This window comes from Dromiciops gliroides, chromosome 2, assembly GCF_019393635.1.
Source record: "Dromiciops gliroides isolate mDroGli1 chromosome 2, mDroGli1.pri, whole genome shotgun sequence".
In the NCBI taxonomy this organism is placed as follows: Eukaryota; Metazoa; Chordata; class Mammalia; order Microbiotheria; family Microbiotheriidae; genus Dromiciops; species Dromiciops gliroides.
In genome coordinates this window covers 123,309,152-123,380,831 of record NC_057862.1, presented here as the reverse complement: position 1 = coordinate 123,380,831, position 71,680 = coordinate 123,309,152, and the positions used below count along the sequence as shown (strand labels likewise).

General features: G+C 40.6%; 3 protein-coding genes across 3 annotated transcripts; 1 reads left to right on the top strand and 2 right to left on the bottom strand.

Moving 5' to 3' along the window:
- Positions 1-12,663: 12,663 nt before the first annotated feature.
- Positions 12,664-19,569, bottom strand: MRPL46 (mitochondrial ribosomal protein L46). The gene is made up of 4 exons (XM_043985740.1): positions 19,271-19,569; positions 15,223-15,418; positions 14,306-14,479; positions 12,664-13,034 (listed from the first exon to the last, which is right to left on the bottom strand). Exons 1-4 carry the CDS (start codon positions 19,505-19,507, stop codon positions 12,784-12,786), a joined length of 858 nt encoding a protein of 285 aa, XP_043841675.1. The 5' UTR covers positions 19,508-19,569; the 3' UTR covers positions 12,664-12,783.
- A 628-nt stretch (positions 19,570-20,197) lies between these two features.
- Positions 20,198-26,857, top strand: MRPS11 (mitochondrial ribosomal protein S11). The gene is made up of 5 exons (XM_043990331.1): positions 20,198-20,254; positions 21,308-21,406; positions 25,192-25,321; positions 26,056-26,121; positions 26,430-26,857. Exons 1-5 carry the CDS (start codon positions 20,229-20,231, stop codon positions 26,535-26,537), a joined length of 429 nt encoding a protein of 142 aa, XP_043846266.1. The 5' UTR covers positions 20,198-20,228; the 3' UTR covers positions 26,538-26,857.
- Positions 26,858-54,439: 27,582 nt separating this feature from the next.
- On the bottom strand, positions 54,440-67,016 carry DET1 (DET1 partner of COP1 E3 ubiquitin ligase). The gene is made up of 5 exons (XM_043980060.1): positions 66,867-67,016; positions 63,906-65,006; positions 59,941-60,131; positions 57,112-57,303; positions 54,440-55,160 (listed from the first exon to the last, which is right to left on the bottom strand). Exons 2-5 carry the CDS (start codon positions 64,989-64,991, stop codon positions 54,971-54,973), a joined length of 1,659 nt encoding a protein of 552 aa, XP_043835995.1. The 5' UTR covers positions 64,992-65,006; positions 66,867-67,016; the 3' UTR covers positions 54,440-54,970.
- Positions 67,017-71,680: the final 4,664 nt, after the last annotated feature.

Here is a 71,680-nt window from a genome sequence, read left to right as displayed (position 1 = left end):
CCTGTATTTTCTTATAATACCTGTAAATATGTTGTATCCCTCTGGCAGAACAAAAACTCCTTAAGGGCAAAGACTGTCTTATTTTTTAACTTGTATCTTCAGTGCCTAGCACAGTGCTTAATAAGATACTTAATAAATTTCTTCACTGGTTGATAGGCAAGGTGGAAGATAGGAAAGAAAAGTAAAATACTTCCCATCCACAGGAGCTCATAGTCTAGTATAGAGACAAAATCGGATCTCTAGGTATCATCTAATCCATTCTCTTGCCTTCAGGCAAAAACCAACCACCCTAAAACGATTCCAGAGAGAAATGATTTTATTTCACTTAAAATGACTCTGGAGAAGCCGATTCCATAATATAGATCAGGAATTCGTGTTTCAATGTTTAACAACACCCTATTCCTTTACTTACACTCTTTCTCCTTCCTAGAAATACTTCCTTTTGTGTCTCTACCCACCCTTTAAAACCCAACTCAAATACCACATTATAAGTTCTCCTGATCTCCTGCCCCACTCCTTCAAAACTAAACCACCCCCTTCAAACCAAACATAGCAGGTTATTGTATAATTTGGCTCTGCATTTATCCTATAATATTTGACTCTGTGCTAACAGATATTTGTGTTTGTCTTATCTTTCACCAGACTATAAGCTCCAGAAAGGGAAGGAACTGTTCTATCTAAATTTTCTATCTCCCTCCTCCCCAATTATCTAGCAGACCACTCTTTATCAGAACTTAATAAATATTTGTGGGCAGCTAGGTGGCACAGTGGATAAAGCACTGGCCCTGGATTCAGGAGGACCTGAGTTCAAATCCTGCTGCAAACACTTGACACTTACAAGCTGTGTAACCCTGGGCAAGTCTCTTAACCCTCATTGCCCCGCAAAAAAATAAACAAACAAATAAATATTTGTGAAATGAACAACTAATTATGAATGAATTCTCCCTTATGGCTAAATTTCTCATGCTGCAATTTCACTATTTTCTCTTGCTCAAAGATCAGTGGAGAAAGCTGGTTATTATCTTCCTGTCTAGGAGTCATATATATTCTTGAAGACCTTTCTCTAAGATGAATAATCTCAGCTCCTTTAGCCTTTCCTCACAAATCTTATTTTCCAGACCTCCAGGTTTTTTGTGTCTCACTTTGTGAACCCACTCCCTGTTCTTAAGTAATTGTGGAGCCCCAAACTAGATAATTCAGGGCTTTCCTGCTTTCACAACTTTTAGCCTTATCATAAGTCCTCACCTTTTCCAGGTTATCAGTTATGAGAACAAAGAATTCCTAACTTCTTTAGAAGAGGATCTTTACATTTAGACACTAGAGGAATCCACCAGATAGTCTCAGAATGAACAAGGTCAGCCACTTAAAACCAGTGAACTCTCTTTGGAATGTCCTCGGGTTAAGTCAAGTGATCTGGATATTGGGTGAAAGATGGGTAAATAGGTGGACCCCTTGATTTTATTTTTTTGTTTTGTTTTGTTTTTTCAGGGGGTTTTTGCAGGGCAATGAGGGTTAAGTGACTTGCCCAGGGTTACACAGCTAATTAAGTGTCAAGTGTCTGAGGCTGGATTTGAACTCAGGTCCTCCTGAATCCAAGGCCAGTGCTTTATCCACTGCTAGCTTTATCCACCTAGCTTTATCCACCTAGCTGCCCGGACTCCTTGATTTTAAAGCATCGGCAAAACTCTTCACCTTTCGTGCTGAAGAGGTACAGATGTCCAAAGGTACACTCCAAATGTTGCCCCGGCTACAACCCACTAGATCTGGGATAAGGCACATACACAGAAAAGAACCAGTGAAAAGCCATTCTGATGTCTCTGACATCAACCCAAAACATTCACACCCCTGAGCTTCAAAGCACAAAATGCTAAAGAATCAATCAGTCTGAGGGTAAGAAGCAGAGGCACAAGACTATACAGAAAGCTATAGTGCCCACCATGAGAATTAAGGCATGAAATGTACCACCTTGTTCCTACAAGCCGCTGGTGGTTTTCCAGTCAAATTCTGCCATCTTGTGGCACAATTGGGTATGGGAAAAGAAAGCAAGTATGAAGGATAACCTTCATCCTTACCTTCTGTCCAAAAGCTTCCTAATCTGGTAGACAAACTCAGGCCTGGGAAAAAGACCTTAATTTAGAAGGGTCAAAGTATCCACTGCATTCCAAGCCATCGCCAGTCATCTTGACTTGTGTCTTGCTACTGAATTTTGATAGCTCTAGAGGAGAGAGAGACTGACAACTTTGTACAACCAAAGTAACTTAAATCCAATTCACAAACAAGTCAAGACTTCACCTTTGACAGGGCAGCTAGGTGGCACAGTGGATAAAGCACTGGCCCTGGATTCAGGAGGACCTGAGTTCAAATCCAGCCTCAGACACTTGACACTTAATAGCAAGTCACTTAACCCCCATTGCCCCCCACACACACACACAAAAAAGACTTCACCTTTGTGATGTCATTGGTCCTCTTCAAGAATGGAGGACCAACAAAAACAACAACAATCTGGTAGTGCCTTAATTCAGGAAAACCCATTTGTATGGAAGCCTTCCACCCAACCACTACTACCTCCCATTTTTACCTACACATATATCTCCTACCATGCCCATTGCAATCTAAAATCCAGACCTAATGTGTTAGACCACTGATTTCTTCCCCAGAGTCCCAATTACACTAGAACAGGAATAAAACAAATTTATCAGATCCAGAACCACACCCTCATTTAATCCTAGCAGAAAACCCAAACAAACAAAAGACAAGATCGCCTAATGGAAAATGAATATCCAATAGGCTTTGTTTTCGTGGTTCAGTTGTGTCTAACTCTTCATAGCCCCATTTGGGGTTTTCTTTGTAGAGATACTAGAGAGTTTTGCCATTTCCTTCCCCAGCTCATTTTACAGATATGGAAACTGAGGCAAACAGTATTAGGCAACTTGCCCATGGTCACACAACTAATAACCTGTCTAAGGCTGGATTTGAACTCAGGAAGATGAGTTTTCCTGAGTCCAGGCCCAGCATTCTAACCCAGCACCACTAAACCACCCCACTGGTTTCAGTCCTCCTTGACCAATGATTTCCCATGTGTTTTTTTGTTTGTTTGTTTTGGTTTGGTTTTGGTTTTTGCAGGGCAGCAAGGGTTAAGTGACTTGCCCAGGGTCACACAGCTAGTAAGTGTCAAGTGTCTGAGGCTGGATTTGAACTTAGGTCCTCCTGAATCCAGAGCCAGTGCTTTATCCACTGAGCCACCTAGCTGCCCAGCCCATGTGTTTTAAAATCATTTTTCCATCCACCTCAATCATATACTCTATAGAAAAGACAATATCATTCTTATCAGCTACCTTCCTGTAAGAGGCGTTCCTGCCCTGAGGTTCTAACCAATAGCCCAGGTTGTACCTTTTAAAATATCCTTACACACTAAAATCTGACCTTGAGTACAGTTTTTTTTTTAATCACTTTTGGCTTTCACAACTCTTAGTGCCATCCTAAATCCTCACCTTTTCCAGGTTATCAGTTATGAGGACAAAAAATTCCTAACCTCTTCAAGCAGGGGTCTTTACATTTGGACTCTAATGGAATCCACCAGCCAGCCTCAAGATGGACAGGAGCAGGTCAGCTCTTCACAACCATATCCAGCTGTTTGGCCCGATTAGCTTTCAACTTAGTTCCAACTCCACATCATTCTAGGGCAGGAAATCGAGAACCACCATTAAGCACAGGATTACTCTGGCATTCAAAGCAGAATGGAATTGCTGACCCATTCTATTACCCCAGCAGGGGGAGAAAGGAGCACAGCCGAAAAGGTCAGCAAAGCAATTATTAAGAACTCACAGATCACTAAGCTGCATACCCACAGCAAGAGAAAGCCTTGTTTGCCTGAAATCACCGGGCATGGCCCTAAGTACCCTATAACTTCACTGTTGTATTTTCTAACAGCCCATCAAGCCTGGATTATAGCTGGTCACTTTAGGTGATCGTTCACCTCTCACCCTTCTCAGAGCTTGGAAACACTTGAAATAAAGGAGGAAAGGGGTGTCTCTTTGTAGCAACAGGAAAGGCACAAGAATAGCAGTTGTTGGAATTTAGGCTTAGGAACAGCAAGGCTGTTTTCAATAGTCTGGTGGGGGAGCAACTAGAGCAGAAGACAGGTCTTGGGGGTTATTTCTCATGAGCTCCTGGAAAGGAAACAAGATTCTTTCATAAAACATAAACAAGAAAATCATGAGGGTACCCGTCCCCAAGATCTCCCAACGGACCAGAATATCCAACAAAGAGAACACAGCTTTGTCAAAGGGGATCTGGGATTACAAGCACGCTATTGATTTTTGAAAAATCTCATCGCCTCAGGTTCTGCCTGTGCCAAGCTTCCACAACTCTATGCCTGCTACAGGCCCAAGAGAGAAAGCACTGTGAAACACAAACACCAGCTAAGCAGGAAACCAACAGACTAAGTGGTGGGAAGTTTATCCTCAACAAAGAAAAGACACATCCTAATCCCCATCCAACACAAACCTTTGCCTACCCTCCCTCCAGCATTTTTTTCCACTTTAAAATCCTATTCCTTTATCTTTTCCCCAACCCCCTCCCCTCCTCTCCCTCCCCAAACAGCTTCCCATTTGATGCCCCAGGGCTCCTAGGACAAATCTGAAAGAGAAAAGTTTATACAGATATATATGCATGTGTGTATATATTTATTACAAGCCCAGCAACTCCAAACCACCCAGGCTTTAGAAAATAGAACAAAGACTACAGTGGAATTTCAAGGTGATTAAAAAGTGTTGCAATGTGAAACCTGCAGCTTAAAGGCCCCCAGGAGAGGTGGGAATATATACCCTTAGTATTCTCCATGCTGTCCGGGAGCTTCAGTTCTCTTCCTCCTCCCTCTTTTTACTATGATGAATGAAGACTCTTTTATTATCTTGTATAGCAAGATACAGTAAGCAGAACCAGTGGGAGTTTCCTACCTGAAGGGATAGTTGGTAGAATAAAATGACCCTCCCTTAAATGTTAGATGAAATTGTATACTATCATTACTGTATATGTAAAGTATTTGAGAAATTGTGATGTCATGGATAGAGCTCTAAACTTGGAGTCAGGAAGACCTAGGTGTGAATCCTGCCTCAGACACTTACTAGCTGTGTGACCCTGAGTAAGTAATTTAACTTCTCTGTGCCTCTATTTCTTCATCAGTAAAATGAGGATAATAATGGTACCCATTTGACAGGGTTGCTGTAAAGTTCAAATGATATAACAGGTAAAGTACTTTGCAAATTTAAAGTGCTATATAAATGCTGGCTATCATTACCCTTATTGGTACTACTTCTATTAAATTATATAAATTGTAAGGTAGGCTTTGATGGGGTCTACCTCCCTGAAGACCAGAGTCAACATTAAGTCACCAGTCCCTTAAAAACAAAGGGAAGGGGCAGCTAGGTGGCGCAGTGGATAGCGCACCGGCCCTGGAGTCAGGAGTACTTGAGTTCAAATCCGGCCTCAGACACTTGACACTGACTAGCTGTGTGACCCTGGGCAAGTCACTTAACCCCAATTGCCTCACTTAAAAAAAAAAAAAAAAACAAAGGGAAGTGGATAAAGTCATCAGCTGAGATGGATGGGCATGACGTTATTACCAAGTCACTGAAGCTCTCAATATTTCAACTCCCTTGTGCAGAATAAGGATAATACCTGTAACAATTACCTCACAGGGTTGTGGTGAAGACTCAGTGACCTAATGTATTTAAAGTACTTTCTAAGCTTTCAGGCCCTATGTAATTATCAGTCATTCTTACTTCTTGTTCCTTTTGCTGATTTTTCTCACCAACATCCAAAGCAGTTGTTTCTGCTCATGGAAGAAATAGGGAATAAGTTACAGGTGAGGGGCATCCCACCTTAATAAGAAAGGGAGGAACCAAGGGTTGTGGGGTATCACATGTTACTTCTTTCACTTAGATCATAGGAAATAATTTTTAAATAATAATAGGATGAAGACTAGACTTGTGATTTCATTGGTCTAGGAAATTCCCAACTAAGGAAACTCTCTACCAATACAGACCTGCACCTTCTCTTTAGCTTGCCTTCTTGGAGAACTAGAGAACAAAAAGATTGTGACTTGCCAAAGGTCACAAAGACAGTGTGTCAGAGACAACAGAAATGAACCTCAATGTTTGTCAAGGCCAATTGTCTATCCATTATACCAAACTGTCTGTCTGTCTGTCTGTCTCTCTCATGCTTTACATCTAGCTATAATAAACATTTACATAGTCCTTTGAGGTTTGCAAAGAATGTGTGTGTGTGTGTGTGTGTGTATACACACACACATAGACTTACACATATACATAGTTATATATACACACATGATACATACCACACACGTGTGTATGTATATATACATATTGTACATGTAAATATTCTATACATATATATTACATCATTTGATATGCCACAGCCTTCTTGTGGCCACCATGCATCATACTTGGACCTGCAATGTTGATCCATCAAAGATGGTGATATCCTACAATTCACCATCACACAGTATCACCAAGAAAGCCTCTGGATTAAAAGTTGAGGTTTTGGGGGCAGCTAGATGGCGCAGTGGATAGAGCACCAGCCCTGGAGTCAGGAGTACCTGAGTTCAAATCCGGCCTCAAACACTTAACACGTACTAGCTGTGTGACCCTGGGCAAGTCACTTAACCCCAATTGCCTCACTTTAAAAAAAGAAAAAAAAAAGTTGAGGTTTTGTAGTGTAGCAACTTGAGATCATTAAAGAACACTGGGCAACCCATGTAAGGAACCCATGTAGTATTACAAAGTAGACTGTTAAAACAGGGGGACATGGCAAGAATATGGATAGGTATGTTTTAAGGCAGAATGAAATAGGAACAGAGGAGAAACCCAAAATGGTTTTGGTTTTGTGGGGTTTTTTAATGTTGAGGAAAAAAGAGATTTGCAAAGAAAGGATCTGGATTCAGTTCCCAACTCTGCTACTCCCTACTTGTATGATCTTGGGAAGTCTTTCTGGATGAGTTTCCTCATCTGTAAAATGAGGGAGGTAGAATTAAACTAACGTTCCTTCTAGTTCTTAATCTATGATGAGATGACCCAATGTCACTCAAGTACCTTCCTACCTGAAGGGATAGTTAGTAGAATAAAATGACCCTCCCTTAAATGTTAGATGAAATTTTATACTAGCATTACTGTATATGTAAAGTATTTGAGAAATTGTGATGTCATGGATAGAGCTCTAAACGTGGAGTCAGGAAGACCTAGGTGTGAATCCTGCCTCAGACACTTACTAGCTGTGTGACCCTGAGTAAGTAATTTAACTTCTCTGTGCCTCTATTTCTTCATCAGTAAAATGAGGATAATAATGGTACCCATTTGACAGGGTTGCTGTAAAGTTCCGTACAACAGGAAGTTGTACGGAATCAGAAGGCACAACTAGAAGCAATGGGAGCAAATTCCAGTAAAGCAGAAACAGAAGGAAAAACTTCATTCAATTAAAGCTATACAAATGAGGAATCATAGCTGAGTCCTCCAACACTGGAGGTGTCCATTTTACAGATGTTCTCTTTCAGGTGCTTTTTGGGCTTATATGGCCTCTGAGGTTCCTTCCAATATTGAGATTCCGATTGGGTGAAAGTTTCATGGAAGAGGTGGAATTTGAGATGAGCCTTGAAGAGAAGGAATTCAACTGGTAGAGATGTGGAAGGAGTACTATACAAATGGGACACTGCACAAATGCAGGGAGATAAGGAGGAAGGCAAGGCAAGATGGGGAAATAACTAGAAACCCAGTTTGACTGGAATGTAGAGTAGATAAAGGAAAGTAGTGTGCAATCGGCAGCTAAGTGATACAGTAGGGAGAGTGCTGGGCCTGGAGCCAGGAAGACTCATCTTTCTGAGTTCAAATTCAGCCTCAGAAACTTACTTAGCTGTCTGACCCTGGGCAAGTCACTTAACCCTATTTGCCTCAGTCTCCTCAGCTGTAAAATGAGCTAGAGAAGGAAATGGCAAACTGCTCCAGTATCTTTGCCAAGAAAACCCCAAATGGGGTCACAGAGTCAGACAGGACTGAAAAACAACTCAATAAGGTTGGTAAGGTAATTGAAGCCATTTTGTGGAGGGTCTCAAATGTCAAGCTAAAGACTTTACATTTTTAATCCTTTAGGCAATGAGAAGCCACTGAAGGATCACAGATTTAGAGATCGAAGAGAGCTCTGAAGTCATCTAGTCCAACTCCCTCATTTTATAGGTGAGACAACTGAGGCCTACAGAGCTTAACTGAATTGCCCAGTCAGCCAGGTACTAAGTGGCAGAACTGAGATTCAAACCCAGGTTCATTCACACCAAATGCAGAGCTGATTCCTTCCATTACAGCATGTTTTAAAACAGATAGAGGAGGGATGTGGTCAGACCTGTACATTGCCAAGATTATTTTGCCAATTATGTGAAGAACAGACTGAAGAAAGGAGAGAATAAAGGCAAGAAGACCAATTAGAAGGCACTTCAATCATTCAGACAAAAGGTAATGAGGGCCTATATATATAAGACATAGTGCTAGAGTGAATGCAGAAGAAAGGACAAACATGAGTTTATTTTGGAAGTATAATCCACAGGACTTAGTAACTGAATATAGGTAATGAGAGAGAGGGAAAAGTTAAAATTGGCTTTAAGGTTTCAAGTCTGGGTGACTGAAAAGATGGTGGCACTATCAACAGTAATGAAGTTGGAACTCTAAAACAAATTTGGTTTTTGACATGTTGATTTTGAAGCTATCTAAGGGATGTCTAGTAGGCCATTAGAAGGACAGAAGTAGAATTCTGGGAACAGATTGGGGCAAAGTATAAGATCATTAAGGAAGAATTGCTTCACATCATTCCCCCTTCATACTTTCTATGTTCCAGGCAAACTGGCCTACTGGATATTCCTTACATTCCATCATCCATTTCTGTGCATTAGTACAGGCTATCTCCCATGTTGGCAATGATTATCCTAACTCCATTCAAGTCTCTAAAGGGTAGCTTTTTACATGAGGCCCTTAGTAATCTGCACCCCTGAAATTATTTTGTATGTTTTATATTTACTTAGGTCTCCTATCCCCAGCAGAATGTAAGCTATTTAAGGGCAGGGACCATTTTCATTTTTATCTTTTTATTTATTTATTTTTTGGTAGGGCAATGAGAGTTAAGTGACTTGCCCAGGGTCACACCACTAGTAAATGTCAAGTGTCTGAGGCCAAATTTGAACTCAGGTCCTCCTGAATCCAGGGCCAGTGCTCTATCCACTGTGCCACCTAGCTGCCCTCTATATTTATCTTTGTATTCCCAGCATTTACTTAGTAATTACTGAATTAAATGAATTGAAAAGAAAAACATACAGGAAAATAAAATGATTTGAGAACAGAGCTTTGGCGGACCAAGGGGATGACAAAAAGATGAACCCAAGAAGACCAAGAAGAAACGACAGATGGAAGAATTAGGAGAGAAGACAAGGAAAGAGGTAACATGAAGGACGAGGATGGTTGGTGTCAAATGGGGTAGAAGAGTCAAGAAGAATGAAGTCTGAGAAAAAGCCATTTGGAATTGGCATAAAGAAGTCATGGTGATCTTGGGTAATTTCAGGAAATTGAAGAGTTTCTGGGTTGTAAAGAAATGGATATAGTATAATTTCTTGAAACTTAGCTATAAAGGGGAGAGATAAAGGATGCTAGCTTGAGAGGTTCATAAGATCAAGAAGAGGTTTCCAGCCTACCTGGAGATAGGGGGGAGAAAGGTAAGAGAGAGAGAAAAGAAGGAAGATGAAAAGGAATTATTAACAGAGAAAAGTGCCAGAGGAAATGGGAGAAGATAAGATCAAGGGCATAAATAGAAAAGTTTAGCCTTGACAAGGATACTTTATCCCTTAAAATTAAAAAGGAATAAGACTGGTAAAAATATGAGGTTTTAAGATATGTAATATGGGAGACAAAGCATCCTTAATTTCAGGAATACAAGGTCATATGCTAAGAAGAAGGGTTTGAAAGTAGAATTAGGGGCTTGATGAGAGGTTTGGAATTACTACTGTGAAAAATGTAACAGGGAGTTAATCAGAGCTGAATTAAAAGACCTTACAGTGGTGAGAGCACAGGTTAAAGAGCATGAATCTGTACTAGACTCAGTAGTAATAGAACTTACTCAAGCAGTGCTCAGCAGCTCAGGAATGAGAATCAAGTAGGTAAATGATAAAGTCGTAACAGAAGGCTGGAGATTAGCAAGGAAAGGACAACAGAATGGCAAAGAGGCAAGGGTTTCAAGGGTGAGAATGGTGAATTGTTGAAATAGCTGACTGTACTATCAAGACTGAAGAGAAGTGAGTTAAGCCAGAAAAAGGGTAATGTACTGGGAGGAGGAGGAAGACAAGACTGCAGAGTGAAGCAAGTGAAAAGGTAAAAGGCAGGAGGATTACAACCAGAGAGGCAATATCAGAGTTTAGCAGAATCTTAGAGGAGTCCATTTATATAATAGTGAGGTCTTAAGATATGGGCAGCTGAAGTAAAGTGGATATGAAAGTTATGGAAGATTAAGCTAATGTAAGAATACTGAAGTCACTAAGGATATGGGAGGGGTTGAAAGATTATAAGCCAGATGCTGAAGTCATTGAGAAATCTGGCATGGGAAAGGATTCAGACAGGGTGATAATGATGCTTGTATCTGTGTTATAATTTATTCACCACTGTCACAGAGGATGTCATATGCAGAGTGCAAATGAAAGAGGGGATTCCCTACGGATAGTATGGTTCTTCAGATATTACTATGCTGACTACACCAAGCCTCAGGATATTACAAGGTCAACTCACTGAGATCCATGATTACTCAAGTTACTAGCATTTTTTTTTTTAAAAAGCAGTCATGAGAGAAAAACGAAATGGATGGGGAAAAAATCCATCGTTCAGACCATGACATGCTGTTGGAATGCCAATTGAATGGTATTGATGTTACTTATCAATATTAACATATGCACAAGAACTTCAGAGGAACAAATAGGTTGGGTCTAGAATTAACTAGAAGGAAGAGAGTGAGCTGGACAGTATTTGGGAAATTTCCATGGCCTGGTGTAACAGAGCACACCTGTAATCACAGCTACCAGGAGGATACAGCTGGAAGATCTCCTGAGCTCTGAGCTGCAGTGGATAGGCGATGCTGATTGGATATCCACATGAAATCTGGTAATAATACAGTGAGACCCAGCAGCAGGGAGGCCCTGGGTTGTCAAAGGAGAAGCAAACAAGTCAGAAACAGGTCAGAAACAAAGCAGGTCCAAGCTCCTGTGACAATAAATAGTGGAATTGGGTCTGTGAGTGGACCCTTGCACTTCGAGCCTGGACAATATGGGGAGAACCAGTCTTAGAGGAATTTTTTTTCTTTTCATTTTTTTTTTTTTTAGTGAGGCAATTGGGGTTAAGTGACTTGCCCAGGGTCACACAGCTAGTTAAGTATTAAGTGTGTGAGGCCGGATTTGAACTCAGGTACTCCTGACTCCAGGGTCGGTGCTCTATCCACTGCACCATCTAGCTGCCCCAGAGGAATTTTTAAAATTGAAATTGCAGTGTTATTTAATAATTCTAAGATGCTCCCCAGCACAAAATCCCATCTTTTTAACACAAAGATTCTCCTAGTAATGCTATCTTGGAATGCCACACTAGTTAAAGAATTAAAGTTGTAGGTGACCTAAAGTTCAATAGAAAGACACACAGGGGGTACAAATATGGTTCAGTATATCTTCAATGGAGACCAACATTCAAGAAGAGGCATAAGGTACATTGGAAATGTATATGAAAAAAAGGGGGGAAGGCTAGTCATGAGGGTAAGAGTGAAGGACAAAAGACAGACACTGTCCATCCACAGTATTTACAAAATCTAAGGAGGCTAAAAGGAAGGTCTCCAGCACATTGCATAGGTCTATGAATGAACAAATGAATGATCAATTATTTATTTTCCATGGAGGAACACAGAAAAGAATTGAACAGAATAAGGCATGGACAGGTTGCAATCTGTAGTTTGGAGATCTTACTCTCATCAAAGGCTTTGGTTCGAAGTCCTTGTTTACCCATATTAAATGAGCCATGAAGGCTCAATACATGGTTCTAAGCAAATGGAAGGCGCTGCTACTTCCTTTATACCCCTACCAAATGTCATAAGCTGTAATATTTCTATACCAAGGACAGCTAAGAAGTTGCATTTAGTCCTAAATTCCTCACTAGCCAAGGGAATTTTACATAAGTAAAACATGTTTACTAGCTTGTGGCTTGTGCCACATAGGTCATAAATTGAATTAACAAATATCTAACACCTATAAGCAATCTTTTCTTTTTCTTTTCTTTTCTTTTTTTTTTTTGGTGAGGCAATTGGGGTTAAATGACTTGCCCAGGGTCTGAGGCCGCATTTGAACCCAGGTCCTCCTGACTCCAGGGCTGGGGCTCTATCCACTGTGCCACCTAGCTAGCCCCAAGTAATCTTTTTAGATAGTCTTCTATCCTTAGCATCTTGTGTCCAATAGGTAAAGTGACTTTACATGGAATACCCTGTATAACTCACAACTAGTTATCAGCTGGGAAAAGGGGGAGCTGCCTTATAAAATAACAGGTTATAGAGCCCAGTAGTACTCAAATTCCAAATAAGCTGAGACAAAGGTTAAGAAACTGGTTTATTTGTTAATTCTAAGCTTATTTCATGATGATCCACACACGTCAATATAGTCACATGTTCTCTTGACCACCATCCAAATGTCTGTTCCAAGTACAACTGTGTCCATCAGATGTCCATAAAAAATCTCCTAACCTGTGCCAGGTATTTTGGTTTCAAGTAGTCACCCAGCTCCTCCTTGCTGACCCAAGCATGGTCATCCTTCTTCCTGGCTTGGGAGAGATCTCCATTTTGTAGTAAAGCTTTGAAAAAGAATACTTTGGCTCCTATGTTGTTCTCTGTCCGAAGAGCCTGAGGAAACTTAAACTTGTAATAGCCACAGGGTGCATTTCCTAGGAATTTGGCTTCCATGCTATTTTCTGAAGGGAGACAAAACAGAAATTGGAGTTACGTTTCCCCCTATTGGATCTCAGAGCCAATATCACGTGGAAACAGGAGAGACTTATCTCTATGGATGCCCCCAGGGTCCAGGCATCCCCCTGATAGGACTCAGTTTGGCCACAGAAAATGACAGAAACTGTACAAAAAATAAGGAATGTTTCTCCTCTGCAAATAGGTTATGTGTGTTGTTTCTATAGTTCTAAGAAGCCTCTTATTTTTATCTATAAAGTTGAAATCAAGGCAATCTCACTGTGGGTAAATGCTTGGGTCAATCTGGAAATCAGTTTCCATGACTCTCACTACAAATGTCTGAAAGCATACTACTTCTCACTAAATTACTCAATTGAATGTTATGAGCCACAGCTATCAATACTAAAAGCCAGAAGTGTAACTAAAAAGAACACTAGGCTAAGGAATTGATAGGCCTAGGTTTTAAATTTGACTGTTAACTGATATAGGGAAAGCCATTTACAGGATATTATTATTAATATTTAGAAGCTATAGATTAAAGGTTAAAATTTTTATAAAATAGATATACTAAATGGATCAACCCTTTCCTTTTAGAGTTTGGAGAGCAAGAAGCTGAGTAAATAGCAGGCATGAAATTTCATTGTAAAGTTGAGCACCTTCATGGCAAACACTAACTCTCAGGTAGAAAGGAAAGTCTGATTCTCAAAGGCACCAGGCAATGAAGCTGAAATTAGGAAAAGACTACATTAGTAGTAACCAACCCTTGTACCAAAGAAAATTAGCCCCTGTGCCTTCTGGAAGACGTGCCAAGACTTGATAACCCTTATGTAAAAGAAAAGGTGGGCAGTGTCTTCATGGCTATATGACTGTATCTGCAAAGTTATAGACTAGGTTATGTGATACAGTCCCTGGGGAAAACAGGGTAGTAACCATGGTGAGCTAGTGATTAATAGTCCTGTGGATTCATTCCATGGAATGTAAGAATTAAAAAAATTTGCACCTTAATGGTCCAAGCACTGAGACTGAGAGACAGAAGTGAACAAGGGACTGGACTATTTCTTGCCTGGAATCAAAGAATATGAGAATTGAAAGGAACCTTTGTCACCTAATCACCTGGGTGGGGAAGAGGGTGAAGAGAAGGGTATCATTCCACCCAGTTAATCCTTCCCTAGGCTTTCTTAGCCAATACTTTTAATAAAACACAACCCACAACCAGCCCTTAAGAGTGATTTAACTCTAACTCTAAGCTAGAGACAGGAAATGGAAGAGGGCTACTTACCTGAGAGAGTAGCAAGGGCCCGCTCAGCAGTTCCTCGGAGGGTCTCCCCAACCTGCCATTCTGCATGTGGTAGTATCCATATTTCCTGATCTCCTAGTTTTTCCTTGACCAACAGTACCAAGTTTTGGTCTAACTTCCTGTGCAATGAGGTTCGGTCATTTTTTTGATCAGCTTCTACCAAGGCAAAAAATGAGGATAACTAGAGATCACTGATGCTAAAAAATAATTTTTACAATGTATGCTTTCAGAACTGCACTAGACACATGAGAGGTAAGGGAGAAGAGGTGGTCCTTGTTGTAAGGGATCTTACAACCGAATTTACAATCTCAGCCCTTCCCTCTGACTATTCTCTTTTCATAGCTCTGCTCAGTCATTGAGGAATACCAGAAATAAAAGCAATAAACAAAGAGCTGGGCCTCCCACTTTCAGGTAGTTATGTCAAGTACTTTAATCTCTTTGGAAGAGAGGTGCAGAGAGCATTTTAAAATATTACTATTTTTACATGCATGACAGACCTTTTCTGTCTTTCAAATTCTTGGTCCACAAAAATAAGAACATATGAATCATCCTCTCCTTGTTTCAAGAGAGATTTCTGGAGAACCAGAAAGCATTAATAATAGACTTTTCAGTTGATTCCCACACATACTTTCACTTCATGCTTATGGCATTTGCCATATTAGTCCAAATACAGGTTCTTCAACTAAAATGAGATCCCTCAGAAAAGAAACACATAGATATGCATGCAGTAAAAGGGAACATCTATTGCAGACTGCATAAGATTTTGTATACAAGCTAGATTTGAGGAAGAGCTATAGCCTATATTTCAATAACAATATTACTTACAATAAGAGATTTAAACATAATTTAGGAATCAGAATGCATCCCTTTCTTCCCATTAACCCAAAAAATCCACGAACCTGTCACTCGAGGCTGAGGTTTGAATTGCAAGAACGTCTGCTCCCATGTGTCTTCCAAATCTTGTGCCAACAAAATGTCTTCATCATCATCATCATCATCAGAGTCATAAATGTCAGCCTTCTTCCTCTCCAGTCTCCTTGTTTCTTCCAAGGCACGAATCTCATGATCCGAATACCGACTTTTTTCCACCTCAATCTGGGAAGGAAGGACAAGGGAATAAAATAGAACTATGGAATATCCCACAAGACCAAAAGTTCATTTCCAAGGTCAGATGAATACACTTGAGCCAAGAAAATTACCAAATTATTCTACAGAAATAGAGGAAGATAATTGAATGATATCTGTGTTTAAATATGGAAATATTACCCTATGAGGTGAACCGAAATTATCTTCTACTCAAATGTCTGAGATAGGGTGATGACCACAAATATGTAAGTGAGGGAAAGGAGATGAGGAATTCTGGCTAGGTTAAGCATTTCCTCAACTCAAAAAATGGAGCAACAATCTCTATGATTACATGAATCCATTTCTGTCACCATTCTTCCAGTCTTTCAGGTTCAGAACCTTGGTATAATCCTCAAACTCATTCTACCTCATGCCATATATCCAATGAGTTGACAAATCCTGCCATTTGTACCGTCACAATTCCTTACATACAACCTTCTCCCTATTCATCACCTTAGCTATTACCTAACCCTAACCCTCAATACTTCTTGCCTAGTAGTCTATTGAAATGGTCTCCTAATTGGTCTGCCTGCTTCAAGTCCCTGCCTACTTTAACCCATCCTCCAAAGAGCTGTCAACAGGATTTTACTTTATGCAGATCTGGCCATATGACTCTTCAATAAATTCCAGTGGCTCCCTGTTATCTCTAGTTTCAAATGTCAACTGTTCTGTTTAGTTTTTAAAGCCCTTCATAACTTGGCCCCAATCTATCTATACATTACTCCCCTTCCTGTACTCCATGTCTAAGCCCAATTGGCCTCTATTCCCCTCACAAGGCATTCTTTGTATTGGCCATCCTCCATATCTGAAATGTACTCTTTACTCAACTCTCCATCAATGAATACCTCTCTTCCTTCAAAACATAGCTCAAGGGGGCAGCTAAGATGGCACAGTGGATAAAGCACCAGCCCTGGATTCAGGAGGATCTGAGTTCAAATCTGACCTCAGATACTTGATACTTACTAGCTGTGTGACCCTGGGCAAGTCACTTAACCCTCATTGCCCCACAAAAACAAAAACAAAACATAGCTCAAGCACCACCTTCTACACAAAGCCTTTCCTGATCCCAAATGCTAGTGCTCTTCCTGAACTACCTTATATATATATATTTTTTTTGTATATACTAATATATGTATGTATTGTCTTTCTCAAAAGAATATAAGCTCCTTGCCTTGAGAACAGGGATTGTTTCATTTTTTGCCTTAGTACTCTGATTTTAGCAGTGCCTAACACACAGTAGGTTCTTAAAAAATGCTTGTTGACTAAGCCAACATCTTTTGTGCCTTGCCTGGCACAGGATAACTCAGAAAATTTAACATGTTGCGGTACCTAAGATGGTTAAATACATTCACCACTGTACCTGTTCTAGTCACCTCTGTCAAACAGGTACCACTTTCCTTCTGGTTAGGAGGTCAGTTACTTTCATTCATTCATTCATCCATTCATTCAAAGGTGATGTATTGACATGAAGAGGTCAATGGTCTCAACAATGGAAATAATACTAAAGAGGATACACTACCATTAGATTTGCTGCTCTACTCTAAAGCCCACTGGGCCTTTCCATATATTCTGTGGCTGAATGCTTCTATGTGTGCTGTGTCCATTAGAATGGACCCTTTGAGAGAAGAGACTATCAGTTTTCTATCTATAGTCTCAACTCTTAGCACAGTGCTGGGCTCACAGTAAGCACCTAATAAATGCCTTTTTATTCATTCATTTTTCAAATGTCAACTTGTGCCAGACAACAGGTCTACAAAGATACTACTCTCAAAGAGTTCACAACCTAATGGGATGGGCAAGTGAAGATATGTATACAAGTAACTGATACAAGAAAGAAAAAGTTAAGTGTAACCAGAATCTTTTGAGGAATTTTGGTGAAAAATTGCTTTGATATTGGGATCATATAAACAGGTTTGACATAAAGTTAAACAGTTCCAGTAACAGAGACTATAGGCCCTAACAGGCTCACTTGCAGAGTCTAATGTTACAATAATATCTTTTTTGCCATTTTTTTTTTTTTGGCGGGGCAATGAGGGTTAAGTGACTTGCCCTGGGTCACACAGTTAGTAAGTGTCAAGTGTCTGAGGCCACATTTGAACCCAGGTCCTCCTGAATTTAGGACCAGTGCTTTATCCACTGAGCCACCTAGCTGCTCCCTACAACAATATCTTAAAGGCAGTCTAGCCTGGTACAAAGAGTGCTAGACCGGGAATCATGTGAGACCTGGGTTCCAAACCTACCTCTGACACTAACTGGGCATAAAATTTTTCACTTCTTTTAGACTCAGCTTTCTCCTCTGTAAAGGAGGAACAATTCTTATAATACTCACCTCAAAAAGTTACAGTAAGGAAAAAGAGCTTTCCAAATTTTAAAGCACTCTGAATTGTTACTCCATTTACCAAGCACATTAGAGCTTATAGGACATTTTTTCCCTCTGTAAATCATCATATTTGAGCCCCACAACAACACCACACAGAAGAAAGATCAGTAGACTTGAAATCTGAAAATCTGGGTTTGAATCCTATGTCTAACTAATACTAGTTTTTTGGACTTGGAAATGTCACCCATTCTCTTGGAATCTCAATTCTTTCAACTACTAAAGAGGATAATGATACTTGACCTAGTATTCCACAGTTTCAAGGAAAGTGCATTGTATAACTTAAAGCCTATTGAAATGTAAGCTAAATGTGTAGCCTGGTAAGGGTGGATGTTTACTTCCATTTCACAGACATCAAAAGAGGGGAGACAGTAGCTATTCTCTAGTCTCTAAGGTCATTTCCAGTTCTAAATTCCAGTCTCCAGACTAGATGCTTTTTAAGAGTGATCTTTCCACAGCACTTCGGATCACTATTCAATTCCACAAACATTAGTTAAGCATCAGGGAGTACACTAACTAAAAAGAAACAATCCCTTAAGAAGTTTACACTGTAATGTGGTTGGGAGAATACTCCTGCCTGGCACATAGTAAGAACTTAATGTGGGTTAAATGAAAAATACTACACGGGATTCAGGAATTTACGGTTGGAAGGAGATGTCAGAAGTATCCTACTCCAAAACTTCCCTTTATGATAGAATGCCTTTTACAGTTAAGTGACTTGCCCAAAGTCCCACAGAGCAACATACACAATGCATGACAACAAGTAAATGCAAATTATATACAATGTCATACAAATTGTATACAAATAGACAAAGTTATTTTAGTTGGAAAAGGACACTGAAAGGGGGAAAGGAGGTGTAGAATTAGTAAAAAGCTTTTACATATGTAGGTGGCACCTGAGCTGTACTTTGAACGAAGCCTGGGATTCTATTAGGCAAAGGTGAGGAGGGAGGACAATCTAAACATGGGGTCGATTTTCAAGAATTTGTCATTCTTACGAAAGTAATCCTAGTCTGAATATTAGAAGGGGCCTTAGAAACCACAAGGTCCAACAATAGCTAGCATTTATATATCTCCTTTAAGCTTTGCAAAGCGCTTTAGCTATATTAACTCATTTGATCCTCACAAACAGACTTATTATTACCCCATTTTACAGATCAAGAAACTGAGGCTGGATAAGTTCGAGTGAGTTGCCTAGGATCATGGTTAGGAAGTGTCTGGAGACAGGATTCGAACTCAGGTCTCCCTGACTGCAAGTCTTCTCATCCACTGCGCCACCTAGCCTTACTTTGCAGAAGAGGAAACTGAGGCCCAGAGGGATTTTAAGTGACATGCCCAAAGTCATACAACTCATACACCTCTGGGCCAGGGCCTCCTGATGCTACCTACGTCCGGGGAAGCCCGGACGCAGGAGCAGAGGCGCCCCCGGGGCAGCCGAGCCCTACCTGCTGCAACAGCTCGGCCATCTCCACCTGCAGCGGGGTCAGAGGCTGCGAGACAATTGGAGGCCTCTGCAGGCAAAGCGCCCCCAGCAGGCGCCACGGAGACCCGCCGCCCTGGGAGGCCGCGCTCCTGCTGGGAGCCGCCGCGGCAGCTGCCGTATAAACGGTGCCCGGACGCCGCTGCCGCCCCAAGCTCCGCACCGCGCAGTACAGCATCAACCTCCTCACGGGGGCCGCCATCTTCCCGGCCTCCCCACAATGCACCGCGCTTTTCAAACCGGGTACCCTCCTTGACTCCGCGTTTTTCCCACAAGACACCGCATGTATGAGGACGCGAAAAGTTTGGTCTTTTCCCTTAGGACAAACTACTTCAATAAGAAGGGAGGGGAGTGCGAGTCTTTGTGTGTCTGGCATTTCATGAAAGAAGACAACATTTCAGGAGCGATTTTACTCATAGTTCTTTGAATTTTATTAGCAGTTAAGCAGCTGGATCTAGCAGCCAGAGAATGGCAAAACAATGATTTAATTTCCCCCTTTTCCCCTCCCCCCTGCGCATGGTGCTGGCGGGGCTCCGCCCACACCGGGAGCCTCTGGGCGAGCACCCCCGAGCTCCAGTCGGGCCATGCAAGGTCCTCGAGGACCTCGGGTCGGGCGCCTCTTCGCCCTGCGGACCTGGGGCCCACTCCTATGGGGTAAGAACAGGTCTCTGCCTCAGCCCCCACCGGCCGCAGATCTTCGCCCAGAGCCTAGGGCGTGCTCTCCCTTCTTTCTTCCCAGAGCCAGCTGGGGTCAGGTGGACTGGAGGGTGGGCGGGGACCCGACCCAGAGCATCACCGGGCACTTCTCTTATCGGCAGGGCCGGGATGCTGCGCCGGGCGGGTGCTCTCTCACACGGTCGTGCCGAGGGCCCCCAGGGAGGCGTTGGAGAAAACAGAGGCGAAATAGAAGCAGACGCAGGGTAATGCCCAGAGACCCAAGCAAGTTCAGGTGAGGCCGACCCAGAGTGGACCCTTTTAAAAAAACCCTTCCCCGACCCCAGTCGTCTGCCCTGAGTGCTCCGGAAGTGCTCGCCCCCCCACCCCCGCCCCCAATCCCAGCATACCCTGGACCAAGCCCCTTCTCGGGTTCAGACTGGCCGGTCGTGTCTGCACCAGTGAGAGGTGTCAGGCTGAAGAGAGCCAGAGGGTCTGAGCAGGCACCGTGGTGGAAAGGGCGCCGGAGTCCGGCCCTTTTACCTTTGACCTTGGAGAGGTAGCTAAGTGGCCTCTAAGGCCCCTTCCAGCTCGAGGCTTCAGAATTATATGGCCAGTAAACTTGTGAGCCTCTGTGCCAGGCACTGGGTTAAAGCGCTGAGCTTACCAAAAAAGGTAAAAAGGCCGTGCCTGCCCTACCTCTGTTGTGAGCCTGGTTGACTTAAGTTATGGTGGTGCCCTTAAGCGTAATATAGGAAGTTAAAAAGGGTTAGAGTTTGGAGGAAAGATAAAGACTTCAGTTTGGACGTGTTGAGTTTGAAATGTCCAGGTAGGCTGTTGGCTTTGGGATGCTAGACATCAGCAGAGAGGTTAGGGCCGGCTAAGTAGATTTGAGAATCGTCAGCATGGAACAATAACCGAATCGATGAGAACTGATGAGATTGCCAAGTGAAATTAGTGTAGGGAGAAGAGAAGCCGGCCCAGGGACAGAGACTGTGGGACATCCAAGTTAACGGATGTGACCTGGATGAAAAGCCAGCAAAGGAGGCAGAGCAGGATCATTCAGACAGATAGGAAGGGAGCCAGCAGAGAGTAATAGCATGAAAACCTCTAGACAGAGACCTTCTACCCTACAAAGACTCTAGCTATGATCCTATGTCTCTTGGTTTCCCTGCTATTTTACTGTGTGACTTTGATTGGAATGTTTACTGGCTGTCTCCCAGTGGGGTAGAGTAAGAATGAATCAGTGGCAATTAAAAGTTTTTAAAAGTCTTTGCAAGTATCCAATAACAGACTTATTCGTGCTTTTGTAGATATGTGTATTCTAATATATTTCTGGTTTTTATAGCATTTTTCCTCCAGTTCCGGGCCAGGAGAGCTCCTTGACTTGGGGAGGCAAGAAATATGAAGAAATCCCAATAGCTCACATTAAAGCAACATATAACAAGTAAGGAAGAACACACCCCAAGCTAGAGTGTTGCCTTTCTAGCCTGATCTGAAAGCTATACTACGGTCAATAAGCTATTACTGGGGAGTATTAATGTTAGTGTCTTGACAGGCACTAAAGATTCAGTACAGAGTTTCCTCACCGTTACCCCTCATGTCTTTTCCCATCTTATTTTAAGAGAACAACTGTATGTCATTATGAAATTACTTAATTATACTGTACTGCAAATATTATAAAAATTGAAATTTTTATAATTTTCTCTTCAAATGCTGCTATTGTGGCTCAAGAGAGAAACTTGTTATTGTATATATTTGCTTTTCTTCAGAATAATAATTTTTATGTATAGTCTGCTTAAAGGGAGATGGGTTTAGAGCACACCTAATATCCTTTGGGAGATAATTTTTTTAATAGGCCCAAAGTCATTTAGTACCAAGGTCTTGTGCGTAAGAAGGATAATTAACCTGGATAATACCATTCGGCGGGAAAAATTATACTGACTTACACTGTCATAAAGCCTCAATTTTTAAAAAAATTTAACAAAAAAAACCCTAAGAACATTCCAGAGATGTTTGAGCAGTGGCAGCATGCTCAGTGAAAAAAGTCACTTAGGCATGGGCAGCTAGGTGGCGCAGTAGACAGAGCACCAGCCTGGATTCAGGAGGACCTGAGTTCAAATCCAACCTCAGACACTTGATACTTACTAGCTATATGACCCTGGGCAAGTCACTTGACCCCAATTGCCCCTCCAAAAAAAAAGGTCGCTTAGAATCCAGAAGACCTGAGTTCAAATCCTGCCTCAAACACCTAACTCTCCATTGTGAGCCTAGTTGAGTCATTTAACCTCCCTGGGCCTTACTTTCCTCAGCTGTAGAGTGAAGGATGGAGTGAGAAAGGAAATGCTTTGCAGAGGACAGTATAGTGGAAAGAGCACTGAATTCAGAGTCAGATGTCTTAGATTCAAATTGGGTTCACTTGCTACCTTTGTAAACTTGGATAAGTTACTTAACCTCCCCAGGGTCTCAGTTTCCTTGTCTGTAAAATAAGTCTTGAACTGGATTATCTCTAAAGTCCTTCACAGCCCTAAATTCTTTGAGCCTTTTTTCAAAGTTACAATAGTAAGTAATTTTAGAAAAGCAAGTAATGAAATTTGAGATCAACAAATATTTAGATGCTGGCAACACAAAGTATGAAACAATGCCTACTTGCAGTATAGTTATGTTTTAATGAGGGAGACAAGTACACAAATTACATATATATATATACACACCTATGTATCAAATATAAGGTTAATACACGTGTTTTATTCTAGGAAAATAGAAAGCTGCTGGAGTTGGTTAAATAAGGAGTCACATGCTTTTTTTTATCTTAAGAAAAATTACTTGGGCACCCTAGAGTGGTGAGAAACAAGTCAGGAGACCAATGAGGAGACTAGATTCAGTAATCAAGGCAAGAGGGTGAGGACCTAATTAAAATATGAGCTTTGTGAGTATAGAAAAAGGGTAAGATGTGAGTATTTTTAAAGTAGAAATGCAAGATTCAACAGCTGATTAGCTTGAAGGAGAATAGGAGTCCAGGAGATTCCAAGATTACAAACCTTAGACAATAGAAAGATGATTTTATGCTTTTGACAGATTTGTGGAAAAGAGGGAAGGTAGGGGAAAGGTTCTATTTTAGACATGTTGAGTTTAATTTAAACATGTTGAAAAGTTGTCTTCAGGACATTGAGGGTTTTTTAAATTCAATTTTATTTCATTTTCAAGTCTGCACTCTCTCCTTCCCCCTTTCCCTGCCCTGTTGAAAAAAGGAAAGGGGGAAAAAACTGTTACAAACATAAATCTCCACATTAGCTTTGTCCAAAAAATATATCTCTGTTTAGACATAGATATTTGTTTCAGTCTGCACCCTTGAATCCATCTCTGTCTGGAGATTCATAGCATATTTCATCATAAGTCCTCTAGAATTGTGGCTGGTCAGTATTGACACAGTTTGTAAGTTTTTCAAGGTTGTTTGTCTTTACAAGTTATTATTCTTCCTAGTTCTGATAACTTCACTTTGCAGTAGTTCATACAAGTCTTCCCAAGTTTCTCTGAAACTAACCTCCTTCCCCTCTTCTTACAGCACAGTAGTATTCTGTCACATTTATATATTATAATTTGTTTGACTATTCCCCAATTCATAGGCATTCCCTCAGTTTCCTACTCATTACAATCACAAAAAGGGCTGTTATAAAAATTTTTGTATATATAGGTCCTTTTCCTCTTTATTTCATCTCTTTGGAATATGGCCCTCATAGTGGTATTGCTAGGTCAAAGATCATGCACAGTTTAATAGCTTTTAGACCATAATCCCAAATTGTCCGTATTTGTCCAGAATGGTTAGACCATTTTATGACTCCAGCTGTCTATCAGTGTACCTCTTTTCCCACATCTCCTCTAGCAGTCAGCACATTCAATTTGAAAGATCTAGTAGGTAATCAGTGACAATGGGAATGAAGCTTAAGGGAGAGACTGTAGTTAGATACATGGATCTGGGAGTCATCTGCATAGAAAATCATAATTAAACCTAAGAAAACTAATGAGGTTACAGAGAGTATTGGGGGAGAAGAGACTCAAGCCTGGGCCAGAACTTTGAGAAACACCCACAGTTAGGGAGTGTGATGTGGAAGATGAGCCAGTAAAAGAGACTGAGAAGGAGTGGTCAGACATAGGAGGTGAACCAGGAGAGAGGAGTGTCATAAAATCCCAGAAAGGGGAAAATAGCCATTTGAAGAACATAGCCAGCAGTGCTAACTGCAGCAGGAAGGGTTAGGATTGAGAAAAGACGATCAGATTTGAAAATGAAGATCACTGGGAACAGTTTCAGTTGAGTGGTTAGGTCAAAAGCCAGAGTGCAGACAGTTGAGGAATAAATGAAAGGAGAAGTAGAGGGCAGCAAGTGTAGATAGCTTTTCAAAAGAAAGAGTTTATCAGATGATAGCTTGGGTTTGGTAAAGGTTTTAAGGATGGGGGGAGGCAAGAGGGTTGTTTAAAGGCAGCAAGGAAGGAATCCTTTGACAGAAACTGGAGATTGAGAAGAGGATCCTTATTAGAGTGAACAGAACACTTGTTTGAAGTAGGACAAATGTCAAAATTCTGACATTCATCACTTAGATGAAATCACAGATCTGGACCAGAAAACCTCTGTTTTACACATACTCTGTGCATGTCTTATATTATATTGTAAGTGCGATTAGGGTCATGAGGACTATGTCTTAACTCATCTTTTTTGTCCTTTAGTGCCTCTAACTATGAAATCAGTAAGTATTTGTTGAATGAATATTAAAAACCCCAAGTATTCCTGAATTATTGGCCAGATGGAAGCTCTGAGAGAGAAAACAATGTGCTTCTTTTGCCATATGTCTGCCCACTATCTGATTGGACACTCCTGCTATTAGGACTCTTTGACTTTGTTGACTGAAAAAAAAAGTGAAACTTTGGCCTTAGCAGTTATTGCTAGGTGGTGCAGTAGAGCGCTGGACCTGGAGTCGAGAAAAACTGAACTCAGATCAGGCCTCAGAAACTTGGGAAAGTCACTTAACATCTATCTATCTTAAGTCTCTTCATCTATAAAATGGGGATAGTAGACCCGTTTTCCTGAGTTGCTCTGAGGATAAAATGAGATCATATCTGTAAAGCACTTTGCAAACCTTAAAGCACTATATAAATGCTAGCTATTAGTGTGGTTTTAAATAAGCTTCTTATTAGAAGACACGGTTTTGACTTCTGCCTGTCATCTGCTTTTCCCAGCACACACATCCAGGTGGTCTCTTCCAGGAATGAGCCATTGGCCCGAACTTCTTGTGGCACTGAAGGGTTCAAAAATGCAAAAAAGGCCACAGGGATTGCAGCACAAACTGCAGGCATAGCTGCAGCCGCGGTAAGAACCTTTCCTGTTTGGGGCCCTTGTCATTTCTTTTCTCTTAAAATTGTCTTACCGTGGTAAAGAATTCCCACTTAGCCAGAAATCAAAAAAATGTTATCGTATCTGTCAGTACCCAGCTAATATTCCCCAGCATGGAGGTGGTTAGGCAGCTGGTGGTTTATCCAGTGCAAGAAATGCCTTCTGCCTTTCACTCCTAATGAAGTCTAGGGAGACATTCCTGCACAATAGGAGATGGGCCATCATGGATTTAAAAACCAAAGTTTCCTCTTTAAACAGCCAGGGGCTATCTATGAAGATCCTTAAAGCTGAACAATTGGCTCCACGGAGTGGTATTTTATCCCTCAGAGGAAGTCTGAGGGCTCTTCAAAGATCTCCACTGGATGGCAGTGCTGTTATTTATTTACTAAGAAGTGTTAGCATCAGTCATGGGAAAGGGAGGCCTGTTAACTTTGGGTTCTTCTCTGGCTCCCTAAGTTCTCTTCCTCTCAGTTACCCCCTCATTCATCTCTTCTCTCCCTTACCTCTCTGCATATGTTGAGTGTTTGGGTTATCCTCTATACTGCCGAAGGTTTCCCTGTTCTAAAATCGTAGTATTCTTCATCTCCCCACAGCTTCTGTCCTTGTTTCCATAATTGGCAGTGTTACCAGGACCAGATAGAACAATGTGTAACCTGCGGTGACAGATGTAGGCTAATTGTAGGAGACCTGACCACTTGTTTCTTCTCTAGAAAGCCACAGCCAAGGGAGTGCTCCATGTCAGAGTGGTGGTGAAAGGCCTGGGCCCAGGGCGCTTAGTAAGTGCTTATATTCATTTTCCCCTGTGATTGGTAATAGCATTTGCATTTCACATCTGAGAGCAGGAGGAGAAACCTAAAGCTAAGCCTTTTCTCCTGGGAGCTGAGCAGCTCTCACAGAGCTGCCTTTCAGCAGTACTTGTGGGCCTACTTGCAAATATTGATGGCAGTGGGTTTGAGATGTGCCATCCTCTAGTTCTTGCCAATCGTCCCACTTAGTGTTTAAGCCCCCTGGGCTCTCAGAACACAGGATGTAACTCCTTGTCTTGTTGCTCTCCACTCAGACCATCCTTTTTGTGCTTTCACAGTCTGCCATCAAAGGGTTGACCATGGGGGGCCTGGAGGTGATCTCAATCACAGACAATACCCCCATCCCACACAATGGTTGCCGTCCAAAAAAAGCCCGGAGGCTGTGAAGAAAACAGTTGGCTGTCTTGAAACCTGTTCCCAGTTTTCACCTTTAGATTGACTTTAGGACAGTGCCGGGGCAGAACTTGGTAAAATAAGTCAAGGACTCAACTGGTGAACAAAAATGTGGTGATTTCACCTGCAGAGAGTGATAGATAGATACAAGTACGTATTTTGAATGTATGCAAAAAACTGCAGTGCTCATCGCATCACTGTGAAGCAGTGCCTCTTTTGGACAGGAGGGGGTGCTGCAGGAACACTTCTGGCAAGTGTTGGCTGCTGATGGTCTTTCCAACAGCCCTGACAAAATAAAATCTATTTCTCCATATTCTGTGTTGTTTGTCCTTATTTGGAATGTATGGCTTTATGGGTGTTGCCAAAATACACCCATCTCCCCAAAAGTGATTATGGATGGAGGAGTTACCCTAGGAGGATTGTGTGTGTGTTTACAATACAAACGTTGGAATGTGAGAGTCACTGGTTTGTCAGTCCAGTACTGCAGGGAGCAGCACTGCCAAAGCACAGCCCATAATCAGTAATCTTTTTGTTTAGTTGCCTAAGGGAGAACTTGTCTCCACTTAACAAAGAGTACACTTTTGGAAGATTTTGCTACTTGTGGGGAATCTTTGGAATTCAGCAAATATATTACCTTTATAATGGCTTTGTTTATTTCCTTATAAGGGAGGGCATCAAGGGACTTATTAGGGCAAAATTTGCCTTGTGCATTAAAATGTTGATTATCAAACACCAGGATTTAGGGATCCAAACAAATGAGAGGAAATTGCCAGCCTGAGCCAAATAGATTGATCTCTGAGAGGGTACAGTGTTGCGGAAAAAAGAACTAGAAAGGAAAGGTAGGGAAGTAATGTGTGAAGCTAGGATGAGCCATTGCTTGCCACTTCCAGCTCTCGGCTGACAGCTAAGACCAAAAAAGTGGGGGAAGGAGGGTGGGGCTGAAAGGAGTAGCTAATAGACCTTCATTAAGACAAAAAGATAGATTTGTACATAGCACAGGTGTCCCCATTTAATACTAGAGGAAATTAATAAGATACTTATGTTCTATTACCAGTTTTGAAGTGAAGTCCAGTGCTTTTTCTACTATACAGTGCCATTACTGGTGTCTACAACTAGAAAAAAGATTAAGTTTCCTGTGGGCAGATCCCGGTGGGGAATCTTGCCCAAATTCATGAGATAGATCCCTGCTCCAGCAACAGTTTCAGCCACAAGCTGAAGGGTCAGAGCCAGGGATTGTGCAGAAAGATGACCCCTTTGGAAAAGCAATGAGTTTGCAAGAATTATAACTCAAGATTCATAACAAAACTGAAAAGGAGATAAACCTTGCTAACTTAAAACTACATCATTTTCTATCATTTCGACTATATTTCTATCCTAAAATTGTTTCACCCTAAGAGCTGGAGTTTTGCATTTGAGCTGATACTTGTATGGAGAAGGAAAACAAGTATATTATTGGGGGAAAGTGGAGAACTGATCTTATAAGCTTGGTCTTAAAAAAAGCAATATTCCCCCTTTTATCCTTGGGTACTAACTAGGAGATTTGTGACTAGACAACCAGCTGGAGAATTCTGCTTTAGGGTTTCCCACTGGGATGAAATACCCTAATTTTTCACACGGTAATGACTTCACAAAAGACTGGCCTATTTAAGCAGTTAGTTATGCCCCTAAAACTGGACTGCCCCTACTTCCAAAGAAGGGATCCCTGCACTTCTAACCACTCAATCCAGTGGGAGGTGAACAGTGCTAAACTTGGGAGTCAGAAAGACCTGGATCCCAATCTCCTCTGTTATACTAGTCACGTGACCTCTGGCAAGTCACTTGATCCTCGAGCCTCAGTTCCTCATCTGTAAAATGAACGGATTGATCTAGACATCTGAGGTCATGTCCTGTACTAAATCTGTAATTCTGTGATCACAGATTATAATGGTTCTTACCAACAGCTTTTAGGTGACAAACGGGAGATAGATGTACCTGATAGGCTAGTAGTTCCTTTTCCTCTTTTTCTCCAAAGACAGATGCTAAACATAACCCAAGCCCTCAGATTCTGTGGTGAAAGTCAGTTTTTCATACAGGGTGCTGAACCAACCATTCTGCAAAACAGTTGGGAAATACACTCCAGAGTCATTAAACCACCCAATAATACCACTACTGACCCAAAAAGCAAGAGGGAAAGAATTCACATATACAAAAATATCTATAGCATCAACATATACGGTGCCCTGTGTGCTATATTTTTAAGAAAAGGAAATATTTATGTTGTTTTAGCTCATACATTTTCATTTATGCTTCCACCACCCGGGAGCTGTAGATCCAGTGTTGGAAGAGATCAGAGAAGCTTACCCAACTACCTAACCAAGATGATAAAAGCCGTTTCTTTACTTTCTGCAAAGGCTAAACATTTCTCTGTTTCAGCCAGGGCCACCATCTGCCACAACGATGTATAGGCCCTGTCAAAAGAAGCCTGTTTTTCACGATAACACCTGAGTGTTGGCAGACTACTTAGAAGATATTTAGAGGAAATGAATCTTCCAGCAAACTTGAAGACTACCCTGAGACCTGTTTCTACCATGTCCCTTTTCACAAAATTCTTGGCTCTTTTGATCTTCCTTTTCTTGATCTGTTTTCCCTACTCATTTTCTTTTTTTGAAGGTCAGAGTAAGGAGTTTCACTAGGAACACAAAGCAGGTTGTATTGAATATAAAAACTGACTTTCATTTGAACAGTTAGAAAGCCAAAGCATTAGTCCATCCTTCCACTTATCCAGTTGAATTCCCTTATTAGGAGGCACACTCCATCCTGTCCTTCACAGTGCCAACCCCCTCCCCCCACTCCCCACTTTGCCTAGCAACTCCTTTCTTTTGCTGTATCTGAAAAGAGTCTACACTCAATCCCATTGTCTTACCTGGTCTGGCCTGCTGTGCCTTCTTCTCTAAACACAAATGAAAATGGACAGACTTCAATTTTTATTTTTAAATCAGACTCCAATTTTTAATAATAATTGGTACAACTTTTAGAGAAATGATGATGTGTTTGTACATGTGTATGTGGAAGTAGAAAACTAGAAACTAGAGAATATGGTGTTTGCTTTCTGTGATGCAATCGTAGTTGTAAGATGCTAAATTTGATTCCTTTTTTTTAAGATGGAAGAAATGTCAAATGAGAAGCACTGAGGTATATTGCAGAGAAAGATAAGAGACCTAAATTCGTTCCTTTGCCATTAGCTAGCTTATGTGACCTTCAGTAAGGGACCTCACTTTTCTGGGCTTCAATTAGTGTCCACTTAATGTTTCTAGCAGTAAGCCTCTAAAATCCTCTGAGTCATCAGGGAATGAAAGAAAATTTAATGAGGGAGTTAAACAGCAAGGGAGCAAGCAAGGAGGTAGAATTTGTGATCCTAGAAATCTGGGCTCTGATTTCACAGCTCTTGCTTTATTATTTACTCATAGAGTTTTAGGATCATAAGTTTAGAGCTGGAAGGGACCTTAGGGAACACCCTCATTTTACAGATGAGAAAACTGAGGTCCAGAAAGATTATAGGATTTGTCCGAGTTCACATGGAGAATAGTGGAAGAGGTAAGATTTGACCCCAGATCATGTCTCCAAATCACGGTTCTTTCCATTGTACCATACTTCCTCCTCGTTGATTGCTATCGCTGATGTCTATTTCTATCTTCTTATGAGAGATGTCAAAGAAGTAGACCTGATTCCCTAAGCTGCTGAGGCATTGTTTCATAAATTAAAAGCTGGAAGAAACCACAGAGATCATTGAATCCAGGAGTTCTTACCCTTGTGTCACTAACCCTTTGGGCAATCTGATGAAACCTGAAAACCCCTTCTCAAAATGTTTTAAAATACATAAAACAAACTATATAGATCGCAAAGAAAATGAATTTTGTAGAAATAATTAACAATATTTTTAATAAATTCTCAGACCTCAAATTAAGAACCACTGATTTCATCTCATTTTACAGATAAGGAAACAAGTCCACAGAGGTTAAAGCATTTGGCGTAAGATTACATATATTATGTAGCTGAGTTGAAATTCAAACTCAGCTCCTCAGACTCCAAATCCTGGACTATTTTCCATTATACCATACAATTATACTTTGGCTCCAAGTTCAAAGTAGATTCCAATTTTTTTAATCACCAGAAGAAAGATTCAGTCCAGTTGAACAAACATCCATTGACATCAAAACAATCCATGCATATTGGAAGAAGCTTAACAGATATGGATGGTGCTCTTCCCCTGCCTAATTTTTTTCTCCATTTTTAACCTGAGGTTATCCAATGGAAATAAGTATTTCAATATCCTTGTCCCCTCCCACAACCAAACTCCTATCTAGGACCATCTGCTTAAATGGGTTCCCCAAAATAGTTATAAGGCACATAAAAAATTAAGTAACTAATGTGGAAGGGGAAATGGTATATATTTTGCCACATTTGCTGCATATATAAGGATCATTACTCCTTCGTGTATCTACAATATATTGCTCTCACTTTCTTTGGTGAGGCTTGTCCTTACAGATACCAGTTTTTCTACTTATTTTTGCTGTTTGAGTTTCCCAGTTTGATTTTTTTTCCCTTTTTAAGTAGGCAAACTAGGCCATCTTTTGCTTCATTTCTTACCTAGCCATAAGTCACTGAATGGGTATTGGCTCACACAAACTGAGACCCGGGAAAGAGCTTAAAAAGGCCAAGGTCTCCCCCTGCTTCTGGGGTCATCTCTAGTCATCCTGACCTATGCCTTGCCACTAGACAGATGGTTTTGAAGGAAAAAGTAAGGCTTGTGACTTTGCACAGCCATTCCTCACTTAAATCCAATTCACTGAAAGTCAAGACATCAACTTCCTGATGTCACTGGTCCTGTTCTAGAACAAAGGACAAACAACAATCTGAGCACTCAAGTGTTAGGGGTAAGGAGGAAGAAGCAATGAGACATATTGGAAAGAGTCCTAGACCTGGTATCAGGAGACTTGATTTTGAATCCCAGCTCTGACACTAGCTGTGTGATCATGATGTCACAACCTCTGAGCCTTAATGTCCTCATCTGCAAAATGAGAATAGCCCCTCTCCTGCTTAACTCATAGAGGTATTAGCTATTTGTGTTGCTTGTCCTTCATTTTCAAAGAGGACCAATTACATCATGTGTGTGAATTACAAGGATCAAATGCGATAGATTAGGCTAATTTGTATAGCATTTTGTATGGTTCAAAGTATTTTAAGGAATCATCACTATTCTTATGGAAACAGTTGGACAGCAGTTTACATCCCATGGTAAATTCTGAAGTCCTCTTTTTTCAGTCCTCCCAACCAACTCTGCCCTCAAAGCATAAACCTTCCATTGTAGAGAAGATGATCACCCAAGTCCTGCTCTCCAAGTCCTAAACACTGGCAAAAAAAAAAAAAATGTCCTGTTGGGACAGGAATAATTGGGGCATTAAAGGAAATGCATTTCTCACCCTATTTTGTGTCTGATTGAAAAGTACTTTGCAGTAATTTGGACCAGTCGCACCTCTTCTATAATCAGAGCCCAAGTAGCTCAGACAGAGGCTGAAAACTGGGTCACCCCTTGGGATCTGGATCCTCCAGCTCTTGAAAGACAGAACACAAGAATCATAGACTTCCTTCTCCTCTTCCCCTCTGCCCCCTTACTTCTGAAGAACCAAGGGTACATCTAACTCCCTGTAGACTCTGGCCCAGGGCTGACCATCTCTCCTTAGCCAGAGAGGAAAAGCAAAGAAAATTGGACCACAAAAATCCACCCAGAAAATGCCAAATGCAGAAGCATAAGAGGAAATGCGAGCAGGAGAGATAAGATTTGGAACAATGGAGAAAGGAGAAAATGAAGAAATATGAACCTTTTTTTTTTTTAAGAAGAGAGTGGAATGAAATGCCTCAGAATTAGGGTTATGAATGTTTTATGAAACAAGAAGGAAGACAGAAAAAAGATGAAGAAAATGAGAGATGAAAAGAAGTCTTGTTAGGAAAATGAAAGGAAGGGGGAAGGAGACAGGGCTGAAACAAAGCTAGATGTTAAATATGTTAAGGTAGTCTTTGGAACTGCCCCATCCAAGGCTGGAACCCATGCTGGAAAGAAGAAATTCTATAGGGGCGGCTAGGTGGCACAGTGGATAGAGCACCGGCCCTGGAGTCAGGAGTACCTGAGTTCAAATCCGGCCTCAGACACTTAACACTTACTAGCTGTGTGACCCTGGGCAAGTCACTTAACCCCAATTGCCTCACTAAAAAAAAAAAAAAAAGAAAGAAAGAAATTGTATATTCTGTTTTCTAAGAAAGCAGAAAATACTTGGGAAAGCATAAAGAGGACTAGAACAGAGGATTTAGAAAACGAGGAAATGAGAAAACATCCAAAAGAAAGGGATGAATAAGAATTTTTTAAAATAAAGAAGGAAAGTCAAAATCAAAACATTAGAGAAGAGACTTTAGAAAGAACAAGAAAATACAAAGGAGAAAAAGGAAAGCTTCTCAGGGTATTCCAAAACTACACAAGTTTCAAGTATTCGTTTCTGCCCTAGCCTTCAACCTGAACCACTCAAGAGATCCATGATCCCACCAACATTATTTCACTTGACACCACACATACATGTTATCTCAATTGCATATAAGATATTAGAATTTCCCCCAGAGTATCATTTCAAACATATGCAATGCTAAAGAGACATCTTGGTACAGTAAATAATTCAGGAAAGCCAAGGTTTAAGGGTGCTAGATGCGGATTCATATAATCTGGGTTCAAATCCTATCTGTGCTACTTATTACCTGTGTGACCTTGAGAAATCATTTAAACTTTCTGAGCCTTGGCTTCTTCAGCTATAAAAATTATATTACCTCTCAGGTCCCTTGCAACTCTATACATCTCTGACCCAGCACATGACCCTAGCTAAGTAATAAACAGGATCTTCCTGAATGAAGGGATCTCCCTCAACAGATGTTCCCAATGATGATGAAATTATAGACCCTTCATATACTCAAGTACATATTACCAGTTCCACAGTAACCCTTTGTTCTACATACCACCCAGAAAGTCTCAAATGTACAGTGTGAAAGAGGGGCAGGAGGAAATAAGAACCCACAGTTGAAATGCAAAAGAAAAAAAAAAGCAGGAAAACCAATTAGGAGGCTATTGCAATAGTCAAGGGGAACTGTAATGAAGGCCTGAGCTAGGCTGGTGGCCATGTGAAGATAAAAGAGGACAGAGGAGTGATATGCTGTAGAGGTGAAATTAGCATGGTTTGGCATTTGGCTAGAGAGAGATGGTAAGGGAAAGGAAAACATCAAAGATGTCACTGAGTTTATAAACCTGGGTGACTGAAAGAATGTTGGTGCCCTCAATAGGAAGCTAGAGAAATGGTTGGATTTAAAAGAAAAGATAATTCTGTTTTGAACATATTGAGTTTGAGATGCCTATAGGACATCTAAATGGAGACAGCCAACAGGCAGTTGATGATATAGGACTGGAGTTCAGGAGAAAGATGAAGGCTGAATATATAGATTTCCATAATTGGCATAGAAATGATAGTTGAACCCATGAGAACTGATGAGATCACAGAGAGAGAGTATACAGGAGAGAAGAGGGCCCAGGAAAACACAGTCACTCACCCATACCCAAGGCTTATGATTCTACAAAGGAGAATGAGGAGGAGTGGAGAGAGAGATCAAAGAAGAACCAGGAAAAATCAGTAGCAAGAAAACCCAGGGGGGCCAGCTAGATGGCACAGTGGTTAAAGCACCGGCCCTGGATTCAGGAGGACCTGAGTTCAGGTCTGGCCTCAGACACTTGATACTTACTAGTTGTGTGACCTTAGGAAAGTCACTTAACCCTCATTGCCCTGCCCCCCCTCCAAAAAAAAAGAAAACCCAGGAGGAATCATATTATCAAGGAATTGGAAACATTGGAAGGGACCTCAGCAGGCATCTAATCCAATCCATACACAAAAGGAATTCCCACTATAAACATCCCCAACATGCTACCATCCAGACTCTGCTTGTAGATGTTTGAGGAGAAGTCTGCTACCCCTAAAGACAGCCTATTCCACTCTTGAACAATCAGTAAATTTCTCCTGACAACAAGAAGTCTGAATTTGCTACTTCCACCCACTGTTCCTTGTTTGGGCCTCCGGGACAGACAAAACAAGTCTGAAACTCTTTCCCAATGGTCCTTCAGTTACTTGAAGACAGCTTCCCCCTTGTCATGTACCTCCTGAGTCTTCTTCAGGCTAAACTTCCTGAATTCCTCCAACTAATGCTTATATGACATGAACTCAAGGTCCTTCACCATTCTGGTTGCCCTCCTCGGGTGGCTCTCCAGGCTGTCCATTAGATTGTAAGCTGCTTGAGGGAAGGAACTCTGTGTTTTGACCTTCTTTGCATCCCCAGTTCTTAGAACAGTGCCTAACACATACATAGTAAGTGCTTCATAAGTGTTTAATGATTAACATCAAGGCCCTTCTTAAGTTATGGTGCCCAGAAATGTTAGGTGATCTTAATTGTCCAAATATTTGGCAATTAAGATCTAACTCTAAAGTGGACACGAGGGGCTGAGTCTAAACTAGTCACCTTCAGAGGCCAGAAGATGGGGAGGACAAGAAAGAAGGGTAAAGATTAGGGTTAAGAAGAAAGTGAGAAGATAAATAGATAAGACCTCAGATATCCCAAGGACTTGCCAGGTTTCTCAGGAGTCTGCCAGCCCCTACCTCTAGGGAAGGAAGACAAGCAGAGACCCACAGTAAAGAACACAGGGCTCCAGTTTTTCCTGTGGTGTATCTCTCTTTTTATATGAGGGGCTGAGGGAATTAACAATTAAAGAATTTCAACAATCTTATTTATATTCCCTATGGAAGAAATTCTTGATTTTTTTTTTTAGTGAGGCAATTAGGGTTAAGTGACTTGCCCAGGGTCACACAGCTAGTAAGTGTTAAGTGTCTGAGGCCGGATTTGAACTCAGGTACTCCTGACTCCAGGGCCAGTGCTCTATCCACTGCACCACCTAGCTGCCCCAATTCTTAATTTTTTGCTAAGTACTATTTTCAAAACCTCCATCATGTGGTGTTTCTGGAATCCTTGCTGATATGATATTTTGGATCTGCTGATAGAATTAAAGAACCTGTCATATGTAACACTTTAAAATACTCACAAGCGTCCTATCTATTTCAGAATTTTTTTCTTGGTGTTCTAAATTATCTGCAAACCTTCTCCCATTTCATAAGTATACCTCTAGTGGTATTCCAATATCCTTCCACATGTGATGTTCCAGGTTCTAGAATCGCTAACTGTATCAAATTAGGAAGATATCCAGAATCCCTCTCTGCATATTTAGAACATGATGAAATACCACTCACACTAGGGTCTTAAAATGTGATGGTGGAAAGGATCTAGAATCTTAGCTGTGTGAGCCTTTCTTTAAAAATACACAGAAGGGGCAGCTAGGTGGCATAATGGATAAAGCACCAGCCTTGGATTCAGGAGAACCTGAGTTCAAATCTACCTCAGACACTTCACACTTACTAGCTGTGTGACCCTGGGTAAGTCACTTAACCCTTGTTTCTGCCCCCCCCAAAAAAAATACACAGAGACTGACTTTCTGTATGACTCTTCTGTCAGAGGCTACCTCCTCACATGAATGGAGGAATGTTGTGCTCTAGAGAAGATAGTGTCAAACTCAATTAGAAAGGGACCACTAAACCATATATAAGGATCCTAGTTGACCACATATTGACTTAGAAAACCACATATTAACATTATCTATATTCTATTGTATTTTTATTTATTTTGTTAAATGTTTTCCAATTATGTTTTCATCTGTTTCCTGCCCACACTTGAGAGTGTTGCAGGACACTTTAGCCTGCCAATGCATATTTGGCACCTCTGGTCTAGAATGTTCCTTCCAAGATAACTCTAGGCTTGTTTCCTAAAATCACATAGGTTAACACTGAGATTAGAGTCGAGATGTCACACCAGCTTGGGGCAAGTCTGTTGCTTCTAAGAAATATACTACAAAGCCAAGCAGCTGACATGAAGCAGGTGGTTGCGCTAGTTAGAGTTGCAAGCATCCAACAGGATCTATCCCCCAACGTAAGAGAACTTAGAGATGATACATATGACCACATAAGTTGATTAAACATCTATACAAATAAGCCTTTTAAAGATAACAATCCCAATTAATTAATTGATTGATTGATTATACTCTATAAGAGGTGGATACACATATAGAGTAAAATTGTAAATCATGGCCTTAATCTGATTTGTTATCAATTGCCACTTGGTTACCTTGGCTTTTTGATTTCAGAAGAAACTTTTACTTGGCTCTACTACAGAATTTTCAGGCTTAAAAAATTGCCATGGATCTCTGCCCATCCAAGTCACTTGCATCTTTGATTTCAGAAGGCTTTATGCCACTTTTATCTGTTTGCTTGTTCTACTGGCAAACACCTTAGGTCACTGAGTTAAGTCTGAAACATCAGCCACCTCCCATAGTTCAGTGTGTCATTTTTCACAGCTCAGTATGGCTGCTGGCTCCGAGATCTCTTACTCTCCCTCCAGTGGCTCCTGACACAAGGAAAGAATAATACAAAACCCTCTCAGCCAAATAATGGCAGCATCACATTGAGAGCAGAAGGTATCATGCCCATGCCACCCACCCACCAGTCAGGACACAGTTTAACTGCCACATCAACGAGGCCAGACTCATTCACTGTTCTAGCCCCCTACCCTTCTTTTATAAAGGATGACTTCTTGCTGTTGGCCCTCAGTGTTACATAATCCTTGACTTCAAAGTTGTTGTTGTTTTTTCTCTTCTGCTTATCCCATAACTTTCTTTCTCCTTATGTGCTTTTAAGAGATTCAGGGGGCCAGCTAGGTGGCACAGTGGATAAAGCACCAGCCCTGGATTCAGGAGGACCTGAGTTCAAATCCAGCCTCAGACATTTGACACTTACCAGCTGTGTGACCCTAGGCAAATCACTTAACCCTCATTGCCCTGCAAAAAAAAAAACAAAAGAGAGAGATTCAGAACATACTTAGAACATTTATACAAAAGTTTCTGTGGTGACAAGGAAGATCAAAATACATTCTCAGAAGAAGATAACAAAGTCAAAGCTCCTACATCCAAAGCTTCCAAGAAAAATATGAATTGGTCTTAGGCCATAGAAGCACTCAAAAAGGACTTTGAAAATAAAGTAAGAGAGCTAGAGGGAAAAGGGTAAGAGAAATTAGAGTGATGCAAGAAAAACATGGGGGAAAAAGTCAACAGCTTGGTAAAGGAGACACAAAAAAATACTGAAGAAAATAACACCTTAAAAAACAGACTAGGCGGGGCAGCTAGGTGGCACGGGGCAGCTAGGTGGCACAGTGGATATAGCACCAGACCTGGAGTCAAAAGGACCTGAGTTCAAATCCAGCCTCAGACATTTAACACTTACTAGCTGTGTGACCCTAGGCAAGTCACTTAACCCCAATTGCCTCACTAAAAAAACAAACAAACAAACAAACAAAAACCAAAACAACAACAACAAAAAAACCCAGACTAGGCCAAATAGTTGAAAGAAAAAAAAAAGGTACAAAGAGCCAATGAGGAAAGGAATGCCCTGAAAAGTCAAATTGGCCAAATGGAAAATGGAGGTACAAAAGCTCTCTGAAGAAAACAACTCCTTAAAAATTAGGATTAAGCAAATGGAAGCTAATGACTTTATGAGAAGTCAAGAAACAATAAAGCGAAACAAAAAGAATTTAAAAAATAGAAGGCAATGTGAAATATCTCATTGGAAAAACAACTGATTTGGAAAATAGATCCAGGAGAGATCATTTGAAAATTATCAGACTACCTGAAAGCCATGATAAAAAACAAAAAGAGCCTAGACATCATCTTCCAAGAAATTGTCAGGGAAAATTGCCCTGATATTCTAGAGCCAGAAGGTAAAATAGAAATTGAAAGAATCCACCAATCACCTCCTGAAAGAAATTCCAAAATGAAAACTCCAAGGAATATTATAGACAAATTCCAGAGTTCCCAGGTCAAGGAGAAAATATTGCAAGCAGCCAGAAAGAAACAATTCAAGTATTGTGGAGCCACAGTCAGGATAACAAAATATTTAGCAATTTCTACATTAAAGGATCAGAGGGCTTGGAATATATTCCAGAGGGCAAAGGAACTGGGATTACAACCAAGAATCACCTACCCAGCAAAGCTGATTATAATCCTTCAGGAGGAAAAATGGGAATTCAGTGAAAGAGAGGACTTTCACACATTCTTGATGAAAAGACCTGAGCTGAATAGAAAATTTGACTTTCAAATACAAGATTCTAGAGAAGCATAAAAAGGTAAACAGGAAAAAGAAATCATAAGGGATATTAAAAGGTTAAACTGTTTATATTCCTACATGGGAAGATGATACTTGTAACTCATAAGAACTTTCTCATTTATTAGGGCAGCTTGATGGAGTATATTTAGATAGAGGGCACAGGGGTGAGCTGAATATGAAGGGATGATATCTTTTTTAAAAAATAAAATTAAGGGGTGAAAAAGGAATGCATTGAAAGAAAGGGAAAGGAAGAGGTGAAATGGGGTAAAGTATCTCACATAAAAGAAGCAAGAAAAAACTTATAGACTGGAGGGGAAGATCAGGAGGTGCTGGGGAGTGAGCAAACCTTACTCTCATCAGAACTGGCTCAAAGAGGTAATAACATACACACTCAATTGGGTATAGTAATCTATCTTAACCTGCAGGAAAGTAGAAGGGGGAGGAGATAAGAGGGGGAGTGTGATAGAAGGGAGGGCAGATTGGGGGAGGGGGCAGTCATAAGCAAAACACTTTTGAGGAGGGATAGGGTGAAGGGAGTTAGAGAATAGAATAAATGCCATGGGGAGGCAATAGGATGGAGGGAAATACAGTTAGCAATAGTAACTGTGAAAAAATGTTGAAGCAAGTTTGTCTGACAAAGGCCTCATTTCTCAAACATAGAGAACTGAGTCAAATTTATTAAAATAAGAGCCATTCCCCAGTTGATAAATGATCAAAAGATATGAAGAATTTTCTGATGAAATAGTCAAAGCAATGTATAACCATACAAAAAAAAGTGCTATCACTAATGATTAGAAAGATTCAAATCAAAACAATTCTGGGGTACTACCTCATACCTATTGGATTGGATAATACAACAGCAGATGAAAATGACAAATGTTGTAGGGGATATGGGGAAAATGAGACATTAATGCACTGTTGGTGGAGTTGTAAACAGATTCAAAAATTCTGTAGAGCAATTTGGAACTAAGACCAAAGGGCTATAAAACCATGCATACTCTTTGACCTAGTAATACCACTACTAGGTCAGTATCCAAAAAGAGATAAAAACAAAAGGTTAAAGGACCTATATGTACAAAAAATATTTATGGCAGCCCTTTTCTGGTGCAAAGAATTTGAAATTGAAGAGATGCCCATCAATTGGGGAATGGCTGAACAAATTGTGGGATAAGATTATGATGAAACACTATTGTGCTATAAGAAATGATGAGCAGGATGCTCTCAGAAAAACCTGGACTTATATGAGATGATGCAAAGTGAAATGTACTGTACACAAAGTAACAGCAATATTATAAGATGATCAGCTGTGAATGATTTAGCTATTCTCAGCAACATAATGATCCAAGACAATTCTGAAGGACTTTTGAAAAATTGAGATCCATCTCCAGAGAAAGAATTGGTGTCTGAATACAGATTGAAGCATAATTTTTTAGTTTCTTTTTCTTGTTTTTTTTCTACATTCTTTCACAACCTAACTAAAATGAAAATGTTTTGGATGAAGACATTTATAACTTATATTGAAATTCTTGAGTTCTTAAGGGGGGTGGAGTTGGGGAGGCAGTGAAGAAGAGAATTTGGAACACAAAGTTTTAAAATGGACATTAAAATTGTTTTTACATGTAATTGGGTAAAAAATAAAATTCTAAATACATGGGGAAAATGGAAGTTTGGGGAGAATCTATTGATTAGAGGCAGAGGCCCAAAAAGGGAAGAATATTTTCACTTGTAAGCATTACAGGGACTCTATAATAAACTTCCAGATTGAGGAGGCTTCTATGTTTGTTATTGTTTTGTGATGTCTGACTCTTTGTGACACCATTTGGGGTTTTCTTGGCAAAGATACTGGAGTGGTTTGCCATTTCCCTCTCCAGCTCATTTTACAAATGAGGAAACTGAGGCAGAGTTAAGTGACTTGCCTAGGCTCACATAGCTAGTAAGTGTCTGAACCTAGATTTGAACTCAGGAAGCTAAGCCTTCCTGACTCCAGAACTAGCACTCTATTCACTGTACCATCTTGTTGCCTTTCTGTGGTATAGTGGATAAAGTCTAAGTAATGGAATTTGGAAAGGAATGAAGGGATAACCTGCCTGGGTATTATCCTTAAAATGGAGGAACTCTGGGAGAAATGAACTAATTATAGCAAGGGGCCCAAGGAGTCCTCTCAGTATGAAATATACAGGAATAGAGTGAAGTTCCATGGAGAGGAGGCTTCTATGGCATTGTAGAGAAAGTCTGGAGAATGAGGAATGGAGCCCAAACTCACAAAGTCATCATAGCTGTTTAATTTCAAAGGTATATTGAGTTTTTTAATCATGGCTTCTACAAATTCTCCACCAAAGTTGTGATTTCAGGCATCCAGTAATCCAACTAATGTTGTATAAACTTGATTTCAAAGGAAACAATTTCTGTATGACACACAAGGTGGTCTAGGAGAAATACCAATGGACTGAGGATCAGGAGACCTAGGATCTATCACTGGCATTGCTATTAGCCAGCTGTGTGACCTTAGACAAGTCTCTTCAGTTCTCTGAGCCTCAGTTTCCTCATTTGTAAAATGAGAGTATTGGACCAGATAATCTCTAGGGTACCTTCTAGCTTTCATGGTTTTTTATTCTATATTTCTACTTAAGCCAAACAGCAGGGGCAAATGGTCTACTATGATTTAGCTCTAAGTTAGATCATTCCTAATGCAGAAAGAACATCCTCAGCAAATCAGAGTAGTTTCAAAGATGACACAGAAATTAGCATGGGTCCATTTTGACCCTAAAGATCCTGGACTAAACTGGACCTCACCCAACCAACATTTATTACATATACAGCACAGTGGATACAGCACTGGGAAGTGCTCATCTTCCTGAGTTCAAATCTGGCCTCAGAAACTTACTAACTGTGTGACCCTGGGCAAGTCACTTAACCCTAATTGCCTCAGTTTCCTCATCGGTAAAATGAGCTGCAGAAAGAAATGGCAAACCCCTCCAGTATCTTTGCCAACAAAACCTCAAAATGGGATTATGGAGAATCAGGCATGCCTGGAAAACAACATGCAAAGCACTGTGGGAATATAAAGACAAAATAAAAAACCATCCCTGCTCTCAAAAAGCTAGCATTTTACTTGGGAGAAGGGCTAACATATAAATAGCTAAATAAATATTCTATATATTCTGTATATATCTTGTATGTACATAGTTATTGTATTTTGATTTCCTCAACAGAATGTGAGACCCCAAGGGCGAGGACTATGTTTTTGCCTTTCTTTGCAACTCCAGTGCTTAGCCCAGTGCCTGGCATATCATGAGCCCTTAATAAATGCTTGTTAACTGACTGACTTATTCTATATCTTGGGATTTGCTCACCCTATGACAGATCATAGGAGCATAGATTCAGAACCAGGAGAGATCTTGGAGATTGGTCATATAGTCCAATTGATTTATTTTAGAAATGAAGAAATTTGGGTTAAGAAGACTTAAATGGTCAGAAGCTCTAGGGCTTAACTACCAAGACTTTTGATATGAATAGGTAAAGCAACTTTGGGCAGGGAATTCATCTTAGCAGGGATTTTTCTGTCGTGGACCCATTTGGCAGTCTGATGAAGCCTATAGACCCTTTTGCAAAATAATGTTTTTTAAATGCACAAAATATACAAAGGGAAACCAGTCATACTGAAATACAATTATCTATAAATATGTACATATATATGCATATATACATGTATATTTATTTTTTTAATTCATGGATGCTGTGAAATATTCATTGGAAAAATTCATGGAAGTCTTGGGCATCCATGGACACCAGATTAAGAACCCCTGACCTTAGTACATTCATCACATGCCAAGGTTATTAAAAAAACAAAAAGCAAAAAGCAAATGTACTTGGAGTTTAGAAAATAGAGAGTAAATAGGTACAGAAAGAACAAGGTCTGAGTACACTGTGTACTCTGAGGTCACATTAGCCCCCAAAGCCATATTATATTGTTTCTATTCTTCTAGGTTTTATGCCTTCCTTTCCAGAAGAAAGAGTACACATGAACCACTTGATACTTGAGGAAATTTCTGAGTTGTTTTTTAGTTTCTCAATTTCTTTTAGCAAGAGTGACATTTACAACGATTACAGTCTAGCTACTAGCAGGAGGGAGATTCCATCGCCTTAGAGATGGCCCTGTCATCTCTGGTTGTCATGGCAATAGAGATTAGCAAGAACTAAGGACCCCTGAGTCGAAGCAGCAGGGAGGCAGAGCCAGAGAGGCCTGGCGTGCTACTTGACCAAATGGTAGGCAAGGTTGCTGGGTACACCTAATCCTGCTGTCACTGTGCCCTCTACCTGGGCACACTGCCTGCACCCATCCTCTGAAAACAACAGCTGGGATCAGGCCGGGCCAGAGTGCTCCATCTGTTATTACTGGCCCATGCTCCCTAGGGATGAGGCAGGTGTCTCTGAGATGGTCCTTATCCTTTAGTTCATCTTACCCTGTCTCCTAGGGAACGTGGATCTGTAGCTTAAATGAAAATTTTCCATCCCAACAGCAAGATTTTTTGACTACCACTTGCTGGGTCCTAGATGAAGTATCTAGACTCACTTATCACTTCTTGTCTCCCTTGATACACCTGTTCATAAAGGCCACTAAGTCAAGCACATCTCAAGCAATCAACATCTACCACCATAATATATTGCAATATGACAAAGACCATATTTACAGTTGACTATGCATGGTTTGATCCTACACGAGACACTTCTGATGGTGACTCAGCTGAAACCAGGGTAATTTTAGGATAGTGCATATCTTAAAATGGATTTACTCCCCTAAATTGACTGGGGATTTTTTCTTTCAGGGAAGGTCATTATACAAATTATTCAGGATAGAGCTTCCAGAAATTGAAGGTGACTGAGATTAGGAGGTATGAGATTAGGAGACTGAGGTATAGGTAAGTGTCAGTTGTCAGTGACCTCCCCATCCATGAAAAGGTTGTCAACTAGCTCATTTGGTATGAAGAAAGGGTCTCATTTCATGCAGGAATAATGTAGTACCACATACCAGTACACCCTCCATTCCTCAGTCTACCTTCCCGGAAAAGCTGGTATAGTGAGAAGTTTGGGGAAATGAGTGTTCTCCAAGTAGCTCAACAATTTTGAAGCATGGACTTTTTCTAGGATGTTTTCTTTTTTTTCCTGCACTGAGTTTCCTCTGCTTATGCGATCCTAGAAGCTTAAAAGTGACATCTTCCCCTTTCCTATTTCTTTAGTTCTCTCTAGCAAAGATTTAGATGGATAATCTCTTGGGTACCTCCCTCTGCTTTCTTGGGAGAGACCTATTTAAAGGGCAAATAAAAAAACAATGAAGAAGGGATAGCACTTCAGATTTTCAAACTTCAGAGAAGTACTAAAAAGGGGGAGGATAGGGGCAGCTAGGTAGTGCAGTGGATAGAGCACTGGCTCTGGAGTCAGGAGGACCTGAGTTCAAATCCAGCCTCAGACACTTAACACTTACTAGCTGTGTGACCCTGGGCAAGTCACTTAACCCCAATTGCCTCACCAAAAAAAAGGAGGGGGAGGGTAGTAATGTTAAGGATGATAGAACTCAGAGCTAAAATAGACAAATAGTAAGAACAACCAACTTGAGATTGGTCCTTTTAGAGTCTAAAATGCAGATTTCAGATCTTTAAAACCTCTAACCGGCTTTGAGTAGATAATCCTGTGTATGCAGTCCAGGAATGGCTTCTGAATGAAACTTTTTAACATGGACACAAAGACAACTAGTGGATCAGAACTCCAAATATTATAAATGATCTCTAATGACCAGACATGGCCATTTCTGGGAAAATAACCTGGTGCCTCCACCGATGTGCAGAAAACCCAATGTTTCACATATTAGCATCTTCTGTAGGCAAAAAAACAATATTAGCAAGGAGACGCTGGTTATGGCCAATTTAAGCAACTGCAACAAGGAAAGCCAATTTCAGAATTTCAGGTGGCTGGAGTGAAGTTCAGACATTCCTTTGCTTGTTGTTCCTTCGTTCCTAAAGTCTTTGGAAAGTGTCTTTGGGAAGAAGAGGGTGGTTACAAGTCAACAGAGGTGGCATGGCATATTTGAGTCAGAAAACCTAGGTGTAAATTCTGAGCCTCTTCATCACTTTGGGTAACCTTGGGCACATCACTTGTTTGGGCCTTAGCTTCCTGTTGGACTAGATGACCTCTAAGGCTTTCCTTCCAACTCTACAAATGCTATGATCTAATGCAACACCTTCATTTCACAAAGCACAGAGAAGCGATCAATTTGCCCCCAAAGGGTTTGACATTAATCTCCTGAAAAAGATTTTCCAGATGTACATTTTGCTAAGGTTTAAGCACCAGGATAATTAGGGGGAGCCAAGCAGGGGAGATGTTGCCTTCATTCTGTTCAGATGTTTTCTCTCTGCTCCTAAAACAAGGAGTTGAGAGGAAGTACCTTTCAATTCCTTCCTCCTCTCAGATTCTTTTTTCTATTGGTTTCAAGTTTAGATGACCTGAAATAAGTATACTAACTGGCAGGCCCAGAAAGTGTCTTCAGGCTGAGACAAGCCAACAGCAGCCAAAACAGTTGGAGCTCGGGAAGGTGCAGAATTTTTTTGTTTCCCTATTTTCACCCCATCGATAGGAAGCAACTGGGAGTGAAACCCAAACGGAGCACGGCCATCTCCTCTAGTGCCTCTCTAGAAAAGAAAATCTATTCTTTCTCACCCAAGGATAAATTTGTTTTAAAAAAAAACCTTAGTTTAACCCCTCAAACACTTGTCTGCACCAACTACCATCAGGCATCAGGGAGAGGTGAGCCAGATAGCCCAAGAAACCCGGTTGTTCTCTCTATAGTCACTAGAATAGAAAATCAAATCCCCTTACTACCCATCTCACAGACTCATAGGGCAACTAGAAGCAGCTTTGATCATTAGGTTGCTGGTGCTACAAGCGGGAAGGAACCTTAGAGGTCATTCCACCCTCTCTTTTTGCTGAGAAGGAACTTAAGGCTCAGAGGTGACTTACCCAGTACAAGTAACAATAAGGAGTAAGTAACAAACAACTAGGATTCATGCCTCAATTGATTCATACACCCTATTAGTTTTCAGGGCCATTAGGAACAGAGGAACAGCCGAGTAAGTGATTGCCTTAACTTTACTCCAATATACCTGAAAATGGCTTGCCTTGTTCTCGCTGCCTCACTTAGGAATATCAAAAGGGCCTTCTTGCTAGTTCAGGCTGATGATTATTGTTGTTGGTCTTTTGTTCTCAAAGAGGACCATGACATCAGGATGCAATATCATGACTTGCAGTTAACTGGATTTAAGTAAGGCTCCTCCAGAGCCATAAATCAGGATGACTGGAGATGGCTCTGGATGTTTAAGGCAATTGGGGTTAAGTGACTTGCCCAGAGTCACACAGCTAGTAAGTGTCTGAGGGGAGATTTGAACTCAGGTCCTCTCGACTCCAGAGCCAGTGCGCTATCCACTTCACCACCTAGCTGCCCCATCTGATGATCATAGAAGATATCGGAATACAAGATATTAAGATTCTTGTCCATCTATGGAGTCACTGGTCTAATTACCCAGAGTTGCCCATTTCCCCAGATATTAGGGAGCATTTTCAAAAACCTACATATAGTCCCCACTAATTATCCTTGTATTCATGATAACAGGTTGATTCAGAAGACATCACTGGGTGTGAAGGAAAGGTTACATACTCTTAATCAGTCACTCAGTGGCTTTGAAAATCAGGAATTTTTAGACTTTAAAATAGGTGTTCTTAACCTTTTTGTGTGTCTTGGACCCCTTTGGAAGTCCTGTGAAATAATTCTATAGACTCCTTATCAGAATAATTCTTTTAAATATATGAAATAAAATACATAAGATTACTAAGGAAGCCAATTATGTTGAAATAGTTATCTATTAAAAAAAAAGTTTACAGACCCCAAGTTAAGATCCCCCTACTAAAGAGGTTCTCTAAAACTTGTTGCTCTGATTATATTTGTGTACTTTACATGGTGACATTCTCCTTATCTTTTAGTCTAAGACCTTCAGGGTGACCTGACCAAAACTCAACTTGCTGTTGATTTAAGTATCTCTCTCTCTCTGTCTCTGTCTGTCTCTGTCTGTCTCTGTCTCTCTGTCTCTCTCTGTCTCTCTCTCTCCCCCTGTCTCTCTCTCTCCCCCAACCTCAAAATGAAGCCTGACTTACAGCTGCCTTCCACATCACATTGACAAACAGGCTGGGAAGCCTTCTCATGGAAAGATGGGGCCTTTCAAGGGAGCAAATGCAGCATGTTGCTAAGGAGCAGCAAGCAACAGCTGGTTGAGAAATAAATCCATGTCCTTGGAAGAGCTTGTTCCCAGTCAATAATTAAATGTTACTGCAGCATCCTTTCCATCAAGGAGATACAGAAATATACTATAATGAGGGAGAAAGAAACCTGGTTCAAAGTAAAAGTGGCAAATAAAAGCCCTCCAAACCTACTCCAGGCTCACTAAACAAGCAAAAAAGCCCAGGGAAGAGGAATACAATTTAACTTGCTTAAGGGACTTGGCAGTAATTCTATAAGCTCTCTGGAATGTCGTATTGTAGGGGGCAGGGAGGAAAGGAAGGGGGGGGGGCAGGACTACAGGTAGCCTGATCCAACCAGCCCCTGAAATGAACTTGCAAAACTTCCATGGTCCACTTTAGCAAGTAACTAGACCTAGAGGAATCTGGTGCTTCAACAAGAATAAAGACCAATTTCTGACGGTCTTTCGCTTTCTAATCTCAAAATGTTTGAGACATGGAATAGCAATGCAGCATATCATCTCAACATTCCATTTCCCATCTTTTACTGTATGACCCCTAGAAAACTTTGCATATACCATAAGAAAAATTGAGCTGAGAATACTTCCATTGAGAAGTGAAATCTTAGTTGACTTTTTTCTCTTGTTCCTTTAATAACACCATTAAAAAATAAAAATAACCCACTCTTCATTCTTTAAATAAGTGTTCAAAAGTTCAAATGTGCCAGCAAAGCTGAGAGAAAATCTCTCCTTTTGAGAACCCTGGCCTCTTCAGAAATGAGTGTGAAAGAGAACAGAATTAGCTTGACACCAGGGAACTTCTAGTCCTAAGAAACAGGAGGGAAATGACATTCTGGAACACCTCTCCCACATGCAGCCTTCAGAGCTCAGAACCTGACAGCAGCCCAGAAGAGCTAACTTGCACCCACCAGTAAGCAGTGTCTGCAGAGAGCTTCTCCCTGAAGGAGAGGAGACTTCAGCATCAAAAAGTTAATGAAATATTATGTGGTTAAGCTGTGAGCTTACAAAAAAGCAGTGAAGTACTGGATGTTTTTTCTCGTTTCTTTTTCTTTTTTTGCCTCAGATTTATCTATGACTTTGTCTGTTTGTTTTGGGGTTTTTTGTTTTTTTTTTTGCAGGGCAATGAAGGTTAAGTCACTTGCCCAGGGTCACACAGTTAGTAAGTGTCAAGTGTCTGAGGCCAAATTTGAACTCAGGTCCTCCTGAATCCAGACCTGGTGCTTTATCCACTTCACCATCTAGCTGCCCCTTGTTTTTTTAATTTCCTAAACCCACACTTCCAAGATTGGATAACACAACTTTATCAACAATGAGAAGGTGAACAGAGAGGGTGGAAATTTCTCTTTCTCACTTTGAAAGAGAAGATACCTGTCAAGAAAAAAAAATTCCCTGGATTTTTTTTTTTTACACAAGTCTTTTTTGGTTTGTTTTTGTTTTTGTTTTTGTTTGTTTGTTTGTTTGTTGTTGTTTTTTTGCGGGGCAATGGGGGTTAAGTGACTTGCCCAGGGTCACACAGCTAGTAAATGTTAAGTGTCTGAGGCCAGATTTGAACTCAGGTACTCCTGAATCCAGGGCTGGTGCTCTATCCACTGTGCCACTTAGCTGTCCCCTTGTTTTTGTTTTTTTTACAGAAGTAAAAAGAGTATGCTGGAATGTTATGCCCCAGAATAAGGGGAGATGTACCCAAAGATTTTCAGGACTAGGAGAGGTCATGGAGATCACTTAGTTCAACACCCTGTTTTAATAGATGAGGAAACTGAAGTTCAGAGAATAAGTGACTTGACCTCACTGCAAGGTAGTGACAGAAGGGTCTGGAACCTGGGTCTTCTGAGTAACAGTCCAGTTCTCGCTAGCTTTAGATACAAACTGGGTTTTTTTTTTAGGCAGAACTATTATAAATCCATATTAGTTTCTGGTGGTTTGGGAACACCTCAACAATTCAGATCATAGCATGTTACAGTAGAAAGCATGTTAGATTTGGAATCCAAAGACCTGGGTTTGAACTCCAGTTCTGCTGTTCATTAGCCATGTGTGGCAAGCCACTTGATTTCTCTTGAGCCTCAGTTTCCTCATCTATTTAATTATGGAGTCAGACCAGTAACTTTTAAGGTTACTTCTAGTTCTAAATCTACGATCCTAAGAATTCAGAAGACCAAAGCTTTGTTTATATGGGACAGCCCATGGTATTTTCCCTAAGCTGATGTAGCCTTAGCAAAAATATGGGCTAGAACTCGTTTAGGAATAGGCCAAGCAAGTTAAAGCTTTACATGTATTCACGTATGTGCATATGTATGTCCATATATGTATACATGAACATGCAGATGCCTGCACTCACAAACGTGTACAAACACACATGTATATGTCTATATATATATATGTATGCATATATATAGTATATATACCATATACATACACAGGTTTCTTTGACCAGGAATGAGGAACCTCTGAAATGGAAGCTATGTTTCTGTGGTTGCATCAGACTTAGCAAAACTTTCTTAAATTGGAGGGTAAAATTGAGTGCTCATAAAACTAAGTTTCTAGGAAACCCAAAGGAAGATGCTTTTTAAACAGGTGCTCATCTGTGGCTACAAGTGATCTATCCAAACCTTCCATGACTTAGGTCATTCTAAGCTTTTAGGCCTTAATTATGTATCCTGATACCTAAGTGATTGTACTAAATGCATCCCACGACTGATAGAGCTTTTGTTCTAGTAGCATTCTATGATTAATATATATATATATATTTTTTTTTAAGTGAGGCAATTGGGGTTAAGTGACTTGCCCAAGGTCACACAGCTAGTAAGTGTCAAGTGTATGAGGCTGGATTTGAACTCAGGTCCTCCTGACTCCAGGGCCAGTGCTCTATCCACTGCACCACCTAGCTGCCCCTAGTAACATTCTATGATTAATATTGTCAGGAGAATTCTTGTCATGTATATGTGGGTCTGGATTGCTTTTAACTTGATGACCTATAAAGTTGCCTTTTCCTGGGACCTATACTTTGATCCACGTTACTTGCTTTAATATGTGAAATTTAAATGGTACCCTTGAGAATTACAGGATTTAGGGTTGGAAGGCACCTCAGAGGTCATCTAGTCCAGTCTTCTTATTCTACACATCAGAAAACTGAGGCCTTAGAAGGAGAAGTGTCCCTGCCAACATTGATCAGCAACTCCTCCTTCCAGAAATATCCAGATGTCTGTGAAGGATTATCTGATGGCCTCCTTGTCAGTCTTTCTCCTTTCTCAAAGAGTTTATTTAACACTTGGCTTACAGTTATCCCCTCCCTTATACCTTGCCCTTATACCTGGAGATACATTGGGTTAACCTTCTCCTGAAGCTTCCTCAGTTCCTCCATAATAAAGCCTACCCACCCTCTGTCACCTGGGTAAAGGAAATCATGCTGCATGTGTAAGGGGTGGTAAGCCAGAGGCTTCCTTATCATCAGGGATGGTTCCCAATTCTTCTCCTCAGTCCCAATCCCATTCTTTGCCTCTATAGCCCTAATGTCAGTGGGATTTAACACACTTTCCAATGAAATTTCTGGGCTGGCTCTAGCCCATGACTTATAGGTCCCCACCTCCATCAGCATTTTTTCTTTTACTTGGGGCATTACTCTTTTTTTTTTTTTTTTTTAGTGAGGCAATTGGGGTTAAGTGACTTGCCCAGGGTCACACAGCTAGTAAGTGTTAAGTGTCTGAGGCCGGATTTGAACTCAGGTACTCCTGACTCCAGGGCCGGTGCTCTATCCACTGTGCCATCTAGCTGCCCCTTTGGGGCATTACTCTTAAAAATCAGTAAGAGCTCTGTCTCTTGCTGAATGCACGAGAAGAGTTTAGCTTCATTTCCCATATGCTGACCATCTAACTTTTCTAAAGCCATTAATAACCATGGAATACTCCCTCTTAGGATACCTTTATTGTTTGTGAACCTTCATTAGCACCCACCAGGCTCATTCAGTTGAATCAATGGGGAACCTCTCTTGGTCCTACAGAGAAGGCCTGCCCACAGTTCTAGGGTACACAGTTGTATTGGGTTATTCCCAACTTCAGCCATAAGAAACAAGCAAATTCTGATCCAATCCTGTTGACTACACTCCAAACTGTTGAGCCAGACGTGGCTCAGACTGGTCTAGTATTTCAAGTTTGGGATTGGAACAAAATGAGATCATCTAAACAGTTGACAAAAAAAAGGTTAACTTAGCACAGAAAAGATATTCAGCAAGGGAAAGTGCTGGTTGAGGTAGACACAGCAACCCTCATTTCCATGCAAAGCAACATCTCATTAGGAGGGTATGTTGACTGGTATAGCAGTGGTACATCTCTTAAATATGGAGAGCATGACTCCTCATGGGCTATCCTTCCTTTCACAACCAAAGCACTAGATAATCTACTTCAGCTCCTTGACTTCCTAACATGTTACAATCTGCCTTACACTCTACCACCCCACTAAAAGTGCTGTTACAATCTGTTCATTGCTAAATCCAATGGATTTTTCTAAGATTGCATTCTTTCTGACCTTCCTGCTGCTTGACACTGTTGACCATGCCCTCATCTTGGATACTCTCTCACTTTACTCTTCAGCTATGTTCCTGCCATATTAGAGACCATACTCTGAAGAACTTAACCCTTTCATCTCTGGAACTCCCACTCAGGAACCTCATTGCTGATTGGTCAGTACCTTACCTGGCCCCCTGATCATCTCTTCACCTCTACCTTATCACCACATGTATTATCCTTTGTGTTGTCCTTTCCACTCCACCAGAACTTTTTTTTTTTTTGCTGGGCAATGAGGGTTAAGTGACTTGCCCAGGGTCACACAGCTAGTGTCAAGTGTCTGAGGCCAAATTTGAACTCAGGTACTCCTGAATCCAGGGCTGGTGCTTTATCCATCACACCACCTAGCTGCCCCCTCCATCAGCACTCTTGAAAGTTCTAGAACCAAAATAAAATCACTACTGCAACTAGAAAAGGTGTCAATCTACTCCCTTATGACTCCACATATCAACCTTGTAACTTTCCAAACCAAAATACCCTTTGACCACCATTCCCCTACATGTAGTTTCCACTATTATAAGCTCCTTGAGGGCAAGCACTGGCTTTGTCTTTGTAGTTCCAGTACTCAGCATACTTTTGGTACATGGTCCACTTAATATATACTACCTCATTTGCTCTGATGACATTGCTCTCTCAGATTCTCCCATGTGTCTGACCCTCTCCCTTTGTTTCCTTTGAACCATCATAAAATCCCATAAGCACTAAGGTATAAGCTAAGGCTGTTTTGTCTTGAGCCCCCTTTTTTTTTTCCTACCTTTTGTTCTCTCTTGCTGACTTCATAAATTCCTACAGGTTTAATCAGCTTTAGGTGAATGACTACTACATTACCAGACTCTTTTCTCCTGAGCTCCAAGGCAATCCAATCCAATCCAATCCAATCCAGTCCAATCAATCAATTAATCAAATATTTATTACTATATTCCAGGCACTGTGCCAACTGCTGGGGCTAAAATACAAAGAATGAAATGATTCCTACTTGCAGGGACCTTATGCCTAAATGCCATGTCCTATGTTACCAGCTGCCTCCTGAACAGCTCTACTTGCACGTCCCATAGCATCTTTTTTTTTCAGGGCAATGAGGGTTAAGTGACTTGCCCAGGGTCACACAGCTAGTAAATATCAAGTGTCTCAGGCCAGGTTTGAACTCAGGTTCTCCAGAATCCAGGGCTGGTGCTTTATCCACTGCTCCACCTAGCTGCCCCCCCCCCATCGCATCTTAAACACAGTGTTGGGGCAGCTAGGTGGAGCAGTGGATAGAGCACCAGCCCTGGATTCAGGAGGACCTGAGTTCAAATCTGGCCTCAGACGCTTAATACTTACTAGCTATGTGACCCTGGGCAAGTCATTTAACCCCAATTGCCTAACCAAAAAACCAAATCAAAAAGAAAAAAGCAGTGTGTTACAGGACTCATAACTCTTAAGCCCATTGTCCCTTTTCCTAATGTCCCTATTTTGTTCAAGGGCACCACTATGCTTTCAGTCACCCAGGTTCACAACTTCAGTCATGCTACACTATTCACTCTTCCTCACACCTCATTATTCAGATGCTGTGAAGTTGTCATTTCAGCCTCTGAGTCTCTCCACTCACATGGACAATGCCCTTGTTCAGGTCCTTATCACCTTCTGCCTTGACTACTGAAATAACTAGTAGTTTCTAACTAATCTTCCAGCCCAGTCTCTATCCTCTGACCCCTCTTCTCCACACAGCAGCCAAACTGATATTCTTAGAGCATCAATGTGATAGCTCTCCTTTGTTCAAAAAGTTTGGGGGGCTCCCTATTATCTCTATTATCCAGGATAAAACAAACTTCTCTGTTAAGAGCATTTACACCTCTTCACAACCTGGCTCCCCGCTACTTCTCCAGACTTATTTTACACTTGTCACTTTCCATACATGGTCCTTCATCTCCCACCTACGTATCATCACTGCATATCTTCCCTTCCTGGAATGCTCTTCCTCCTCACTTTGGCTCCTTTTCCATCAAGTTGTTCCTGTTCAGCCCAATTTTTGGGTCATGCCCTTTCTTGATATGACTTTCAATCTACTGTGTAATTAATTATCCCTCTTATAGAATATAAGTTCCTTGAAGGAAAAGATTGTTTTGCTTTTTCTTTGTGTCCTCAGTATCCACAGGAGTCCCTTGCACAAGGAGCTAAATGTTTGTTGAACTGAATTGCAGTGTTATTTCTGAGCTAAGGTGAACACTGTGTTTTGTTCATGAGGAACTCTTGAAGGGGGCAGGTACTCATCACTTCCACTGACCTTGGCAGAGTTTGCTGACACAATGTTTACTTGTGGCCAAGGTGCTATGAATTAGGCTCTCACTACTACAAACTAACAATAAGAGGCAGCTACATGGTATAATGGATGAATCCTGGATCTGGATTCAGGAGACTTGGGTTCGAATCCTGACCCCATCATTTACTAGATAACATATACTTAATTTGTCTGAGCCTGACTTTCCTCATCTGTAAAATGGGGATAACAAAACCAAAAGTGCCCACCCTCATATGTTTTTTGTGAAGATTAAATGAGATGATGTAAATAAAGTGTTCTGCAAAGCTTAAAATACTCTACCATGACTATTTTCCAGGAAGTGATTATATTATCCATAGCCACTAACCAGCTCTTAAAAATCAAGAATTTGAAAAGCACAGCAAGGAATCTGAAATAATTAGAAGAAAAGATAGTCTTTAAACTGCAGATATAAATAAGTAAGAAAATATGTCCTTTATTTTTACTTAAAAAGACAGCCTTGGTTTTTGGCTAAATGAAAAGGAATGAGCAGGGTCTTATTCAGTTATTAGGTCTGGCCACAATGGCAACCAATTGCTCAGCTTCAGGCTGCATACCATTGTCAAGAAAAGAGGAAAGAAGGAAAAATAGTGGAAAACTCTCATCTACACCTCAATAAAATATATACACACAGAACTCCCCCCACTCAAAATAATTAAAGGACTTAATGCTGGGCAATCTCTTGTGGAAAAAGTATGAGACATTTAAATTATTTGATAGCTAGATTGTGTCTTTTTTTTTTAAAGTAAGTTATCCCGGGTCCAACTCCTCTCTTCTGGCTCATGTTTGAGTGACTATAGACCAACCAAGGTTCACCAACACAGACCTTGGTTCCAAAGGAATGATGCTGGCACCTGAAAGACTCTGCTTTCTAATCTGCAGAGATGGGAAAGGGGTATAAGTCTTAGAAGGCAAGACAACTTGGCTTTGGTGGGTCCCCAGTCTTTGGGCAACATCCTATGTGCAGCTGTGTCGCATGTGGAAGTTGACAACGTATTCAGCATTAGTCCTTTGCACTGAAATGGCAAAGGGCTCAAAAGGGTGGAAGGTAAAGGCGACCAGGCGTCGGACTGTGTGGTTGATGGGGCGACCCAGCAGGCCTGCCTGGATCTCAAACTTGAGCAGACCAGAATCCCGGGCATAGAACCTGAGTGAAGGAGAAAAAGAAGGAAAAAGAACAGTATTTATATTTGCTACCATTTTTGGCCCCTTCTGCAGTGGGGAGGCTAACAAATGTCCAATATGCTTCATTGCTCTCTCTGCTATATCTGTTCCAGGGCAGTGAGGTGTCAGTGGATAGAGTGCCATGCTTGGAGTCAGGATGATTTGAGTTCAAATTTGGTCTCAGACATGGTCTTGCTATGTGACCCAGGACAAGTCACTTAACCTCTACCTCAGTTTCCTCATGTGTAAAATGGGGACAATAATAGCACCTCTTTCCCAAAGCTGTTGTGAAGATTAAATGAAGTATTTATAAGGCACTTAGCACAGTATAAGCATTATGTGTGTTAGCTATTATTATTATTATTTTTTTTTTTAGTGAGGCAATTGGGGTTAAGTGACTTGCCCAGGGTCACACAGCTAGTAAGTGTTAAGTGTCTGAGGCTGGATTTGAACTCAGGTACTCCTGACTCCATGGCCGGTGCTTTATCCACTGCGCCACCTAGCTGCCTCCATTAGCTATTATTATTATTCCAGGTTTTCAAAACAAAGAGGTCTAAATAACAAACTATGAAATTGCAAATATTTTTAAATTCTGTTTTTCTTTGAGGGTCATTCTCCTAGAAGTTAGAACCCAGTCACTTTGAGAACTCACTCATCTTGGAGCAGTGGGGGGGGCAGCTAGGTGGAACAGTGGATAGGGCACTAGCCCTGGATTCAGGAGGACCTGAGTTCAAATCCAACCTCAGACTTACTCCTCGAGACACCTACTAGCTGTGTGACCTTGGGCAAGTCACTTAACCCTCATTGCCTGCCCACCCCACCCCCAAAAGTCACTCATCTTAAAACAGCAGGACCCATTACAAAAAGTAAATTGCTGTTTTGAAAATGTTTGAGCTGGTATATTCTACCCCATAAAAAAGGTAAAACATTATAGGTTTGTTTTCCTTTTAATAAAATACAATAAAATCAAAGACTTTTGTACCCATTACAGCATGTCCAAGCAATGCTCCTGAAAAAAACAAGGACCTCGAGTATCCTCAGTGTTAAAGACACAGGAATCTCACTGGTTTCAAGAAACAGTGGGTGGACATTCTTATGTAGTGAAAGGTATTCAGTCTGGTCTAGTAGAAAAAGCACTGAATTCATCAGGAAATCTGGATTCTAGTTCTAGCTCTAACCCCAAACAAGTTGTGTGAGCACAAGTATGTGTCTAAATCTCTCTGGATCTTATTTTATAGCCAAATCTAAGTGCTGAATGAGTTCATCTCTTGGCTCCCCCCGTTTCACTTCTAAAACTCTGTGATTCTATAAGTATGAAAGTGCTTTAAATAGAACAGTAACAGTACTGAAGTGTACTTATATACATTTTAGTTCCTAGCCTACAATTTCCCAAAATAGTAAAGTAAGACTTTCTCTTAATCTTACCTATTAAACAAATTGCACAAATTCCCAAACTGACTCTGCATATGCAAACAACCAGCTCACAAGGGCTGATCTGATGACTGGAAGTATATATAAGACTACATGAATTGACTTTACAAATTATAATTATGTAATGGATTATTGGAATAACTATAAAATACCCTTTTCTGGGTATCTTTTAAAAAGGAAAGACATATCTATATGTCTTAAATAGTTCACCTGGTAACAAAAGACAGGCTTTAGAATACTTGTGAAATCTCTTCAAGCACTATGCTAGATCAAAGTAGTAATAACCAAATTATAGGAATGATTGATAAATGATCGTGTATCCTATTATTTTATAAACTTTCTATACTTTCTAATGAGCACATGAAGCTCTGGGAGACAGGATAAGTAGAAAGGACTGCAAAATCATGCAAACCAAAATGACTTCTGAGAACTGAATGCAGAGTCAGGATACTCATTTCCTTAATGCTTTGTGGTGGTGATTGGTGTAAGGTACCTCTCTGTACCTGATCGGGTGATCTCCACAAGTCTTGGGCCGCTCCATGACTGACACCCACTTATCATCATAGCTGAAGAGAGACAGATCGAGGTAGGGACTGCCACTGTACGATTGGGCGCTGATGGGGAGTTGACCAAGCAGCCGCCGTACTGCCTCCGTGTGCCCTCCATATTTTGCATTTACAATAGTGTCTTTAAATCTGAAAATTAATCAGTATAGCAGAAAGGAAATATAAAAGACATTGTCAGAGAGCAGATAATACAAGTTCAGAGTTTAAATCTACAAACTTGTGGGTTTGTAGATAAAATAATATTATTACAAATAATACAACTCAGCCTCTTTGTTTCTAATTTTATAGGAATCTATATCTCTAGCTAAAAGGGAATTCTGTTTCTAAAAATGTATTTCACTCCAAATTACAGCCTTGGAAATGGGGAGATGTGAAATGACACTAAGGAAATCAACACCACAAAAGGACTATAGACAGAAGTTGACACATGGACTGGAACCCCACAGTTGATCCTAACAAGTTATGTGAGTATGGGCAAGTCATTATCTCTCTCAACTCCAGTTCCCTCAGCTGTAAAATGGGAATACCTGCCATGAGTATCTCAGAGAATTGTTGGGACAGTCAAATGAGAAAAGGTTATGCAAAGCACTTTGCAAACCTTAAAATGCTATATAAATTTTAACTATTGTAAATGAGGCAAGTGTTTGTGGATAACACTGAATCCCAAGAACAAAAGACAACTTAGGAAAATCTCTCCTGGATCAATAGCTTTCAAACCCATTAAAGAAACAATTCTAGATAGTAGAAAACTCTAAATAGAAAGCCTCTCTTGGGCTCTCCCAGTAGCACACACTGCAACATGACATTGCTAAAAAGTCAGCAAATTATAAAGTTCAATACTTAAGTTGCTACTTCAGGGTCTGCATTTCCATAGTTACCAGTATCTCAGAGAGTAGACAGTTGGAAATTAGCACAATACAGGAAGACACTCAATAAATACCATATTGGCCCCAAATTAGGCTGCCCTTCTAAGATGAAAGCTCATGGAGAGGGGGGAAAATCTTTTTATACACACATACATGTTTATGTATAGGTATGTGTATATATGTACATACAGATAAATACATATGCAAAATATATGTATACACTCACAAATCATTACACAAAATTTCCATCTTAGAAACAGACATGTATGTATTTAGTATGAAGGTACTGTAACATTTCTTTAAATTCAAATAAAGATATTTTATTAATTTTTCTCACTGTTCTATTCTGTTGCCTTATTACATAATTTCCCATAGTCTTAGTATAAAATATAAATCTAACCTTTGAATCAAAGTCAACATTCCCAGGATTACTAGAAAGAATACAAATGCAATTATAGGTTTTGTGTGAGGCAGGTTTGAGAAATAATGCACCTTATGTTCTGATCAATGTGGTACCATTGAATGGAAAAATTGCTCCAATACTCGTCTTTTGCTAAGAATAATGGAGTAGTGGCTTCTCAAAGGCTCAAAAAAATATTTAACTGCTATCAGTATGTGGTTAGTGTCTATGATTCAAAACATACTGTTGGTCTGAAAATCAAAGGGAAAACCTCATTATCATCCTGTTTCCCTAGACTCATCAGTTTGGTTTTGGTTTCTGATTCTTGCTATATTCTTGCTTATAGGTGTTACATACAATTTGTGATAGAATACAAATGCCAAATACTTTCTCTTATTTCCGTTTAACATAATCTTAGTACATAATGTAAAACTAAACTTTGGACTGCACATGTTATCCTATTATCTTCTATGAAACTTTGGACAACATACCATATTCCCAGGGTCATTGGAATGGAGTAAACAAATCCAGGTTTTGCAATCAGCTTTTTATACAATAAGACCAAATACAACTCCTAATATCTCCCTTATTCCCTGTTAAATGACTTTGAGGAAAAAATTAGATATGCTTGCTGATAGCTTTCTGCACATCTTCAAACCAAAATACTTTGATATAATAAAACAAAATGGATCATCTGAATACTATTCACACCCTGTTTTCAAAATTTTCAGGTGACTTCTGCCACTTGGCCCTTACATTTCTTAAGTACTTTTACTCCTCTACAAGAATTCTCTATTCCATCTAAAGTAGGCTATTCATTATTCCTTAAACATGTAATGCACTCTTATCTCTGCAACTTTACTCATACTGTTTTCCCAATGTAGAATGCCTTCCTTCAACACTTGCCTAAGTGCTATCTTTCCTTCAAGGCCTAACTCAAGTTTCATCTTCCATGACGCCTTCTTAAACTGCCTGGCCCTCAGTAATTCTTCTAGTTTCCTATAGCATTTATCATTTGACATATACTGTCCTATATTGTTATTAATTTATGTACAGGAGGTGCTAAATAAATGTTTGTTGGACTGAACATACTGTTTCCAGACTAGACTGTATACTTCAAGAACAGGAAACAATGTTTCCTACCTCTTTGTGTCCCTAGCACAGTGCCCTATAGAGTTAACAAATAACCACAGAATTTTTAAAATGGAAGAGACTTTAAAGTCAATCACATTTTCCTCCCTTCTCCCTACACCTATTTCCTCCCCTATCATAATGGATGAAGACCCAGAGTCTAGATAGGAGAAGTGCCTTACCCACAGTCAAACAGTTCTTGGCTGAGACAGCGCTAGTATCCAAGTCTACTGCCCCTTGGGTCTAGCACTCTTGCTACTACACCACAAAGCCTTACTTATAGGTACCCAATAAGTAACTATTGTTGGCCTATGGCCAAAATTAGGTCAGGTAAGGTCTACTTGTTGGAAGCCTATGTTAGTAGCTCACCGGCGCTGGATCTGTCTTGCAAAGTTGTTGCTGGAAGCTGAACAAGGAAACTGGACGGCCTCACTGTGCAGTGTAGCATTGCGGAAGAGGTCACAGAAATTCTCAAAGAGCTCCAGCAACTCATCCGAGGTGTTCTCAAACACTGCTATCACCTCTGTTGTCACCATATTGTACACAACAAAGAAGGAAGGCTGGAAAGGAGGAACAAATGTAACTGTTAGCCAGCTGAGTACAACCCATGGCTAGGGTGACTCTTCATATTGGGCTAAAAATTCAAGCTACTCAAGAGAAACAAGAAAACGCTCCCACTGTATGGGTCAATGGGGAAGCAGGTCCCATGGCTGTAGGTGCCTCAGGGAGCCTCCATGGGCTTTATCAGTCAAATGCCTCTACGATGCCACATTCCCCACTGTAATTGTATTGCTGAAATTATCAAGTTGGTCAGTTTAAAAAAAAAAAAGGTTTTCAATCTTTCATTTCAAACTGTGTGCTTCAATTTCCCTCTCCAACTGTTTCTTTCTTTGCTCCCCAACTCACCCTGAGATAAAAAAAAATACGTTTTTAAAGTGCCAGATTTAATTTTATTTCCTGCTGGGGAAGTGATTTGCAGCCCAGTGTTGGCTGCTGACAGATTATTTTCTCCTGTGTATGTACAGTTGAAAGTTCATTTTTTGGCATCTATTTTTCCTCTTAACATTTCCAACATGCAGAGAGGCGCCTTAAGTGCATTGTGTTTTGAAGCTGCCTCAGAAAGTTGTGTCCCAGCAGCATCCTGCTGCTGGACAAATGGAAATCCAGAGAGGCATTTACTGTTTCTTTCTTGACAGATGCTCTTTTGGCCAAAAGCATCTGTATTATCCATGTGGGATTTATAGCAATTAGGACCTTTGTGGGGGGGGAGGGAAGCAGGGCCCAGAGTTAGGGCAGTGATGGAAAGGGAAGAAACAGAAGGACCTAAAGCTCATTTAAATGCCACAAGTGGAAATACCCAGAGCTATTTGGGAGTTCAGACTTTTTTCAGATTGGACACCTAGAAGCCCAATTCTCTCAAACTGCTCCTTAGTTTGTTCTGATCAGCCTGACAATAAGAGCCCTGGGATTTTTCCATGGAATGCCAATCTAAAATGTTAGTTTCATACAGGAAAATGAAGTTATTAAACATTAAGTATTTTTGACTTGGGCTGGATCTGAATCTCTATTACCCATGCCTGATGCAAATAATTCATACTATAATGTGGCATTTAGTATAGCCTAGATCAAAGCTTCTCAAACTGTGGGTTGCAAACCCAAATGGGGTCATGTAACTGAATGGGTGGGGCAGAGGGGTGTCACAAAAAATTTGGCAACAGTAAAAGATTTATGTATACCTATTTTCTATACCTATATACCCAGGGTCCCATAAAAATTTGTCTGGCTGAAAGGGGTCACTAGTGGAAAAAGTTTAAGAAGCCCTGGCCTAGATTTTGAATCTGCCTATAATATAAAGACACTGGGTAGCAATCTGAGACCAATTTCCTAAACACTACCCTATGTCTTCATGTGTAAATGCACTTTTTACTCATTCTTCTTCAAAATACCCATAGAAAGTGATGGATTTGGGGGCAGCTAGGTGTCGAAGTGGATAGAGCACCGGCCCTGGAGTCAAGAGTACCCGAGTTCAAATCCGGCCTCAGACACTTGACACTTACTAGCTGTGTGACCCTGGGCAAGTCACTTAACCCCAATTGCCTCACTAAAAAAAAAAAAAAAGAAAGTGATGGATTTTACAGGAAGTGGGGCACAGAACGTTTCAGTTTGAAGCCACAAATTATCTAAGAAAACAATTGTACCCTAGCATCCTATTTTCTCAAGCTACGATTACATTGTATAAATAAGTCCAGAGAAAAAATGGGTCATTTTAGGTAAGGATCAAAGGATAATTTCAATTGTGATGACAATGATTTGGTAATTTATTTACCAAGATAAAAATTATCACCCAAACCTAAAAAAAATGGACTTTCCTGCTTCAAGTCTTGTCTTACATGTGTCTTTTCTAAAGATTTGGGTCAGCTCTCTGATTTTGTTGTTTTACAAAGATATTACAGAAAAAAAGAAGGCAGTTTAGCTATATGTGTTACATGATTATTACATGAATTACATGAAAATGTAACAAGTTTCTCTTCAGCTAAGGTTTTCAGAAGAGTAAAGGGACAGGGGAGAAGTAGGGAGAAGCAAAGGACTGTGTAGCAAATCGTAAACAATGTATTCTAAAAGATAGGTGTTCACTAATGATGATTCAGTGGGGTCACTATCAGATAACCATGGAGAAGAAAATAGGTTTCTGGGCTGATCATGATAGTTTCCACTAACAAGTGAATCTTTTCATAGAACAAATAATCCACTTCATAGTGGAAGCAGGTTGAAATTATTTTTCTGTAAGATCACTGATAAGCTTCTTATTATATAGAAAGGCCTCTTATTTTATTATTATATAGAATGGCCTCTTATTTATTATTATACAAAGGTCTCTAATAGTGAAGAGATTAAGAAACATGGACAACAAGAGGATCTAGAACTAGGAGTTCTTAACCTAGAATCTATGAACTTGTAAAAACATTTTGATAGCTCTATTTTAAAATAATTGGCTTCCTGTGTATTTTATTTTATGCATTTAAAAACATTACTCTGAGAAGAGGTTCACAGCCTTCACTTGCCTGTCAAACAGGTCCAAGACACAAAAAAGTTAAGAACTTATACTCTAGATGATTGGTTTGGATATATGGTTTTTTGCTTGCTATGGATAGGTGGGTCTGAACTATTTATGAAACAACAGGGCACTAAGAAGGCAAACAGCACAGACATCACCCAAGCTAATCTCTCCAACTGTCAAATTCAAAAAGAAAAAATTCCAAGAAGAAAGGCAGTCTACTCTACTTCAAGATTAAATTTCAAATCCATCATTTTCTAGGTCCTTGGGTGCTCTTAAAACTTAACTGATTCTACTGATCTTTGAAAACTCTCTTCCTACAATATAGCACTTTAAAAATAGCTAATAAACCAGTTTTCACCCAAACTGAATAGGCATAAGCTGGATAGACATTTTACTTGAGAAAAAGTTAGCCATGTGGCAGCCCCTTCTCACAGACATACAGTCCTGATTATTCAAAAGCTAAATAAAAGAGTTTGGAGATGAAGAAGTTCTTCATTACTTCTGTTTTGATTTTTTCAGTGTTCAGCAGTCCCTCTTTTAGCATGGGGACAAAGTCAGTAAAAAGAGGTGAAACTCAAATCAATCAAATTATGTTCATTAACTGCTTTATAGAAAAGCTTAATGAGGGAGTTAACATTTAATTACTGAATTGTGAAAATGAGATTTCCAATTATTGGAACATTTCATTTTGCCTTGATAGTCTGTCACCATTAGAAGAGCTAAATCACTCAAGGTGCTCAAAGTATCCATGGGTAGCAGAAACTTAACTCATAACCAATGTGTGGCCTTTCTCTAGAGAACCTTGAAGATGCAATCACCCCAAAGGCATCAAAATGAAATTAGACATATATCTAATAAAACCCCAAAAAGACAGTTTCAGCACCTATCTGCATTATAGAGATCTGCCACAATCTTTGGAAAAGAAAGGAATTTCTAGAGATCATCTAGTCCACTGAAGGAAAAATCGATAAGGAAATATAAACTGGATTTTGGCTTTTGCAAAACCAAAGGTAAACAATATTTAAGACTATGAAAACCAAATACAACTCCAGGCCCCCGGGCAAATGGAAAGGACACATTCAGGAGTCAGGGGTGCCCTGATGCTCATCACCTATGTGCTCTTAGGAAAATCACTTCCCTGGGCTTTCATTTCTTTATTGGTAAAATGAGAGGGCTTGGACTAGATGGGTCTCTTATTTTCAGAACGTAGAGCTAGAATCCTATCATCCTACAGCAGACACATTTGACACCTCACTCTATGAACATCATCCAATACCTGTGATGGGTCTGTGACCCGTAGTGTCACTACATCCTCACTAGTGTACTTGATAAACAGGTGATTTTCATCCAGAAGCTGCATCTTCCACATGCGCAACTGTCGTAGCTGGTCAAAGTATTGGAAGAAGCGCCTCTTAGCCATGGCACTACCATCCTGCTCTGCCCGACGCCACAAATATACCAACAGTCGGTGCTTTAAGGAATTAATGAAGGGCTCCTTGTAGGGGTTGGCCATGCCTGTTTGGCTGTCTCTCTGTACCTCAGGGTAGACAGCTGAGAGGGTGAGCAGGTCATCCTCATAGCAGAATCGACCAATGGTACGCACATCAATAAAGGTGCCCTCAGGAGTGACCTGGAAGACATGAATGGTCTGCTGCTGTACTGAAAGAATGGCTAGTATGTTCTTGTATAAGTATAGCCCTTGATTGTGGGACAAGATCACTTTATCACATTTGAATGTGCGGGTGTCACACAACCTGCCAGTGTGAAGATCAATGATATGAAGGGAATAGTCCTCCAAAGGGGAACGGGGATTTGGTGTCACTGACTCACTGTTGCGATAGACTTCATAAAAAGGAGGGTGAGGCTCTTCAGGGAGGTAGGCAGCTGAACCCACAATGACACAACGGCAGTCATCTGTGAAGAGGCTACACTCACGATTTAGGTGTTCCCCATTAGCAGCTACATTGGTGATATGCAACAATACGAAGAAGCGTTCAAAGAGTCGGCCTCGGATGTTGACTGACCTCTGGTCATTGCCATTGGCCAAAATTTCACCCTCATAACCCTGCAGTAGGTCCTCTGCTGCTTGGCAGCCCTGGTACTCATAAATCTCCAGTGATGTCTGGTCTGAAGAAAAGGCAATAAAGTAGCGCCCATCAGGTGAAAATTTTCGCAGGAAGCAAGGTGGCTTTTCCACATTAACCACAGTAAAGTTGGGGAAGACGTTCTGATGGAATACTCGAACCTGGTGCCAGTGGGTACCAGCCTTGCCTGAACTGATGCGACGACGCTCCAAGCGGTGGATAACATTTTGGTTCTGGATTCTTCGAGGTTTGATTGTTGGAACATCATGATCCATCATCACAGCATCTTATTTCTGGATGATTAAGACAGAGTTTCACAGATTAAAAGAAAAAAAAGGCAACAAACAACCCCAGCTCCCTTTCCACAGATATCTCAGGGTTTACCTAAAATCCTTAAAACCTTAAAAACCTTAGGTCACAAGGAAACAGAGTAAATTTCAAGTTTGCGTCTTTAACATGAGAACAATGGGAAGAGTTTATTAACACAGCAGAAAGATCTCAAGTGTGCTTAGCTGTCAGGTGTTTAGATTTTTAAAAAATGAATCACTAGAATAATTCAGAGTAAGAATTCACAGTAAGAATCATTTCCCTAAAACACATGAAGTCATTTTGAAATACTGCTATCACTTTATCAGTAGTCCCAATGCAGAGGATGAACTCTTTTTAAAAATGACTAATGAAGTATTAATTCAAATTTTTCATTTGAACAAACATTTATTAAGCACAGGACCTAGAATACAGTAAATGCTTAATAAATGCTGATGATTAAACACTATTTATGAGGAGCTATACGAGGAATTATTACATGCAAAGCAATATTTTAGTTAAGGACAATGACAAGAGTTTGGTCCCCCACCCCCGTCCCACTCTATGCTGCTCTTCAGCTGTGTCACTGAAAATTAAGCTAAGAAGTTCAGAAACAGTTTCATAAGCATCTTGTTTATTTTCATAGAGTAAGCCTCTTCCATTTTTTCCTGCAATGTTCTACTCCCCTCTTCCCAACATTTAATTCCTGAGAAAGGATACTGGACTAGTAGAAGAGGCTTCTGATTAAAACTCTCCCACCCCGGCTGGTTTTCCAAATTACTTAGCCTTTCTGGAACTCAATTTCATTGGATCACAGGATTCGGAGAGTTTTTTAAAAAGAAAACCAACCCTCAGATCATCTAGACTAGGGGTTCTCAAACTTTCTCAATCTTGATATCCTTTGACTTTAAAAAAAGTAAACCTTTCGTTTTCAACATGAAAGGAGATATTCTCAAGTTTACCATGCAAGAGCATATAAAAAATAAAGAGACCGATTTTTCATAAATAACACTTTATTCAGCGTGTAACATTTTTAGTATCATAGAGTAACCACTAACACTACTACTTTGGGAATATTTCAACAGGAAAATGCAGTTATTTACCAATTATTCCCTCAAAAAGATTCTCATATCCACGGGGATACCTCCACCCAAGACTGGGGAACCCTGATCTAGTCAAATCCCTTTCCTTTTATCGATGAAAAAAAGCCGAGGTTTAAAAAACAAAACAAAAAACCTATTGTCCCACAGGTAAAGAGAAACTTTTCAGGGATGTGAATGTAGGTGTTCTGCCTCCAGACCCGCTTCTCTTTCTAGGACATCGCACGGCCTGTCCTCTCTATCACAGGGATTGGAGTGAGTCATTTTTGGTCCTTTCCAGATCTCACCACGTACGAGTTTGATTCTAAGAGGGAAAAGAACTCGCCAAGGGGGCGAGCAGTTTCTCCCCAATACCCCCAAGAAAAAGGCGAGAAAAGAGGAAGAGAGCCGAAAGAAAAGAAGTTGTGAAAAGCGGGGTGTGGGTGGGGTTCGGGCCGACCGTGGTGCGGTGCCGGAGATGCAAGGCTGGGGGTGGGCCAGGGACCCGCCACTTGCTACCTGGCTGACCTCCGAGGCCCCTTCCAGCCCTGAGCTCCCAACGAGGTGGGAGCAGCCAGCTGGAAGCACGACTTTCAGGGAGAGGTGGGCCGGGCTCGGTTAAACCTCGGGGCGCGAGGGCCCGGGTGGGAGGGGGAGGAGCGCAGCCCAGAGTCCGGCCGGCCCGGCCGGCAGGAGGGGAGCCCGCGGCCGGGAGGAAGGCCCGAGGACCTGAGAGGCGACGAAGCGGGGGAAGGGGAGCGTCCTCACCCGTCCGTCCCGCGCCCCCTGTCGCGCCGGGCTCATGGGGCCGGGGCGAGGGGATCCCTAGGCTGCGTTGGCCGCACTCCGACGGCCGCCACAGCCGCCGCCGACACCGCCATGTTGCCACTGATGCCGGCAGCCGGCGACAACGGCCGGGATAGCCCCGTTCCCCCCCAACCCCCTCCCTCAGCCAGCCGACGGAAGTGAGAGCCATAGACGTGGAAGCGTGCAGAGAGAGCGAGGCGTCCAAGATTCAGCGCGCCATCACCTGCCTGTAAAGGGGGAGAGCGCCACCTATTGTTAGGAGGTAAAGTGAGGCCTCCTGGGCCCTAAGCGACCCGTCTGTTGAAATTGCCCCAATAGCTTGCAGCCTTTCTCCTTTTCTGCTTGCAGCTCCTGAATGACTGGACAGACCTAGCCCACGCCTTATCATTTTACAGATGAGGAAATTGAGGCCCTGAGAAGTGGTCACACTTCTAATAAAGCCAGCATTGCAAACCTAATTCCCTGCTCCATTACCCTCTGTATATGACATATTCATTGTTGATTCTTCAGAGACTATTGAATTTTATGTCTTGTTACAATATAGCAACACCCAGAGCATGCTGATGTTTAAAAGATGAATAAATTGTGTGGGGGAATGGAAGGTGGGAGGGAGAGAATTCAGAACTGAAAATAAAATAATAATGACTAATAAAATAAATTATATATTATAAAATAAAAATGAATACATACACATATGTGTATATGTATCTATCTGTGCATCTATCTATTCTATATCTGTTTAATTTTAAAAGTAAAGAATGGCCCTTGGCTTTCATAGGAAGCTTGTAGTCATTAAAGTAGCTTTGCAATTTCCTGAAATAAGATAACCCACAGTCCTCCCGTTTAACTCTATGCCCAACTTCTCAGTCAGTACTATCTATCCCAGGTACATATTTATGAACCAACTTCATAAATTGTATTGTAAATAGCCTCTGGCTATTGCTATATGTTTGTTAGACTTGAAACATAGTAGTAACATATTTCTTGTAACATTATTCTTCCCTGAAGAGTTAAAAATGAAAATCACACAACGGGAAATGGAGAAGAGTACAATGGCTGTGAGCAAACTATAATGCATGACCAATGATGAACTTGGAAGAAGACCAAGAGTAAAGACGTCAGGAAAATCAACTGGGCTAATCTAATGTCATTTGGGATTGGATCATGGTCATTGAGCTGGTAATCTCATTACTGAGACTATATTCCAATGAAATAATTAAAAAAGGAAAAAATCTATTGGGACAAAGCTTCTTAAAGAGATAGTATGATCCAGACTTATAATTTCATTGTTTTGGGGAACTCCCTACACCAAAGCAGATCTGTGACTCCTGTGAAATTTATTCTCTTAGAGAGTTTCCTGGTAACTGAGAGGTTAAATAACTTCCTTGCTTGTGGTTATAAAGTCATTATATGTCAGAGAGAAAACTAGAATCCAAAAGCTAACTCTTTATTTAGCTGTACTATACATAGTCACAAAATACTGGACTCAACCTAAATGCCCAGTGGCTGGGGAATATCAGAGTTAGAACTAGACAAGTTAGGTAGCTGCCTAAGACACACCACTTCTGAGACAGAGATTTTTAATATTAATTTTTGTAGAAGAGACTATACATTCTTCTTTTCGGTACTTAAGTGCCATTACTCATCTCCTCATCCTAAATAAAGCAGGAAACAGTCTAAAGTACTTGGAATTAACCAGCTAACCAAACTTCTCTACTTGTGGGAAGTGCTGATGTAGGCAGAGAACACAATGCCCTGTGCTAGGAAGAACATGATATCAGACTAAATGTTACCCTTAACCAACCCCAAGTCAATAACATAAACCCATTCAAAGATGAAAAGGGAGGGTTTGTGTTCCTGACTGCTGGGAAAGTTTCAGTGTAAACCCAGGTCTATCAGAACTATAGGGAAATTAAAAAAAAAAAAGCTTCAGAGTCACCAGTGGCTACCCAGTCTGCCTCATGTTTGAGCAGTAAATCTGCCATAAAAGAGAACGAAATGAAGCTGTCCTTCTGCCTGCCCCCCCCTTCCAACCCCAACCCAGAAAAGGAGCTATCTGATATGTTCCCTACCTCTACCAAGAGATGTGGAAAATAATAGGAGCAGTGGTGACCAACACCTCCAAGGAGAGCAACTGGAAGAGTGACCTCTGACCCTGGTGGTTGGGGAGTTCAGAGTACAACAGTGGAATAAAAAGAGGCTCTATGCCTGACTATAAGGGACTGAGTCTCTACAGGTCACTGGGGAAGGAGTTGTTCATTGGCATGTGTTGATTTGTTACCCATACACTTAGATAAAAGTTCAATTTGTTTTCATTTTTCTGTAAATAGATTTTTTTCCTTCTTTGAGCTTTGTGAACTGTGTGCTTATGCTTATGAGGGGAATGGGTGACAACATACTGGCTGGTGTCATTTAGTGAAGACCTCAAATTCTCTAGGTAGTAGCCATGAACCAGGGATTTGAGAAATCCCCTGAAAGTTACTCAGGACCTTCTTGTCATGGGAGAAGCGCTGATTCAAGGGTTACATTTTGATAAGTGAGTGTATTTTAAATTTCAGAAAAGTATGCCTTCCATGGACTTAGGTACTATTTTGGTCTAAATATAGGCTATATCACTGCATTCTTTGGAAGGAAATACTGTGTATGTATATGTGATAGTTCTTTCTAAGATCCATTAGGCCATGAAGATCACTTCTATCCAGCAGTCTAATTCTATTCTGGTTATTAGAGATGCCCAATTTTTCTGCCCTAGTTGGTTCAGGCTAGACCTCTTGTATTAATTAACACCTAGAGGATCCTTGCCTGAGATGTCAGAGATGAGAAACTTGCCCAACAGAAACTGTCTCTTCCTATAAAGCTTATGGTTCTCAGCTACATAGCTCTTTGTTTGCTAATCACATACACTTGATCCATATGTAACAGCTGTTTGATGGATCTCAGCATGCTTAGTGAGGGTCTAACCTAGAACGTAGCAACTATTTGACTGACCCCATAGTTGGGTGGAGCTGTACTGAGGACCTTATGGGTAGAGTAGTTTAGATCTCTACTAAAAATGCTAGGGATAAAGTTGGTCCGACAGCTGTTACAACAACCCAGTGAGGCAGACTATTATAATCTCCATTTGATAGCTCAGGAAATCAAGGCTCAGAAAAGCTACATGGCTCACCCAGTCATATAGTAAATATTTAAGCTACCATTTGAATCCCAGTCTTTCTGACTCTAAGTTCAGTGATGATTGACATTCCAACATCTTGAACTGATTAGGAGTCAGTTGGAGATTGATGGAGACAGGCGTGATGAGTCTGAGGGCTGCTTCTCTGAAGGAGCCACTTCCACCTTGGTCAGAGCCCCCAAATCAACCTACCTGGGAGTCCCTCAGATCATTCTGTTTGTATTCTTCCCTCTTTGCCCTCCTTCTTCGTGGGCATTCCATCTTGGACTTTGAGACTCTTTTTGTGTGAGTTAAATATATTAGAAATTTATTCATTACTAGTCTTATTCTTTTGTGAAACTCCATCTAAATCCCCAGACAGCTATAAAAGACTGGGATAATAGGTATATACTGAAAAGTAACACTGCTTATGGTTCCTACCCAGGTTTTATACATGCAGGATTTGGAGGTGGGGTAGAGTAGATAGGTAGTGGATGTACCTGATATTTAAAAGTCAATCTACAAGTATTTTTTATTCCTCCTATGTGCCAAGTCGTGTGCATTGGGTTACAGTATACAAAGAATGAAACAATCCCTACTCTCAAGGAGCTTATTTTCTAAGGGGGGGGGGGGAACTAGTGATAAATCAAGCCCCATGTATTAAAGCAAAAGTTCAAAACTTCCAATGGAAAGCAACACACAAAGGGAACACTTTTTTAACACGGGGAGACACAATTTCTAAATGATAACCAGTGTTCAAATAACAAATAGGCAGATATAAAACTACTAACTGGTTCTGGAACAAACTATGGCACATATTAATGCAGGGCACACTGACCTGAAGAATTTCAAATGTTTGCATACAATATTGTATATAATAACAGACTGCTTGCAAGTATATTAAAATTATACAGGGCTTATAATTCCATATAATCAAAATGAAAAGTACCAGTTATTAGGGATATATATATACACACGTATTCATTTTAATTATGAATGTTGTTTGATTAAAATATGTGAGTGTCTGAGAGATGGCTAGGGTAGAGAGACAGACAAAGCGTGTCTTTCTCAGGGCATCATCAGCCTAAGGAAGCTGCCTAGAAAGTCCCACCTCCCAGGAAGCCACTCATCTATTCCAGTAATAAACCCATTAGTAACAATTCTCCTGGAGGGCAGAGACTGGTTCATTTTTGTCTTTATATCTCCAGGACCTGAAGAGCAGTATAATTGAGTGTTCTTTTTTTATGTCATGGACTCCCTCGGCCATCTGGTAAATTATGTGGACCCCTTCTGAGTGTGGGTTTTTAAATGCATAAAATAAAATAATTAGGATTACAAAGGAAAGCAAACATTGGTGAAAATAACGATGTATTTTTTTTTCTCATCCAAGTTCACTAATCCTCTGAAATCTACTCAAGGAGCTCTTTGTGGTTCTCAGGGTAAGAACCTTTATCAGGGGGCATAGAAAGCTACCAGTAAAGTAAAAAACAAAAACAAACAAAAAACCCCTAAATTTAAGTAGTACCTCTGACACACATAGGCTGTGTGACCCTAGGGGCAAGGTACTTAATCTCTCAGTGCTCCCAAACAATTCTCTAAGACTATACATTGAAAAGCAAGTGCT

Excerpts from the sequence above, each read along its gene's own strand:
- MRPL46 (XM_043985740.1), bottom strand. The coding sequence starts at position 19,507 with ATGGCGGCCCCCGTGAGGAGGTTGATGCTGTACTGCGCGGTGCGGAGC. Across the intron at positions 14,480-15,222 it reads ACCTCAGCCTCGAGTGACAG|AAGCTGATCAAAAAAATGAC; the intron begins GTTCGTGGATTT and ends TTGCCTTGGTAG. Across the intron at positions 13,035-14,305 it reads GGCCCTTGCTACTCTCTCAG|AAAATAGCATGGAAGCCAAA; the intron begins GTAAGTAGCCCT and ends GTCTCCCTTCAG.
- MRPS11 (XM_043990331.1), top strand. The coding sequence starts at position 20,229 with ATGCCCAGAGACCCAAGCAAGTTCAG. Across the intron at positions 20,255-21,307 it reads AGAGACCCAAGCAAGTTCAG|CATTTTTCCTCCAGTTCCGG; the intron begins GTGAGGCCGACC and ends TGGTTTTTATAG. Across the intron at positions 25,322-26,055 it reads CAGGCATAGCTGCAGCCGCG|AAAGCCACAGCCAAGGGAGT; the intron begins GTAAGAACCTTT and ends TTTCTTCTCTAG.
- DET1 (XM_043980060.1), bottom strand. The coding sequence starts at position 64,991 with ATGATGGATCATGATGTTCCAACAATCAAACCTCGAAGAATCCAGAAC. Across the intron at positions 60,132-63,905 it reads GGGTCACAGACCCATCACAG|CCTTCCTTCTTTGTTGTGTA; the intron begins GTATTGGATGAT and ends CCTCCTTTCCAG. Across the intron at positions 55,161-57,111 it reads TGTGGAGATCACCCGATCAG|GTTCTATGCCCGGGATTCTG; the intron begins GTACAGAGAGGT and ends TCCTTCACTCAG.